Source organism: Dermacentor variabilis, chromosome 2 (assembly GCF_050947875.1).
Source record: "Dermacentor variabilis isolate Ectoservices chromosome 2, ASM5094787v1, whole genome shotgun sequence".
In the NCBI taxonomy this organism is placed as follows: domain Eukaryota; kingdom Metazoa; phylum Arthropoda; class Arachnida; order Ixodida; family Ixodidae; genus Dermacentor; species Dermacentor variabilis.
In genome coordinates, this window is record NC_134569.1 from 135,534,234 (window position 1) to 135,606,322 (window position 72,089).

Sequence of the window (72,089 nt, forward strand, 5' to 3'; positions counted from 1 at the left end):
AGGCTAGTTTTTCTAAACTTCTACACTTCGGAAGTCGCTCAAACGCCATGGACTTATGCGTGCGCGCTTCATAATGTGGTCCTCATGTTAGTGCACACAAAAGCGACCAGGGCACAGATTTGTAGGCTCGCAAGCAGTGTGGTTATTAGCTCGGCAGGGAAGATAATTTTCAGTATCTTCTTGGCGCGTACCTTTTACTGCCACTCTGGTGCGTTTCAGTTAATACAGTTCGCTTTGCTCTTTGAGCCAGTCTTTTGTTCCTGAAGGTTAGCACATGGACGTCCTTAGCTCTAGCCTTCCATACTATTTGCGTACTCTATACCAGTTTTTAGCTGGTACAGTTGCTGTGCTGATGTCCTATAGTTGGGCTTATATATAGTAAAATGACATAGTATACGAAATATTCCTGCAACATTTTTCATGAGCTAAACCCTTCCTTAGCTCTTCTTCCTTGCATATTAAGGGAAATGCCTTTCTTCAGGACCATTGCCGCACGTTCGATTACCCCGATACTCGGACAGCAATCATGCGACGTTGTCTTTTTTTTTTACATTTGCGTTGATGCGCTTATAAGCATATGACGTGTCATTGAAGACAGCGTACCAATGGCGTCTCGCATGTTGTGTGACGCATTCGTGCTTTCCTTGCACGCCAAAAACACTCGCGCAAATTACTCTGCTGGCATTGCGTGTAGGAGGAACAAACACGTATCTGGAAAGACTCGTGGCGAAGTCAGGTGCCCTCTCCATATAATTAATTGTTCACACGGACTCTGTCGCCCTTCATCCACTAATGAGTGGTGCAGTCGTCTCTTCTCTGGCGTGCATCGACAACCGCCAAGCATGACATTCGAGATTCGCGCACCCGTTGAAAATCCAGCCGGCGCGCGCAAATCCCGAAGGCTATGCGCCAGGTCTTTGTAGGTCTAACCCACCGTTAGAGGGTTCAGCCAAGATGTGGAGCAGTTTAGCATTGAGTGATGGCATCCGGGCGAATACGTCCAAGCAGGCTGGCGCTCGCTCGAAAGCTTTCAACTTCACGCAGCGCGCTGATCTGTCCTCACCATCCCACGTTCCTTCTTTTCTTCTCCTTTTCGCCATTTTTCTTGTCCGCGTTAGCGGATTAGAGCACCGGTTTAGGTCGGCCTGCCTGTCTTCCCTCCAATAATTCTTCTTTTCCTCCTTGCGGAAGTCTTGCGGAACCTCAGTGTTCCGCCGAAGAAAACAGAAGTGAAACAGAAAAGGCAAATTGATTTTTTGAAACCAAACTGCTTGACCGCAGAGGCTCAGCTTGCTAAAGGCTACTAGAAGAGTGAAGGTAGCTATGTAGCTACAAGAGGTGTGCCATACAACTTTCCGTGTCAGTGAAGAGAAAGTTGTATAGCACACCTCTTGAAGAGGGAGCATGTAAGAGCGCTCTTGCAAAAAGTCCCATGTCCTCATCTGCTTTAGCTTAAGCTGAGGAACAGAAAACACAAAAACCTTTTCAGTACAGCAAAATGAGACAAAATAAACCGCTGAGCGTTGCATTTGATTTACTTTTCTGCCTTTTCCTTTCGCAATTTTTTCTTCCGCATTTCGCATTCGCGCAAATGCGAACCCACTGCAAGGGGTTTATTATTATTACTCTTGGTTTATTTTCTGTTCTGAGAAACCAGAAGTTTTGTCATACGCTGCCCGACTACTTGGCGCGGTAACACATGTGCAGAAGCTCTGTCACGTAGCTTCCACTTCATTGTGTGTGTGTGCGCGTGCGTGTGTGACGTAATGGACCCGCCTTTGACTTCTCTGGTACGACCATCCCTATATTGCTGCTCCTTGGAATTTCGCGTGAGCAGCCGGGATCCTTGGAAATGGCCAGCTCCGAAATCAGGCCAGTGCACCACTTTCTGCAATGAAGCTGTATGCTATGTTCAAGTACAAATGACGTCCCTCGTTGGTTATGAATTTTGTGAACCGCTCGGGTACATGCGTTTCTTGCGTGTTTATGTTGTGTATGGTACCATTAGGACTGTGGTCACTATATTAATTTTTCTGTTCTTTCTTTTAGACATTTAGATCGTTCGGAGCACATATGTGAATTAAGAGAAGAGGACCGGCTGGTGCCGTTTAACAGGCACCAACATCTCTTTGAACATAGAAAAGAAGAACAATAAAGATATACTCAGACCGAGAAGCCCCGAGACAATGACTGCGCCATGCAGCTACATGGCAACGTCTTCCTCCACATGTCTCAGTAACTACAGTCATACAATAGTTACGTAAGCGATGCTCACGCTTGGTCTTCAATTGAACGGCACTATGCAAGCGGTTTGGTTTATCGGTGACGCACTGAAATTTGTACTTATCCGTTCCGTGAGATGCGTGAGTCAGCAACCACTCATCCAAACAACGCCAACACACAGGAGGGAGTGTGACACCTGCGGATCTTTTGTGTGGAGACTGAGGCCTGAGTAGAGACATCCGGTGCGTTTACGGTTTACGTATACGATGGTGCTTGTATAATGAGCAACGAGGCCACCAACATAGCGGTGTCGTGAATCTCGAAATCCATGGATTGACTCTAGGGCACTTTTCACTTGATTGTGTTGCACATTTCGCAATACTCTGCTGGCTTTATTTCAATCACTAAATCCATTTCATACCGGTTTTTCTTTATCCCCAATTAGTGATCTAGGAAAGTAAAATTGCAACGGAACACCTTTTTCTAAAGAAAGAAAGAAAAAACGATTTTTTTTTTTCTGGCGTGCAATGAAATATTTAGGTGGAGTACTTTTTTTTTAATTTTTCACCTGGATTGCCACAACGGTGCACTTTTTGTCGAAACCTAATTAAAGTAATGTGTAACCAAATATTCGCGGACATGCACAGTGGGATAAAAAAATCGACGCTTATTCGTCGCGCGTTAGAGTTGCTAAAAAATGCACGTGACATTGTTTTCCACCAGCATTGAGGTGGCGTGACCTACCGCAAAAGGAAAAGAAAGGAAGGAAAGAAAAAAACAATAGAGCTAATGGCGCTTGTCCTGGCGGGAAGCGGGTCGACGAAAGATTGCGAAGAGCTTAAACGCGAGAAACGGGCGCTTCAGAACAGCGGAATGTGTGAATCGACAAAAACAGACTTTCGCGCTCTTGTGCCCAGATATTGTCGGCGCAACTTTGTCTTCTGCTGGCGCTAGAGGGCTTCATGTGCCTACGTATCCAATATATGCATATTCATTGCGGTTCATTTGTTCTTATTCATCTGATGTAGCGGTTGTGCGAACACCCGAGCTCGATCCTGTGTAAACTTGAAGGGCGTATACGTCTCATTACGGGTTCGATCAAGTCTTGATTATTCTCTTCCAAAGAAAAGGCAACAATAATAACGACAGAATAAAGAAAATGAGAGTGACTGATCTGTCCCGCAGCATCCAATGCTATCTCTCTCTCTCTCTTTATTTGTGAGCGGTGAGATATTCGAGGTCGCTGTCATCCTCGCCTGAACGTAATCGCGATGAAACAGCTGGCATATATGGACGCGAGCCCGTTCCGAGAGTCATCGGCATTCGGCGCATACGATCGTACGCAATCATGCTCACTCCTATGTGAACGTTGGCAATGGCCATCGAAGGGCACGCGGCTGGTATTTTCAGTCGTAGACACAACACCACGTGACCTCCCCGCGGGCGATCGTGGCCCTTCCGGTGGGCTGACTGCTCGGTCAAGAAAAGTCGTGCATGAATTACCCGCTCGGCCAAAACATTTGCAGACCTTGTGCGCAAGTCAACCTTTGCGAATTAAGCGCTCGCGTCCTCTCCTTAGTACAGCGTGCCGAAGCGAAAAGCTTTCGGGTTCGGTTAAGATTCAGGTTCAGTCTTCTGCATATATTTTTCCGGTTCGGTTCAGGTTCGGCTCTGGAGCAAAAATATAGCGGTTTGAACCGGTTTAGCTAAAATCGGCTCATACGCGTTTATAGTGGTACAGAATTAGAACAAAAAATTTTAGAGAACGTTTTTCAGCCTCAACTTCGAAATTACGTCAGCGAAAGACAGTTTATTTTTATTTTCACGTGACGCGGACCGGTGTATCGCAGGTGCAAAACCTGCAGACACCTTCAGAGTGACATTAAAACTAAAAGCACCGCAAGTAGTTATACACACGAAGTCGAAACTAGCTTTCGTTGTGCAAGTTCGAATGGGATTTATATGTTTGAATGTTCCTTTTGTAAGAAACAATATATCGGTGAAACGGGATATCAATAAACGCCAGATTAAGCGGGCATTGCGCGAATACAGCTAAATAGCTTTCCAACGCCGTCGCCGAGCATTTCAACCAACCAGGTCATAACTGCGATGAACTTAAACTCTACATCTTATAGTCAAATTTCCGTAGTGAACGAGAAAGAAAATAGAGTATCATACCTTATCCATTAAGTTCGAGACATTGCAACCCATAGGCATAAACGTTTCAAAAGGAGCTTTAGAATCTATTCGCCATGTTAATTTCAAGCTGTAGGCAACAACCCTTCGTTTGGTTGCTTAGTGTTTTTCTTTTATTCTCACTTTCTTCCCTTTCCTTTTCCTTTTATATATATATTTATTCCATTTCAGCAATTTTGTTTCACGAGCACCGTCTTCTGCCGCTTGTACCTCTTTCAGAGACACGATAGCCCATGACCACCAGCGGAGCAGGTAATAGAGGGGTGCTGTGCACACGGTCGTTGACACGCCGGCTGACACACGGCAGTGTCACCGGCCTTGTGCACAGCACTCCTTTATTCTCAATTCTACACCCTCGCCGCTAACACACCTTCAGTCGTCGCCGCACTCACCTGCCTTACCCCCTCTACGCTTTGAAGGACCCTACTTATATGCACTGTGCCAAGGAAAGCATATGTCGCCTTGAATAAGGCAAGTCCACTTGTCGAAATGGCTCACGCTTTTACCTCGTTATCGTTTTTCTCGATGTCTGGAATCAATATAATCTTTGTAAAATCGACCTGTAGCAAAGGCTTATAAGTTTTGCCCTGTGTATCTTCAGTGGGCTGAGAGATGTGTACGTCACACCGAGCTTGCATTTCGAGGAAATTGGGGGAGGGAGGGGGGCAGTAGCTCGGCATCTAGTGTGTGGCGAAGCTTTAAAACTCAGTGAGCCACCTTGTTCATATTTCTTGGAAATAAGTGGTAGGTAACTTAGGATTCTGCGTTTTTGCAGTTTATTTCTGGGCAAAATTGGTGGGTGTTTTCTGGAGCCCACTAAAAAAAATTGAGTTTTTCTTCGCATACTATCACTTTCTCGTGACGTAGTGGTCAAGCAGCCAATAAGCTCAACCGGTTTCGCTCAACCACCCAATAAGCGCGTACTGAAATTGATATCACCGAATGTGACTGTCCGAGAATACGTCCCATGGTTGCAGCCCCCAAAATCGAAGTTCTTCTGTATTTTTTTTCATCTAAATTTAGGTGACTGCTCTGACTTACAAAAGCACACTGTCAATATTAGAACATATTTGTCCGGCAACTGGTACCAGGATTGTTGTCGCTGGTTACAACTTGTAGTCTATACAAGCATACTTCTCAATGTTTACAACCATAACTGTGGCACGCTCTTTCTTCTTCATTATACGGAACATATAGAACACCTTCCCGACGTTCGCACTATATACTGGGAAGGCTAGGAGATGCTGTGCACGACGTCAAAGGAGAGGTCAGTCGCGGACAACGCATGCGCCAGAACACGATCGGCCGCACAATTTCTCTCACGCCATGTATGTTCCCGATACTGCAAAAGAGTCAGCAGAAAGTCGGGGATGTCACTGTTATATTCGGTACAACTAGGGCAAACAATGGCAAGGAAGTCTCGAATGTCCGGGGCAAATCGGTCTTTACGTTGGCGTTTACAATTCGCGCCCAGTACCACAGCGAATCGCTGTTAGTGCAGTTCACTGGCAATGGTTTCTTTCGACGGTACGGCTCCGCTTCTCAATCTCTGTGTAGTAGTGCATCCTAAAGGAATCAACTGTATCAGATCGATTTTCGTCCTCAACAAAGTAAAGCGTGCAATCAGCATCCTCACCGGAACTCATTAGCGTCTCGTCGCTGCACTGAGCAAAGACAGCATTTAGGTGCACAGCAAGCACAGCGTATGGCCACTCCTCGGACTAAAGTCGACTGATCCTCAAGGTGCTTGATAATGGGCGACAATTCGTTAGACATTTTCTTATGGAATATTGGCTTTATGAGCAGCTCGTGCGCACTGCTAGTTGCTTTCACGGCCATTTTCAGATTTTCACACTTCGTGCCTTTCACAGTGCGTCTCTAGTTGTATTGGCATGTAAAACCCCACACTATAATATAACTAACTTTTATAACTTTTAAACCTAACTATAATATAACTAACCTTTTAATTGCGTCTCATGCATCTTCATAATGTCAACCATATGCCATGCTTGCAGCGTTGCCGGCTAAATGCATTGGCTAGCCCAATCACCAAAAAGCCATCCTCGAGTATTTGAGGGCTATATGTGGCCCCAAAATCGGAGTCTTTTGGATAAATCCGAATTCGGAAACATGTTACCGTCGAGCGTTTCCCGGACTTTTTCGGATTTATCCGAAAACGCAGAACCCTAGACTTTCGGTCATATATAGAAAAAGTTCATTGTTGGCTGGTTAATCGTGACATTTGCGATAACTCACGTATTCAAGCGCTCAGAAGCGCGATAAGTGTGTTTTAAGAATGGCACGTAATTTAGTCCGCTGCCTTTGGAGAACTATGTATGCCACCGAGATTAAATTTTGTGAAAATCTGGGGAACGTTATGGCCAATGCTTGAGAAGTAAAGTGTGTGCGGATCGCTGCCTTTGTAAAAAATAAAAAAAAAATCCTTGACAACTGCTCAAAACATTATATACGGGCAAGCTTGTTACAAACGGGAAAGTCATATCCGGACAACGTTTTAAAGTATATCGTTTAATGACAGGCAACTTAAATTCTTAATCTAACTTCTCGAAAGAAAGAACTTCCTTACAAAGGCATACAGAGCCCACGAGGACAACATTCACAGACGCCGACATATGATCGACCCCGATGGTAAAATTCTGTTTGCCCCCGAAGGTTACGCGGAGCAAAACGTCACTGCTACACAGGATTCGGCTGGGCGTTGCTTTCACCCGTCGCTACGCGCACCTCGTCGGCCAGTCGAACAGCCCTGATTGTGAACCCTGCCAGATGCCTGAAACACTGGAACACAAACTGGACGATTGCCCAGCATATATGCTGGGGCGAAGGACGTTAGAAAGTTTCCTAGCCAGCGTTGGCAGGCAACCCCTGTCGGAGGAAGCTATCCTCGGCCCATGGCCTGGCACTGCAACTTCAATGCGTGCAACTAAAGTGTTGTTGAAGTTTCTGCAGGACACCAAGCTCGACGAGCGGCTCTAGCAAGGCAACTGTCTCATATACATAAGCACTCACCGCTTATCATCATCGCCCATCGCAGTACTTTCACTCCCCTTGCCTCTTCCCGAGTGCAGAGTAGCAGGCGAGGGCGCACTAGCTCAGGTCGACCTCTCTGTCTTTTCTGCCAATAAATTCTATTCTAGGTATATGTACATCACGATACGGGCATTTTGTGCCATTTTGAAGTTTGTTGTATAGTCGATGAGATGAATTATTTTATGACCAATGCACCAACGAACCAGTTACCGAGGTTTTGTTTCTCGTGGTTAAGTTGTCTTATTTCGCAAAGTTACATCAACCTACACCAGTGGCCTGGCACCAAGTATACCTGTACCAAGTAGTGCAAGCTTAAGCCACCCTGAGAATCCCTAGGAGTTTTAAGTAAATGTATTTATTTCATAATCATTTATCTATTTGGTCTGTAGATTCAACAGAGGGCTTTCCATTCCTGCTTCCCTCACCGCCATGGTCCCACGAATCATTGACGTCACACGTGACGCGAAGCACAACCGCAACGAACGCCAGGAATTTCGACGCTATAAATTTCTCTGACGAATACAGTGGGATTACAGAGGCAGTACAGCCGTCCGCGTACAGCATTAAAACGGAATAGGTAGTTGTAGAGAATTGTCACTTTGCCTTCGTTCGAGACGCGCAAAGCACACGCATTTTCTGTCGCATAAAAGGCAGTCTTGGCGGCACAAAAATTAGCAACATGTGGGGTGTCCCAACTGAGTTGAGGTTATCCGAATTAATTTCAGTATTAGCATGGGAATCGGTTGCCGAATACGGGAGGCTTTGAGCTTTTGTCGAAAGCTTCGCGCCTCTGACGTGCCCTTCATACGGTCCACAGGGCATTGCGAACCTTTCGTCGAACCGGTTCGGAACGGTCCCTCTAAGTTCCGGTTCGGGTTGAGCTCCAATACGGTGGAAGGTGATGGTTCGGTTGGGCTCCGGCTCAGAGGAAAAAAAGAAAGAAATAAATTGGTTCAGCTGCAGTCGTCCCACATCGACGTTGCAAAAAACCAGACCGACAGAACACCGTTAACGCACAATGAAGTATTGCATAACATTGTAGCCGTCCATTCTGCTGAGACCAGCTCATACACACATCTCTCTACTCAGCAGGAACGCTATGCAGTGTGCTTATGGCGTGTACGAGTGCGACGACCGCGCCAGCAGCGGAAACCGGCACGCTGTCCTGGCTCCACCACCAACGTCGATTGAGCATTGTGGGTGCGTCCACTTCGCTCTACCACTTTTCTTTAAAATTTTTTTTTTGCAGCCAGACGCATTCTGCGTATCTAAAAGATCCTCCAATCAGGCAAGTGATCTTTACAACACATGCCACCTGGCTCCACTGTGCCCTCCCTGCCATATATTGGCGCCGACACCGCGCCATCAGCGGTAGCCGCACTGCTGTAAGTAAACCTGTACATATTTTCTCCTTTGACTTCTTCCGTACGTGTTCCTTTCTTTTTTCTTTTTGGTATGCCTTACAACAAAGCCCGACGCGGAATGCTCAGGCCAAGCGGAACGGAGCACCTCTGCGCGCAGCTCGGGTAAGAGTTTTGGGTAGATGCCGCTTTAGCGGCTGCAGACCAACTAATATTGGCGCGTTCTTTTATTTAAAACGTTAATGACACGTTGATTTAATTTAAGATATCAATTCGGAGGTTATACTGCACAAGTAAAGGTTGCCTCCCCGCTAACCCTATATATACGCGCGCTAGCGGCGCATGCGCCGTCAGAGGGACAGCACGACGGCAGCGGCGGCGCCGACGGCGGGCATGCGCCTCGAGCGCTCGGATAACTGCTATCGCAGTAAAACAAAGACATCATCTGAGAAGACGTGCATGGCCTGGGGTCCAACGGGGCAGGAAAAGTTGCAGGGAAAGTGCTTGAGAAGCTAACCACGGATATAGTATACAGCGACCCATGCGGAAGTATAGTGCGCCTGATACTCATGTAATCGCGCTCCCTTGAAGCCACAAGCGCTACCCCACATCGGTTCATTAATTTGCCTTCATATTATGCTTGGGGTGTTCGTCCAGAACGCCGTATACATATATAGTAGAAGTCTATGGATTAATTTTGACTACCAAGGGTTTTCTGTGGCGCCTGGTCGAATCCCCACGAGTCGTAGTAGCCTGCTAATAAATGAACAAGAAAGTGAAACACAGTGAAGCGAGCGATAAAAGTAAATTGGTATATGTAACGTTACATGATCGAATGTGACGTCGAGAGCCACGAGGGCAGCAGAAGGGGTTATAGATCCAACGCGAATAGATGATATGCTGTAGGACAGGTCATCTACTTCGTTGAATCGAGATGATCGGTACAAAATAATATAACACAATAGAGACCGAGGGAAGGGGAACGCAGTCCACAGTGGCAGAAGTTTAGGAGTTATAAAATCACATGCTAGGGCGAGTTCAGTTGAAGCAGACGGCTTCTTGGAGGGTTTTTGGCTAAATTTGACGATGATTGTGCAGTGGCTTGAAGAGCGCGCAGACTGCCGTGCCTAGTCCAGTACTAATATTTATTTTGTCCATTTCGTATGTCGCGTTGACCGAGTGATTCTTTAGCTTTAATGTCTTAAAGCAACAATGAGGCTGTATGAGACCCCGTAGATCGAGACACCGTTTAGTTTTGGAGTTCTTGCTTTACAATGTGTTTTAAAATGGAAATCCATCACGCGACCTGGCTCTAAGCAGCAGCAGCGGCGGATTGCGTTACAGGTTCCGGCGTAGGATTTCCGAAAAAAGTTATCCCTGACCAAAAATTAGGCTAGTTTACTAACGAGCTCAAGTTTTGGATTAGTTCGCCTAATTCTCGGGCACTCAGTCGGATACCAAAAGTCGGAGCGAAGGGGGCAGAAAATGAAAAGTATAAAGAAAAGACGACAAAAAAAAGTCATTAACTGGAAAAGTCGACAGACCACTGCTTCGAAGTGACAGCTTCATTATTAAAGCTTGCGGTCGTGTACAGACGACCGATTCTTGAAGAGTACCGTTCGAGCGTCGAATGGCCCGCTGGTTAGTCGATGCTCGCCTAGTACTATTAAAGAATCGTTCGACTGTTAATTAAACGGTAATTGAAAGGAAAAATTCAGTCAATATACAGTTGTCAACTCCTGGATCTATCACAGGATACACTTTCTCTCATGAAAGTGAGCCAATAAGTAGCGCGCTTAGGTCGAAGCTTAATTTTAGCTGTGAACAGGGCCTCCTATCTAGATACATGGAGAAAGGCGATATAGTTTTTCTCGGAAGCCACTGCGCCGTATTCGATGAGGTTTGTTGCATTTAAAAGAAAAAAAAATCTAGTCACAGTTGAAAGCTGAATTCTTATTCAGGCTGTTGATATCTTTGTAAAGATCGTTGAAAATCGCGAATTCTGAGAAGAAGTAAAGCTATCAAGTTTACAACTCTGTAACTCGCCAATGAAAAATGATATCAAAATTATGTGAATTGCAGCTAATGGCTACACCTAAAGCAGACAAATCGTTTTATTACATAACGCTCTCAAACAACACTCCTAATATGTGAGTAGGACTTTTGCAAAACCATTCTAAACACTGTAACGAATTCAAGTAAAATATAAATGAGCGTATCAAGTTTGCCCACTTCGGGCGTTCTAGTGGATGCTGTTTACAGAACTACAATATCTCTGGTGCCGCGTTACGGATTTGTCAACTTCTTTCTATATTTTTACACTTACCAATTTCCGGCAATTGTCGCGAAAAAAGAAAAAAAAATATATATATTCAGGCTCTGAATCGAAATTTCGTTGTTAATACTTACTATAATCAAACTTTCTCTCTCAAATGGAACAAATTTCATTAAACTAGGCCCGGAGTTTATCACAGAAAAACATTTCTACATTTTACATGTATTTGAATAGGTGGAATCGGAGTTGGGCCCGAGTTAAAGCGACACTGCTTACACATTAGACAAGAAGTCCACGTAAAGTGAACATCGCATTCATTAATAGGTCCCACAAGATCAAATGCCAGCTTCGTAACATGCAGAGAGAGAGAGAGAGAATGATATATTTAAATGATGGGTCAAAGCCTGTTGTCTTACAGATCTGGCTAAGTGTGACCCAGTACGGAATCGTCAGATGCACTAAGATACGAGCCTGAGCAACATGCATTTCCTCGTAACACAGGCTGCGGACTGCACCGTGGCTTATGGAATACTATAAAAGAAAAGACGAAAGGACGTGTACTGAGCCTTGGTTACCACACATAGCATAACCCGCTCAACGTCGTTGGGCCAGTTCGCCGCCTGTCGCCCAGCACTTCAGGCCTATGCCGCGCCGTCCGTCGCGTTTCCATCTGAATGTTTCTAATAACGGTCCATCAATGTCTGACTGGCCTTTGTGTGTCGAGCGTGACGACAACCTGTCACCCCAGCGCTCAAACAATTGACCTTCTTCGGGGAAATCAAGGCTGCCAAGTCATGCAGACGATTTCGTGTGACACGTCTGCGCACGCTTCGACTCTCTTTCTTTGTTCTTTCGTTTTCAGACGTCAAAGCCAGCGAAGCTATCGCACAGGGGCAATAACCCTGTGCTCCTACCGTAACAACGCGAATGTAGCCACCCCGGGAATCTACGGGCACGTCCACGCCTCTACACTCCCCTACACATAACTACTCCCCTCTTCTCCCGATCGTTTCAAAATGTGTGTTTGTCGGTCTGAGGACAGCAAGTTTTAAGCATGACCAGATTTTGAGCGCACGCAAATAAGAAGAAAAGAAAAGAAGAAAAGAAGGAAAAGTTGCAGTTTTAGCGAAATACGAAGCAGGGACGCAGCTGGCGTAATATTATGTGCTGGAGGTCTTGCGCTGTTTCGTGCGGCATCGGTTGGAATAAACATCCGCAGAGGCGCTCGAGCGATCTCCTTTCGTGAAAAAGAAGAAAAGTATTCCGTGGCTCATTGGCAGTTCAAATGTTCTGAAGTGTGTGTACATGACCGTTAAGATTGCAAACAATTTTTATGTCTCCACCTGCGTCATTTTAGATGGCTTTCCTGGCCTAGGTTCCATAAGTGTCAGGTGCTGTTCGTACAGGATATTGCTGGTCGCTTGGATGTGCGAATTTGTTAGGTACCACCTATTTGCGGTGAGAGAGAACCTTCATATCCTCTTTTATTATATCTCTGCATTCCGTGGCGTCAGCCAGTCAATTTATATAGCATTCAAAACGCTAAGCACACTGTTCTCCAGACGCAGTATTATTCTTTGCTGTAGCATAAAAAAGAGAACTCGCTACAGTAGCTTAGTGGTACAACATTGCTTTGCTGAGCTCGAAGTCGTGCTTTCAACGCCGCGGCCGGCACATTTAGACGAGAGGGAAATGCAAAAACGCTCGTGTGCTTACATTGAGGTGCACTTTAAAGAACCTCAGGTGGTCAAACTTACTCCAGAGTGACCAACTACGGCGTGCCTCATAATAATTTCATGGTTTTTTGTCACGTACAACCTCAGAACCTGATTATTTCTTAAAACAAGGGTGATAGCTAGCGCAAAGGTAGGGTCCTCGACAGGCAATCTGTGGGTTCAGAGTTCGGATCCTCACGGGCTACACCGAATATATTTTTCTGCTTTCCTTCCCAATTCTCTCAGTTTAATCACTTTCAGATTGTTGCGACAATCACCGGTGTACATAAAGCCAATTAGAGGAGCGATCTCATACCGGCTCTAGCTGTAAATGAGGAAGGGCGGCGTCCCGCTTCCGTAACAAGTGCAGATTTACACATACTTCGGTGCTGCACCTGCTGACGCGTACCGGTCACAGTTTGACACGTCACGGAAACCATATGGTGCCTTTATAGTCAGCTGGAACAACTGTTGCCTGGCGGGCCAGCTTTAGCATTCTGTCGTTTGCTCACCGGTCTCACCCTCCCTGTCATTTCTTTTTTTTTTGCCATGTTTTTGATGCGACCCAGTGAGCAAACATGAGGCACTTATTTGACGATGCTGCTCACACAGCAAACATGAGGCTTCATTTCTGTATCGTGGGAACGAGCTCGGATGGACCAGCTGATGTGTCGCTGGGGGATGTGCTTTCTGTTGACGGGTGGTTAATCTCGCCTCGTCGTCATGTGTAGTGTACATAGATGGAGAACAAAGGAGATACGCCTTCAGGCCGAGCTACAGCATTTGCTACTATTGAAGAAAGGACGAAGGAAACAGTTATCAGGAAGAACAAGTATCAACTCTTCCATTGGAAAGGGGCGCCACAACAACCTCGAAACATCAGATTACTATCACTGATATGTGAAAACCACTAATACCACCGCCGGGCAAATTGACAGAGGGCAGAGGGTCAGTGCTACTTCTCCTTTGGGTTCTTGGGTGCAAGGTTATTTGGGGTACACTTTGAAAACATATTAGCGAACAACTTCGAAACTTGAGCATCATTTATTCGGCGTCCAATGACTCCGCATCCACGCAGATCTGAGGCGATTCCATGAAATACCTATTATGGGGCAAGATCGTTCGGGAACCTCTTACGTCTTCACCGAAGGATATTAACAGATATCGCTGTTTTGGCTATGTTGGCGGTGGCGGTATGGCTTTTTTTCTGTTTTGGTGTGGTGCAATTTTCTATAAAGAACGTGAAAATGCATGCTGTTTCTCGTCGTCGGTGGTGTAATGGGCAGGACGGGCTAAGGTTTTGACGTTTTCGACTTACCAAGGTTTTCTTCGTTAAACGAAGCTTCCAACCGCCTAAATCGCAGAAAAAATACAATGGCAAGAGCAAGAATGTTCTAAATAACTAATTACAGTACTAGATTCTGCAAACCAGTTCTTGGTTTCGTTACCCCAGAGAGGGATAGGACATGTCATCATGATATATAATTAGAGAGCTTTAGCTTTTCCGCAAATTTCTTCCCGTTTGCGGATTACCGGGTCACAGAATACGTAGACGTGAGCGGTCGGGTTGCTGGCGCCACCTGGTGTCGCAGAGCTTAACCAGATAAACGCAGTACTATTATCGCGGTTACCAAGTATATTTGAGGCCGATTAACGCTCGAGCCACACGCCGTGCCACCCGCCTGCCGCACGCGTGCGGTCGGGAGAAAAACTGCACATGTCGCACACTGGTGCACAAAATTTCTGTTTACACTGGGTCTGCGCATGCAGCGTATACCGACATTTGTGCACCAGTGTGCGACATGTGCAATTTTTCGCACGACCGCACGCGTGCGGCAGGCTTGCGGTGGGGTGGTCGGCTCGAGCGTAACTCGGCCCTTACTTCGCTGCTCGTTTAAATTTTCGGCCGTGGCGGTAATCCTGAAGACACTTTTTTTAGCATTTTGTTTTCGACAAGCCTACTAGTGGTACGCGAGCACGTGTCAATAAGGGATTGTCGTTAGAGGAAGTGTCACAAGAGGACGCTACCAGCGCCCGGTAATGCCGTATTTCGCAAACACTATTCCGTGTAACGGAATTTTCGGCAGTGGTGTAATCATGTTCACGATTACGCCACTGCCGAAAGTTTACACTAGCAGCGGAGGGAGATGTACTGCAATAGTATATACGTATTTCTCTGGTTGAGCTCTACGCCACCACTTCAGCCACTCATGTTTACGCCTGGGCTAACTGGGAGAGGAGGGGGAGGTAAAGTGATAGTGTGTGTGTGTGTGTGTGTGTATGTGTGTGTGTGTGTGTGTGTGTGTGTGTGTGTGTGTGTGTGTGTGCGTGCGTGCGTGTGTGTGTTGTGTGTTGTGTGTGTGCGTGTGTGTGTGTGTGTGTGTGTGTGTGTGTGTGTGCGTGCGTGCGTGCGTGCGTGCGCGCAAATGGGGTAGCAGATATATTGCAGTAACTGACATTTCACCTGTACTTTCAACTTCAGCTGTGTACCCAATTTGACAATACATACTTTCGCCTCTGTTCTCGTTTTCTTTTTTTTTTTTGCAAGAGCATTGAATAATTGCTGTTGCAAATAGTGCGATGAGAGTGAGGGAAAGATGCTGTCTTTAATGATAAGCTAATGATGCTAATCTGGCTGGTGGTCTGACAGGATATAGTACAGGTGTTGAGCGAGAAATGATAGAGCTTCTGATCACACAATCGCGCGAATGACACTTGCGCGCACACTCATGCAAACCGTAGACTATGGGCATATACAGAGCCTTATTAACACATGCATATCTCAAAAAAAAAAAGAAAAAAAGAGAGAAAAGAAAGCTATAAAAGCGTGTTTGTTCTCGCACTTCTTCGATACGAATCTCAAAACTCCTGCAGTTTGAGTCTCGCGTGGCGGTGTAAATGTTTCGGCCGCCGTCAGAGATTGCCTGTCTGACAGAGGGCGACTGACAAGTGACGACATAACAACAAGATAACAACATAACAGCAACAGAACACTTGTTGCAAGCCGAAAAGAGACTGCGCCGAACAACTGCGAGACAAAAAAAAAAGTAAAACCACCTGTTCTTTCCTTAAAAGCAGCATTTGGCTTTGACTTCCTCGAGCTTGCCACACGTGGTGCTCCGGAAGCGCGGACAGCGCTCGTACATACCGCAGCAGATCCGGGAGGCCCCCCGAAGCCACGCAGGAAGGAAACAATATCTCGGAGGGAGCATTACGTCAACGTAGCCAGCCTTCTCAAGCCGACTTTCCGCGAAGCCATCCCCCCGTTTGCCGCTTTCTCGTCTCTCACAAAGCCCGCCCAACACGTTGCTCTGCACTCGGTGGACTCGGCCCAGTGTGCTTGGTTGCCGGTAGGTTTTAGTAGACGCGCACTCACTTGTTCGGGTCCTTTGTCAGCCGCTCTGCGAACATTTTCTTGCTCCCCAATACGCTTGCGTGATTTCGGTCGTTTATTGCAACGCGTACATTAATTTGTTTTCGCTGCAACGGGAGAGTACGACCACTGCAGGATGCTGTCGTATGCACCCGTTGCCTTTTTTTTTTTTTTGGAAGAAAATGCATTGAGTGCGGCTAGTGCGGCGCTGGATGGCATTAAAGCTTACCGCGACATGATCACGTGTTGGGCCGACTTTTCTTGATTTTACTTCTGTTACGTAACGCTCTCTCCTATTGGCGGCGAGGAGTTACGGAGTCGCCATCTATCGGAAGCGCCTCGCTGGCGTAGTATGAGGGATCATGCGGCGCGCTCCTCATAGGTTTTGCTGTCAGCGCTCACTGAAAACACCACGCGCGAGCTCTCTCGGACATTTCTATAAGTACTTTCGAAAACGAGAGAAGTTTCTTACTGTCTAAATAATAATCTTGGGCAAACTGAAAGCACACAATCGTTTACAGACGCTATCTCCTCACCGAATACGTACAGTGAACGCCACTGCGCGCGGTCGCCGCGATGGAGTCTCCCGAACCGGCTTCTTGCGTGAAAGGTAGGTAAACGCTGAGAGCAAACTATGTGAAATATGTTCTTATAGTGTTTGTATAACTAAATGGAGCGTAATAGAACGAAGCCTCAATGCAGCGATCGCGCAGATTCGCAGCGACCGACTGCGCGTCTGCATGCTTGTCCGCGCACTGTTTCGCTTTCTCCGCGCGCGCGTTTTCGCACCGTGCCATGAGCTTTAGGCCGCAGAATATGAGCATTTGACAGTATACAAGCAACCATTGTTGCGTGGACGCTATCAGAGCTGTGCAAAAATAATTTCATTGTAGAGACTTCGACGCCTACGGGGAGGGACTGTGATGTCCCGTCGCGACGATTCACTCTTTTTTTCTTCTAAATTCTTCGACCTTTCAATATTATTTCTCGAGTTGCGTCGCACTGTATGTTTATCGGTGTTCTCAGCGTGCAATTTCCCGCTGCTCCTTTTTTGTAATCCAGTGCATTAATTCATAACACAAACATGACCATATGCCATGCTTTTTTTTAAATGTGCTTCTTACCGCTACCTTTCCACTCCACTGAACTTGCGAGTACCTATAGCATCGACAAGTTCATATACCAAACCGTCATGACATTAGTCGGGCAGCGGACTCGGGCGAGCGTCTCAGTGCGCGTTTTCAAAACATCGCAGACCAGGCGACGTAGCAGAAACCTTCCTCGCGTCTGTGCTTCCTGCGTACCCGAGTTGTAGCCGATGACTGTTTGCCGGTTTTATGTTTCGCGAGCCAAGCTTCACGCAGCTTCTTGTCCTGCGGCTACGTGTGAATAAGGCTGACACCGGCCTCCGTTGCGTGCGTCCGGCCCTGCGGAACCGAGCAGTAGTCTACCATGTTGCTCGCCTTCAAAGGCAGGCACTACCTATGGTAGTGCTTTGAAGTGTTGTAAAGGAGACACTCGAAGCGGGAAAATTTCGCCACTAAATGAGGACCGCAGCGTACGAGGGAATGTAGACTCGTTTACAGCTCGCTTCGGCGCGCCCGAAGCAGCCGACGCGGCCACTATATCCACGTGATCCCTCCTAGCACGTCACGCCGACGGTGGCGCCAGCTTTTCCAGTGGTGGAGCTCGAGGCCAATAGTATTCGCTCCTTCCGTGACAACACAGTTCTGTCCAAGCTAAAACCTCGGAGCTGCATGACAGAACCAAGGAGGTTATAGAAAAACTGTTTTCCTTTAACCTCCTTGGTTCTGTCATGCAGATTGTGTGGTACAGCGCGAAACGGGACAGGGGACGCAGGAAAAAACGAGGACACGCGCTTTCTGCCCACTGAAATTTTATTGCGTGATACGAGGTATCATATAGAAAGAAAGAACAGAAGGAAAACGACATATAATAGGTAATGTAAAAACAAACAATACAGATGGAAAAAAATATAAAAATCAAGAACATTATAATGATGCCATTTTACATATACATACGTCGTTTCCCTCTGTTTTTTCTATATAACACCTTATAGCAGACAAAAAATTTCAGTTGGCAGTAAGCGCTTGTCCTTGTTTCTTCCTGTGTCCCCTGTCCCATTTCGCGATGCACCACACAGCCTAAAATGGAAAATGAATTAACCTGAAACATCACCCTTCTGTCATGCAGTTCCGAGGCTTTACTAGACGGGCGCGTGATGTCGCTGACGATCGAGCTGGCCCTGCGTGCATTGCGGAGATAATAATACTCGTTGGGGGAACCCGCTCAACCTATGCAAGCTATCGTAACTATGGCAGAGTCATCGCTGCATGCGTGATGGTGAGTACTGTTAATGTTAGTGAGGCGATCATATAGCAAAATATGTCAGTGTTGGCACATGAGTATTCGTTTCGCTCTTGAACCAAGGCAATGACGTCACAATCAGAAAGGGAGTTTTAACTGAGGTTCTGTCGGCAGCAGGGCTCTGTTATTTCAGCGGTAGGAAGAGAGAGAGAGAGAGAGAGAGAGATACTGGAATGAGTGCCTAGCGAAATGCCTGACATGCTATTCCAGGTGATTCAAGTAAAAGAAAAAATAATATCGAAGAAAGTAACGAAATAAAAAGAACACATAGTGACATAATTGCACGAACACAGCAAGATGCGCGCCCCAGGACTTCATCTCCAACCGAAGTGCGAAGAAATGCGGTGGGTTTCAAATGGTAAGTGCCAAACAGTTTTTAGGGATTGTGTCAGGTGCAATATTGCCTTCTTCTACGCTAGCGTCTCCCCAGCGGCAGTGGATTTCATAAATACGTGACAATCCCAATAATTTGTAACCAAGGTTGTTAACTTCCTGATTGATTTATTTAGCCGAATGTTCGAACTGTCTAATTGAAGTCGGTCAGCGCTCGAAGTATTGTGCAGGCAGGTTCATTCTTAACAAAACACGAAGGCAGTTCATCCACATCTTTCGCCTTCTGTACTCCCTAGTGCTTGCGAAAGTGTTGTAGATATACCACGCGACTGATACACAAGAGCAGCCATGCAGTGCCATCTTCCGTATGTCATGCGCTATCAAGCTGTACGTTTCCAGACATGCCACAAAATGAAATTCGCTCATGCTCGACTAATGTATATTCCCTTTAACGATGGGCCTACCTGACTTACCACTCAGCATAGACAAAGCTTGGGCATAGTGTCCTGTATTTTTTTAACGCAAGCCCAGTGACCTCAGAACTAGGAGTCGCTGAGAAGGCGGCTATTTCCCAGTAGTTGGATGCAATTTAGCAGGCGTGGTTAGTGTCACGTCAACTATGCCTTACACTATGCGTCATGCGAATGCTTAGGCGTGGGCAGGAGCGACAGCGTGCGATCAGCGGGCTATACGTTGTCCACGTTTCGGCAACAGCACGTCTGATGCGACAGGCAATGTGGTGGCGCCGCAGTGGACGATCGGCTCCCCCGCATTTGTGGATCTACTGGACAGCCTTTGTAAAAATACAAGTGGCTATATGCCTTGAGACTAACGGATTCACCCGCTTTGCTTGGTGACCCAGTTGTCCCTGACTGTTGCGGTGAGCTATCGTACATAGACATAGGGGCAGCGTGCTCGTGGCGCTCTGCGCAAGAGATCTATCTCGCTTCCACGCTTCGCCAACAAACACACTACGGAGGCGCCTGGCGTATGAGCGCGCATTTAGAAGCGCCCCCTGCCGATAATTCCGTCGTCACACGTGCGAGGTGACCGACGGAGTTCCATGCGGTGGCCTCGGCGTGGGATTGGAGGAGAGGGGCCATGAAGTGTGAACCGGAGGTCCACACATCATGGTACGAGGGGCACGATCGAAACGACGGCGTTCTTCATGCCGCAACTGCCGCGTGGCCCACGTTTATGTAAGTCCGGGAAAAAAAGAAAGAAAGCGACGGGCCGGGAAACGGCGAAAGAAAAGCAAGGAAACAGACATCATATACCTATTTGCAGCACCCCCACGACGCCATCAATTAAGATAAGAATAAACGAGAAAAAAAAAAGCGGAGTGGAAGGGGTTGGTCCGGAGAGGCACATATGCACGGTTCTGGAGGACCCGCTGCATGAGAGGCCCGGCTATACGACCATCGTCCAGAGGTCGTGGTGTCACGGACGACGTCGGGCGCCCGAGCGCCGCCGCGCAACACGCGGAAGTGTGCATTCGCGGCGTCGTCTATTTCTGCGAGGTTCCGTCGGCTGGCTGTCCGCCTTGCTCGCACAGCCAGCAGCGTTCCACTTCCGCGTGAGCAAGGGACGGAAGGCGGCGAGAAGCAGTCGGGGCCCCCAGAAGCGCCAGTCACCCTCCACTTCGCCTCGGTCTCTCTCTCCTCCTTTGCTTTCACTCGACTCCGTAAGTACATGCATGCCGGAGACTAGATTATGACTGCCGGAATTTGCGGATAAAGAAAAAAGAAGAAGAAGAAGAAAAGAGAAGAAAGTGAGACGAATGCTAGTTAGAGTTGCGCGCGTCTTGGTTACTATTAGAGGAGAAGCAGAGGAAGACGAGTGTTTTATTGCCTGCGCATCATTTGGCGCAGGGAGAGTGATGCATCGATGCCACCCGCCGTCCTTTCAAGCGTGAAGGGTTATGCATACTGAGGTGGCGACGGCCATCTTGTACGGAATCCGCGCACTTCTGGTTCAGCGGCCTCTTTTTATTTCGCTCTTTCCTTTTCTACTCTCTCTCTCTCTCTCTCTTTCTTTCATTCTCGCACTTTTTCTCCCCAAGTGCGTGAGGTCCTATGCTGCGGTGTTTTGGAACTCTGGTATCTATTTACAGGCTTTTGTTGGCGGTAACCTTGAATCATCTTTCACGCGCCTCGGGTGCGCTTGTGCCTTGTGCGAAAGACTTTCAAATTCCAAAAAAGACAGTACCTTCCGTACTTTACTGATGCTGTTTGCTTATCAACGCGATCAGCATCTAATAGGAACTTCACCCAGTTTGCGACATGTCTCCCTGTCCCATTGCTTGTCCGTATCTAACATTCTTTCACTCCAACTTGGATTACTTGGCATGTGACACTGTGTACGTGTTCAGATTTAATAATAATCATCATAACGTATACAACACATCATCACTTATAATTTCGCACCCATCATGAGACTGATTGCTAATCACATTAGCGTCGCTAGTCATCTACGAAGAATGGATGCGCCGCCAATTTCCTAAATGCGGAATTTCTTCACAAGCCTCACAAGATCGATTGGGCAAAATGTGCAATGTTCAGCCTAATTGAGAGAACAGTGGGAGAGGGAAAAGTGTACAAAAATAAGAAAAAAAGAAGAAGAGGGATAGAGAAGCCACTGTCACAGTTGTCATAGTATATGATACAAAGGAGATCGAAAGCCGCCCAATGATGTATTAAATATTAGTGCCTATAAATATACTAGTGCGACCACGTCTTGCAGCACAGTGATTGGGACAGTTCAGCAGACGATGCTGCGTCTCGTGCGAGTTTTAATGCAGCCATGACAGAGCCGCAGCAAGACACTGATCTGCTGATAATATTAAAAGTGGGGATATTATTAAAGAATATGGCGGCTGTACGAGGTGCGCTTATTGAACTCTGAACTCTAGGGTTTTACGTGCCGCAGCCGCGATTTGATTGCGAGTCGCGCCGTATAGTGGGGGACAACGGATTTATTGCGAACACCAGGGGATCTTTAGGAGTGCCCCCAAAGCACGGGAAACGGGTTTTCTTGCGCTTAATTTGCCCCCGTCGAAACGCGGCCACCGCGGTGGCCGCTAAGCCACCGCGGCGGGTGAGATGCGCTCATTCTTACCCAATGTTATGTGTATATACAACGGGCACCCCTTGCTGGCCCCAGATGAGTTTTCAGCTAGCAGCTGAAGCTTGACCTTGACGGTTATACATTGCTGACGGTAGTAATTTCCCCTCTTGCTTTTCGTCAATTAATTAATTAACGAACAAACGAACCAACAAATGAACAAAAAAGAAACAAAGAAGAACAAGAAGGCTATGCCAGCTGAATCTTAAGTTCGACAACGAAGTGAGGCACAGTCGCGCTAATTCGTATACTGTCATTCGGCGTTCGCACAAGACGCTATCGTCAGATGTTTGCAAATAAATATCTGGAAACACGATGGGGAGGCTACGTCATGGCAGCCTTCCGTACCTGCTACCCAAAACTTTCTCTTACACCCAATGTATATTATTATCAGGATAAACCTGTCTTTCTTTCTCTTCCGCTGTGCCAGCTGGCTGCTCCCGTTGAACAGGAAAGCCACTGCGCGCTAATTCAAATGGGTCAAGATCGCTTCAAGGCGAGAACTACAGAAAAGAGAAAGCGAACAGCTATTTACCCTGTTAGCCGAGTTCGTGCTCGACGCGTATCGGGTATATATATATATGTAGATATTGAGACCGGGTACGACTGCTAACATCCGCTAGCGTAACTGGCTGCTCACAGGCCTGGCGGCAGTCTGAATGAGAGTGTCCCATATATCGTGGCGCTCAGGAGTCACCAACGAGCGGCCAGATATTATCGCGCTGACGTCTGATCGAGAGATACCGCGGGGTAACGGAATTTGCTCAGGCAGACGGGATCACTAGGCAGTAACTCAAAGTCTGTACCGATAAATTATTCCTTCTAAAACTGTATTTTAGCTCATCTGGAAGATAGAAAAAAAAAGAGAAGATTATTACCGAATGAAATAAAGAGCAAACCTTTTCGAATTTCGGGCCGAAACCTGAACGCCCTTACGTCAATGTGACGCCATGAATTTCAACATATTATTGTCGCACTTCGGTCGTTTTTGACGCAATAAAGGTTCTCGAAGCTTTCTATGGGTTGCGTCTTTTGTTCCGATAGAATATTACCTGACAGCGTCAATACCCTGGTTGCGATTACAGGTGTCATCTATAGCCTCGCGCACTTAGAAGCAACATTGATGTACCGCTCATGTGAACGAATGGCGTTTACCAACGCTTACTCCTGTACCATGTTGGAGTAGCCGATATTCCAACATGGGACTCCTCTAGGCGCGAGGAAACCACTGAGCAACAGTCCTCGCCACCACGTCCAACGCCTACTCTATCCGGAGAACATTAAGCTGGCTGGACTCGAGGCTGTCTTTTTTTTTTTTTTTTCAGTCGATAACAGTCGGATGGATGCCACATTCGTAACTGGCCCAAAAGGCTGTTCGTGCGCTGTTGCACTCTTGCATGCCAATAGAAGAAGAAGATACATCCTCCCGCGTGCACGCCATGTTCGCTCTCTGCCTCTTTTCCTTTTGTTTCACCCCCTTATCGCTCCCCTAGTGTAGGGTAGGAAACCGGATGCTCGCATGGTTGAGCTTCTTGCCTTCCGCCTTCTTTGCTTCTCTCTCTCTCTCTCTCTACTGTCTCTTTATTTGTGTTACCGGTCTGTCGCAGGCTTCAATGAAAATATGACATTTGTAGAGCGACTGGGCACACTTTATTCATAAACGACAGCCTACCGATACCACTTTCCTGATGCGGCATAGTAGGGTGTTTTGATCCGCACCGATGGTACGACCTGTTGGGAACTCGGCGCTGACGCCCGTGGTTGTACCTGGGTCGCAAGCCCCAAGGGTAGCGTTGGCCTGGCGGCCTGGGGTACAACTGGAAGCATCCGAAGGTCCCGGCAAAGCATGAGTCGACTGGTAACAACGAAACAACTTGTTTATTTTAACATCGCAAAGAGTTGGCGGTCAGGTTGACCGAAGTAGAGAGACGGGAGAGCACTTCACTCAACAGAAGAAATCGGAGCCCTCCTTTTGGCGTCCGGGGGCAGCTGTTTTTATACTCTCGCAGTTGAGGGCAAGAAGGAACCCCTCAAAAGACGAGCACGTGAATGTACAATGGGCTAATGGTGACGCACACTGTCGTAGCGATGCCGTAGCACCATGACGAGCACGATCTCGTAGCACCCTGTCGAGCACGATCTCGTAGCACCCTGTTGTAGCGCTGCCGGTCGGGCACAATGACTGTAATGAGAGGATGGTCCCTGCTTTGGCATCGCCTGTTTCGGGCACAATGACTGGAATGAGATCCCTGCTTTGGCATCGCCTGTTTCGGGCACAATGACTGGAATGAGATCCCTGCTTTGGCATCGCCTGTTTCGGGCACAATGACTGGAATGAGAGGATGATCCCTAGGCGGTCGCATCGCCGCAGTCGCGCCTGGAAACACCTGGCGATGAGTGTTGCGGCGACGACGAACGGGCCAAAATGTCTGCCGCCCCGCCGCAGTCGCGCCGGCAAAACCACGTGTCGCAGGCGAAACGCAACAGACCGCCCCGCCGGGGGAAGGAGATCCCGATGGACAGGGGACTGCATCCGCTGTCCGGAGGGATGTCGCTCGATGATGCTCATAACCGAAGTCGGGCGTCCCTCGACGTTTCTTGAGCGCAGCGCACAGAGAAGGCCTCGTTCTCTCGTTCAGGTTCGCACGGGACACTGCAAAGTGACTTCGGGAGAGTTCACATTTTTGTTCTCGTTCCCGGCAAGCGTTAGAACTACGCTGAAACTCAACCGCTCAGTCAGCAAGCACGGCACAACCCTCACTAAGCCCTGCCAGGCTCTTTCCCCTTTTTATACCACTGCCTAGTTCCTTACAGTAGTCTAGCATCACTCAGAACGCGTCCACAAATTGAAAAATTGCACTAGAAAGCATATCATCACTTTGAAACACTAAACAAAAGCAATATGTTAAAAAAAATCCTGCCTCAGGAAGAAAAACATCAGTAACAAACAATTTTGAGGCTGATTCCTACGTTAGGGGCTTCGACTTAAGCCATCGGCGTTACCGTTGAGACTCCCCTTTTTGTAACGTACCTCAAAGGAATATTGTTGTAAAGCGAGGCTCCAGCGCAGGAGGCGGCCATTTTTGGGAGAGATGGTCTGCAGCCATTGGAGAGGGCAGTGATCCGTCTCAATGATAAACCTCGAGCCGGCTAGATAGCATGACAATTTCTGAACGGCCCACACGAGACACGCACACTCTTTCTCGGTGGCGCTATACGCCTGCTCACGACTGGTCAGCTTACGACTAGCATACAGGACGGGGTGTTCTACTTCTCCATTTTCCCGTTGGCACAGTACAACGCCCATGCCTCGCTCACTAGCATCGCACTGAACAATGAACCCTTTTGTATAGTCTGGCGATCGTAGCACAGGCTGGCTTGTTAGGGCACTCTTTAGGGCGCTAAAAGCTCTTTCCTTGGTCTCGTCCCAGACGACTGTTTGAGGCTCTGTCTTTCTTAGAGCATCCGTCAGGGGAGCCGCGATATCAGAGTACCTAGGGATATACCTCTGATAGTAGCCGGCGACACCTAAGAACGACCGAATATCGGTCTTTGTGCGCGGTTGCGGAAAGTCTCGCACAGCGGCCACTTTTATTTCAGAGGGGCGGCGACGACCCTGACCAATCACGTGACCGAGGTAGACAACCTCGGCCTGTGCTAACTGGCACTTAGGAGCCTTTACTGTCAAGCCTGCTTCGCGCAGGCGGGTTAGCACTGCCCGCAAGTGTGTCATATGCTCAGACCAGGATGCGGAGAATATCGCTACGTCGTCTAGATACGGTAAAGCGAATTCTTGCTGTCCCCGCAACACTTTATCCATGAGACTTGAAAAACAGTATGGCGCGTTCTTCAAACCAAAACTCAACACTTTAGGACGGAATGTTCCCATTGGTGAAATGAACGCCGCATACCTCCTAGCCTCTTCTGTAAGTGGAACCTGCCAATAACCCCTGACAAGATCTAGGGTGGAAATAAACTGAGCGCTACTAACTTTCTCAAGGCGCTCCTCGATGTTAGGGATCGGATAAATTTGATCCTTAGTGATGGAATTAAGCCTGCGGTAGTCGACGCAAGGACGAGGTTCCTTGCCCGGTACCTCAACTAAAATCAAAGGGGAGGTATAATCACTCTCACCTGCCTCAATAACACCGAGCTGTAGCATTTTCTTTACCTCAGCCTCCATAATATCGCTCTGGCGGGGTGACACCCGATACGCCTTGGATCGTACTGGCTCTGGGGAGGTAAGTTCTATATCATGAGTAAGTACAGAAGTCCTACCAGGCCTCTCAGAGAACAGACCTTGAAACTCTTGTAATAGCCGGTGTAGTTCGGTTTTCTGCTCGGGCGACAGCGGTGCTTTACTGATAAGGTCACTAATGACTTGACCGGTGTCTTCCCTGTTCGTCACTGAGCCTAGTCCCGGAAGCTCGACCGGAAGCTCTTCAGGAACGTTTACCATCATGCACACCACTGCTTCCCTTTGTCTATAAGGTTTGAGCAGATTACAGTGGTAAACTTGCTGTGCTTTCCGCTTTCCTGGCAGACTTACCACGTAGTTAACGTCCGACAGTTTCTGAACAATTCGTGCTGGGCCCTCCCACTGCACGTCTAGTTTGTTGTTTAGCGATGTGCGCAATATCATGACCTCATCGCCAACCTCAAAACGACGGGCCCTGGCTGTCCGATCATAATAAACCTTGGCCCTCTGCTGGGCCTTTGTCATTGCTTCACCTGACAACTCCTGTGCCCTTCTTAAGCGTTCGAGGAGCTTAAGCACGTACTCCACCACGACTGGGTCGTCGCCCCTACCTTCCCACGATTCTCGAAGCATGCGAAGCGGAGATCGAAGCGAGCGACCGTACACCAGTTCAGCTGGCGAAAACCCCGTAGCCGCATGCGGCGCGGTCCTTAAAGCAAACATCACCCCAGGCAGACACAGCTCCCAGTCAGTTCGATGTTCAAAACACAACGCTCTCAACACGCGCTTCATGACGGAGTGGAGCTTCTCAACGGAATTCGACTGTGGGTGGTACACTGAGCTGTGTAACAGCTTTACCCCACACCTTTCGAGAAAAGTTGTCGTCAAAGCGCTAGTAAACACTGTGCCCTGATCTGATTGGATTTCCGCAGGGAAACCAACTCGCGCAAATATGGACAGTAGTGCACTAACTATCTCAACTGAGCTGAGTTCTTTAAGCGGCACTGCTTCAGGGAACTTTGTCGCTGGGCAGATCACAGTCAAAATGTGTCTGTACCCCGTGGCTGTTACCGGCAGAGGTCCCACTGTATCAATAACGAGCCGTCTAAAAGGCTCCGTTATGATAGGTACCAATTTCAACGGCGCCCTTGATTTGTCCCCTGGTTTGCCCACCCGCTGACAAGTGTCACATGTCCTCACGAAATGGTCTGCGTCCCGAAAACACCCTGGCCAATAGTACTCTTGCAAGAGACGGTCCTTAGTTTTCTTAACTCCTAGGTGTCCGGACCACGAACCCCCGTGTGACAAGCGCAACAGATCTTGACGATAGCATTGAGGCACGACTAGCTGATCGAACTCCACTCCTCGGCGGTCTAGATACTTCCGGTACAGGACTCCACCTCTTTCCACAAAACGCGCAGTTTTCCTGGCGATACCTTCTTTGACATTGCAGCGCACGTTTTCCAGGCTGCCATCCTTTTTTTGCTCGGCTATCAAAGCCGTCCGGCTGACTTTTAGCAACCTATCAAGTCCGTCTGACGTAGGCGCGATGAGCAAATCAGTAGATAGCTCTTCTAACTTTCCCGCGTCGGGCGTTTCCTCTCCAGTATTTGGCGCCTTTAACGTTACAGACTCAAGTTTATTCAGTTCGGGCGTGCTCTGAATATCAGCTTGCTGCGCCTCTGACCCTTTTTCGTTGTTTGATAACGTCGGCCCCGCAACTACCGCCTTTGCAGCGAGCTCCCGAACCTTCGATCTGGTTAAGGCCTGAACACTAGCTTCACCAAACAAAAGCCCCTTCTCGCGCAGGAGGTGATCGGACCTGTTTGAGAATAGGTACGGGTACTGGGGTGGCAGCATAGATGACACTGCCGCCTCCGTCTCAAGCGCTCCGAAAGGTCCTTCAATAAGCACTTTTGCTACCGGCAGACACACGCTATGAGCTTCCACGGCTTGCTTGATCCATGCGCACTCGCCCGTGAACATATGGGGTTCTACGTAAGACGGGTGAACTACATCCATCGTTGCTGCGGAATCGCGAAGCACTCGGCACTCTTTCCCGTTCACGAGGAGGTCTCGCATGTAAGGCTCGAGAAGCTTCATGTTCTCGTCAGTGCTGCCTATTGAAAAAAACACAACTTTTGGTGTTGTTTCCGGACACTGCGCCGAAAAGTGACCCGGCTTCTGGCACGTATAACAAACGCGCGCTTGCCTCATCTCGAACCGCTTTCTGCGTTCGGCTTCGGCTGCCGCCGTCTCCTTAGGTTCGGTCGCACTGCTTCCACTCGCATCCGCACTACGCGTGTTCCCCTTTGCTCTCATGGGTGTGAACTTCGGCCTCTCAAACTTCGAGCCAAATTCACCCTTTTGACCGTCCTTAGCTCCGCGAGCCCGACGCGTCACAAACTCCTCGGCTAGCTCAGCGGCTTTAGCCACCGTACAAACGTCTGGCCTATCCAAGACCCAGTATCGCACGTTCTCCGGTAACCGACTATAAAACTGTTCTAGCCCGAAGCACTGCAGAACTTTATCGTGGTCACCAAACGCGTTCTCTTCTTTGAGCCACTCCTGCATGTTCGACATAAGCCTATACGCAAACTCTGTATATGACTCACTTCTGCCTTTCTCATTTTCCCGAAACTTCCGACGGAACGCCTCCGCAGACAGCCGGTACTTTTTTAGAAGACTCGATTTCACTGTGTCGAAATCCTCTGCCTCCTGTCTATCCAAGCGAGCGACTACGTCGGCCGCCTCGCCGGGTAACAAAGTGAGCAAGCGCTGTGGCCACGTTTCCCGAGAGAACCCCTGCTTCTCGCACGTTCGCTCAAAGTTAACCAGGAACAAACCAATGTCCTCTCCAAGCTTAAACGGCCGCATCAGGTCAGTCATTTTGAACAATACTCGTTCTCCTGCACCGTGTGCCTGACTTCCATTACGAGCGCATTCCATCTCTACCTCGAGACGCTTCATTTCCAAAGCGTGTTCGCGCTCTTCTTTTTCTTTCTGCTCTTTAAGTTCGCGCTCCTGTTTCTCTTTTTGCTCTTTAAGTTCGCGCTCATATTTCTCTTTTTGCTCTTTAAGTTCGCGCTCCTGTCTTTTTGACCTCTCCTCAATAGTCTCAAGGCATTCCGACAGCTCGTCATCCTCAGCCTCTAACTCAAGAATAGCCTTTAGCAGTTCAGGTTTTCTTAGTTTGTCTGAGACATCCAGACCCAACTCTCTTGCAAGCTCCAACAATTTCGGTTTGCGCAACGACTTCAAATCCATGGCTGCTCTGAATGCTGCTTTCTCTACTGCTTACTATTGTCTTGCCGCAAACTAACCCGGCAGCAACGACAACCACAATTACCAGCTCTGTTTCTGACACTAACAAAAAGCCTGGCAAAGCTCAGAAGAAGAAAGTCCCGCACTCACCAAACCTCGCAGCCAAGAGTCCAGCGCAGTCGTTCCGCTGCAGGCAACCAGTCATCACACAGGGCTCGTTGCACTGCTCCCGGATCGTCGTTGAGCTGTTCAGCATACAGTCAACTGCATCTCTTCGCTGCTGGCCTCCGTTGTCGCGATCTCACCGCTGGCAGACAGTTGTTTGAAGTCGGAGGCGATCTCACCGCTGGCAACCAGATGTTTTGATCCGCACCGATGGTACGACCTGTTGGGAACTCGGCGCTGACGCCCGTGGTTGTACCTGGGTCGCAAGCCCCAAGGGTAGCGTTGGCCTGGCGGCCTGGGGTACAACTGGAAGCATCCGAAGGTCCCGGCAAAGCATGAGTCGACTGGTAACAACGAAACAACTTGTTTATTTTAACATCGCAAAGAGTTGGCGGTCAGGTTGACCGAAGTAGAGAGACGGGAGAGCACTTCACTCAACAGAAGAAATCGGAGCCCTCCTTTTGGCGTCCGGGGGCAGCTGTTTTTATACTCTCGCAGTTGAGGGCAAGAAGGAACCCCTCAAAAGACGAGCACGTGAATGTACAATGGGCTAATGGTGACGCACACTGTCGTAGCGATGCCGTAGCACCATGACGAGCACGATCTCGTAGCACCCTGTCGAGCACGATCTCGTAGCACCCTGTTGTAGCGCTGCCGGTCGGGCACAATGACTGTAATGAGAGGATGGTCCCTGCTTTGGCATCGCCTGTTTCGGGCACAATGACTGGAATGAGATCCCTGCTTTGGCATCGCCTGTTTCGGGCACAATGACTGGAATGAGATCCCTGCTTTGGCATCGCCTGTTTCGGGCACAATGACTGGAATGAGAGGATGATCCCTAGGCGGTCGCATCGCCGCAGTCGCGCCTGGAAACACCTGGCGATGAGTGTTGCGGCGACGACGAACGGGCCAAAATGTCTGCCGCCCCGCCGCAGTCGCGCCGGCAAAACCACGTGTCGCAGGCGAAACGCAACAAGGGGTTTTACCTCACCAAAATTATGCTATAACGCAGCAAAGACGTCATACGACAATGTGCAGTAAATACACATGCCAATAGAAGAAGAAAGCCTATCGACGTTGCTAACTAGAAGTTGTGAAAATGCGAGTGGCCTCGTGAAAAAAAAAGAAAAACGAGCTGCTTCGCGGTTTTTGCCGGCGTTCAAAACTCATATTCCACGTAGAGCATGGATTCGAACGGTTTCCCTCATGTCGCGTCTTCGCAGGCGATGGCCTGCATCCGAGCTTCGAGGGCTACGAGCTACTAGCCTGTCATTACAGACAGTTGTGCTTCAAGAATCGACAAGATGCTTCATCGTCCTCTTGGGAAAACTGCACAAGCAGTAAAACACTGTGTCACACTCCTGGAACTGCAGCAATTCATCTTCAACGTGGCAACGATTCTTCATCTGTCAAAGTGGCAGTGCACGCAACAGTACCAGTAATGCGCAGCCAGGCACTAAAAGCCAGTCAGCGAAGAGCCGCACAATTGTGGCATTGAAAACCAAGGCGGCTACAAGCGATGCCATGAAAAGCAAGACATGGCGAACGAGGCATCCGCAAAGAAGACATCAAGAGGCAAGGCAGTGACGAAGAAGATATCAAGTAGCAAGGTACTGAGAAACAGTGAACCTACACCAAATGCACCTACAGATCGAACGAAAACAAGCAAAACGACAAGGACGACAACAGACAGCAGTACGACTTGTAGTGATGCTGTGGACAATCGCAAGGCAGCGGCAAGACCATCGGCAACTTCACCGACGCGATGTGCCACGTCGCCTCAGCCAAGTTACGGGCTCAAAAGCACGCGGTCTGATCCAGCCAATGGAACCAATTGACTAACAACATCTTGCCGGGGTAAGACAACCTTTGGAAATGCCTCTGGGCATTTTTGAAGATTAGAAAGGTAATTCAAAAACGCATTCAGTGTTAACCTTCATGCTTCCACTTTAAAAAGTTACGTTGTTGCATCTACTGTGCATAAAGGTTTACGCCTCTTTTTAGTACCTGCCACGTCTGAAATGTCCCATAGCAACTTGTCGAGGTGGGACAACACCCTCAAACAAGCTTCACCGGACCTAACGCGCATTGTTATTAACCATTATGAGTCATCCGCGAAACAGTTACCTAACAAAGAGAAGCAACTTTTTGCGACTCATAACTTCCCTACCGGAGAAGGGGCATCACTGGATAATTATAAGCAAGATGAAACGCACGAACTTAACCAGAAGAAATATAAGAAGTTAATACGTGACAAGGTCTGCACTAGTGTGAGCACCCCTGCAGATGCAACTACTTCGACACATTCGAGCTCCGAAGAAACGGGAAATAAAGTCAATATTTATTGTAGCACATTATCGAGCGAAGAGTATAGTTTCCTGTCACGGGGTTTAAACTTTTGTACCGCAACTGGCGGATACAATGAATTTCAACTGATTAATGATTCGCAGAATTTTGAAATAAACATGAGATTACGCGAGTATTTCCACGATCGGTGCCCCTCTAACAAGGCATCTTTATTTTCGACTAAGCACTGGACTCCTCCTTCTCAAAGAGATAAATGCCTCGATCTATACATCAGAGCTGTGCAGCGAGATGTACTTGAAGCATACAAAATGCAATTACCATTCCGTCGGAACCTTAGCCCTAAAGAAAGGGACGCAATTGAAACGTTGGCTAATCGTGACGATATCATCATTAAACCAGCTGATAAAGGTGGTGCAGTCGTCATTATGGACAAAGCCAGTTACCTAAGTGAGGCTCACAGACAGCTTAATGACCACTGCAGTCATTCTACAGGAACCTGAGTTACGACCTGACCGAACAGTTCAAAACCATGGTAAAGGAAACTTTAGACAATCTCGCGAAAAAAGAAAACAAGATAGAAAATTATGTAGTTAAGTCATTAGTCCCCCTAAGCCCGGTAGCTGGTAGATTTTATCTCCTTCATAAAATCCATGAGGAAAACAACCCAGGGCGATCAATAGTTTCAGGAATAGGTACCGTCACAGATAATTTGTCCCGCTATGTAGATAACCTTATCAGTTCAATTCCTCCTACATTTTCTTCTTATATCAAAGATACTAACCACTTCCTGTCTGATATCGATGACTTGCGTGTTCCACACGACGCTCTTCTAGTCACACTGGACGTGGCGTCACTGTAGACGAATATTCCCCATACAGATGGGATTCAATCTGTACTCCGTGTATATAATGACTCTAGATGACAAACAAATCGACGATTCTACACTTGGCATAATTCTAACACTAATCCTTGAACTTAACAACCTTGAATTCGACGGCGAACATTACGTTCAAACCAGTGGTACCTCCAGGGGTACAAAAATAGGTCCCAATTATGCTAACATTTTCATGGGCATGCTAGAAAAGAATTTCGTCACTACTCGTGACCTCAAACCATTCTATTACAAGCGCTTCATTGATGACATTTTCTTAATTTGGCACCGTGGTGAAGCTGCATTACTTTCCTTCATTGCCGACTTTAACAACGCTGCACAGTCAATTTACTTTTCCCATTCCTATTCATCACTCAGCATAAACTTTCTTGACGTCTCGGTATCTCTGTGCAATGGTAACTTAACGACAAATGTTTACAGAAAGCCTACTGACCGACAGCGATATCTGCATTTCAAAAGCAGCCATGTCAAACATTGGAAAACGAGCATTCCCTACAGCCAAGCTATCCAGTTCAAGAGAGTTTGTTCGGACAATAGTGAATTCACTCGCAACTGTAACCAGCTTCGTAACGCGCTAACCGTACAGTAATACTCTTCACAAATAATTGACGATGCCCTTAAACGGGCCGACTGTCTCGACCGGAAAGAACTCATCTGCACGGACATGCGATCGGCGCCGATTTCACGAACTAACCTTATCCTATAGCACACTCTGCGTCTATTCCTAACGTGTCCCACATTCTCAGGAAGCATTATAACTTACTGACACAAAGCGACCGTCTTAAACACATTTTCACGGAATCGCCAAGAGTTGTCTATCGTCGCTTTAGGAATCTGCGTGACCTAGTAACCACTTCCAAGACTAAAGCGATTGCTCCTGCTGGTTGTCATCCCTGCAATAAGCCCCGTTGTAAAGTTTGTACACACATGGCCACATCAAAGACTGCTAGAAGCACAGCATCCGATTTTTATGTTAAAATCAACGGCGACTTCACTTGCGACAGCACTAACATCATCCATCTGCTTGAATGTTCAGTGTGTCATATGCAGTATATCGGTCAGACCGAAACAACTTTTCATATCAGATTCACCAACCACAAAGCACACGTTAACAGCTTGCCGCACCTTACATTATCTAAACATGTTCGACTGCCAGGTCATACGTTTGACAATATCAGTGTAACCATAACGCAATCAGGTTTCAAATTGCAGCATGATCGAGAAGTACAAGAATCCTTTCTCATCCATAAATTTAACACTGTGTCATCCGTTATCTACGAGAGCGTAGGAAAATGTCGTGCCTTTCTGCCGTATCTTGATGTGTACGTTCTAGTACAGAATTGAAAAAGCATGCCAAATCAGTTTTGCCATGTCGCAATTGATATTATTCTGTACTTCATGTGCAATCATCGTGACACCTTGATGATATTTCATGCATATCATTTATCATGCTTAAGTTATATTTGCTGCTCTACTTTTTTTTTATTATTTGCAAGTGTACACGTGCATGTACTGGTGATTATGCCCACGTGCGTATGCCCATAAAAGCGGCTGCGCGCTTGTATCTGCGTTTATTCTGACAAAGGCCGTGCCACGGCCGAAACGTTAAAAACATTAAATATGCAATTTTCGTGTGCACCTTCGTCTCTTCAACTATATATATATATATATATATATATATATATATATATATATATATATATATATATATATATATATATATATATATATATATATATATATATATATATCGTTTATGAATAAAGTGTGACCAGTCGGTCTCTAAATGTCATATTTTCGTTGAAGCCTGCGACAGACCCATATATATGCATCTTAAATGATGCCCCTGCAGCTACGCTTGTGTACTGCAGTGAAGTATGACAGGCAGCCGGAGAGGCAATTGTCCAACATTCCTGCACATGGTCCAGCTACAAGGAATGCATCGCTCGTCTATTGCTTATATCTGCGGCTCGCTAGGGTAAGTGTTGCTGATGACGACGTTGTTGCCTTTTAACTATGACTCGTACCCACTGGGGGCTATTGTTAAAGCTTTGCCGCAGAACTGCGCGAAATGGCTTCATCTTCCTGCTGACCTAATGATAAACGCATGCCCATCTTCAAGCGTCTTCGTCATTTCTTTTTTGTTATCCTCTTCTTCCTCAGCAATCGGCCTCAATGAGCGCACGAAAGCGTCAGCGAGCAGTAAATAAGCAGCCGTTATAAGGGGGCACACGATAATAATCAAGGTGTATACATGGTTGCTCCACAACATCGACGCGACCGCTGTAAATGCAGGGAGCGGACGCCGCGCGTAATGCATTCCACAGCCGCAAACAGGATAACGAAGGAGGATAAATATACCTGTAAGCCGTGTTTCCGTAAGCCATTATACAGGGCAGCCGCCATTCTTTTTTTTTGTTCCGTTCTTCTTTGTGGGAGACTTCGGGCTCATGTACGAGGATGCACCTTTGCATGACGCCAGCTATATAGCCTCGTGCGCTAACGAGACTTACCGATAGCACATAATGATCGAACGAGAGGTATTGCGGAGGCTCATTAGCAGGTACCGTCTTTCCCGAGGTCGTTATATATGCCACCGCCAGCGGCGCTCGGGAGGTTGCGCTTTGAAGGCACGCCTATCGTGCAGGCTGATTTGGCACATCATTGTACACAAACCTTGCGGTATTTCTCATTTTCAGACTGCTGTTTTTTTTTTTGTCGCATTTGACTGAAGTAAAAAAGAAATCGAGTTTAACCACGGCTACCATTAGCGGTCGTGAAAATTAAATTAGAACGGCCTTACTTTCTGCACAGCCAGACTTTTTCGTCGCTGGTCAGCGCGCACGTACACACGCATACGGAGAAAGAGAGAGTACAGAGAAAGAACAGGTACGCCACTCTTATCCGTAGGTACGGGCCAAGCTCGTCGCATATCGGCGTTACCGTTCCCCGGAACAGTAGCAGTAACGGGACAAGGTAACATGAATTGTGCACACCTATAGTCAAAACATCGAAAGATTGCCGAATTTTCGTCATGTGCAGCCTTCGTTCGGTCGCAGAAATTGCATACGTGACCGGAAAGAAACTTGGGCGCGTTTGGGCCTGCTGGAGCGCTCACGCTGAGGAATTATGCTCCAACGACCCAGAAAGTTATAATGACTCATTTCCTCCCTGCAATGAGCTCGGATGCCCTTCTGGCTATATTGATGTCGTTATATATGGGCAGAAAGAAAACGTTACAAAATAGAAAAAAAAGGCAACCGTTACAACTACAATTACTTCATTCATAAATATATATTGATTAGACTGGCCGTTTATAGTGGATGACCAATGCAATCGAGCAATTACTAAACAAGTGATCGGTTACTCGTACCGTTGTACGTTACTTTCCTCCCAGCCTTTATTAAAACTGCACAAACGCGACAGATATAGAAAGAGGGGGGCCTGGCTCTATCAGGGCAGCCTGTGCGGCCCTTGAAAAGTTGCGCATCTTCACAAACAATTGGCATTTCAACAGTTTTCGTCGGTCACCTTCGCTCGTTTTTCTTGTGAATACATTAGCAGCGACACTGAAAACTCGCTCAACGATCGCAGCTGGGTGGAAGGGCGGTGTTGTAACGCACAAACACCTTGTGCGTGAAATTGTGTTTTACCGCGATGCTCGCGTCTGGTCTGCCTATGTACCGGATCGGTTCACTGTTGCCGGAGTTCGGAGAAGACTCTCCAACGCTTTCTTCACCAACGTCACAAACGTCGAGGCAAGGGCAGGCAAATTAGCGCACAAAACCCGGGAACTATCCGCTGACAATATGGAAAGGGCTAAGTGTATAATCTCACTGAAAATGAGCATCCCGAAGTGATGCCGCTCGCGCTGCACAAGAACACGACGAGGACATAATTGCTCAACGCCCAGATTTGCTAGTCTGAACATGGAGATCAGCGAGACCTTTGCGTGGCAGGAACGCGGGCCGGGCGAACTGACGTTCCCGCCAAATTCAACGGCTCAAAGCTGCGTTGGCTGTTACAGCTTGTCTCGTTAATAAAGTAATTGGTTACACGTAAACTGTTAGTAAACAAAAAAAGTAACTGAATAACGTGAGCGTTACCCAGTAAAATTTTAACATTTGCGGGCTCTCGTGGTACAACTCTAAAATTAAAGAAATAAAGTGGCTACTTTTTAAGAAGGAATATGTCAGTGCGACGTTACACACTCCAGGTTCAGAACATGGCTGCCACCGCGGATATTGGACCGCCTCCTGACGAGAAATGGACACTTCAGCCCTCGATATTGGCTGTCCGTCCCCTTCCCCTCCCCCTTTCCCAGTCTTCTCACTGCTGCCAAACACCTCTGACGCTTCGCCTCAACGGATGCTCGAAGTAAACAATAATTGATTATTTGAATACACTCTCCCAGCGAACGCGTCTCTTGGGAAGTGCTTGCCGTGCGACGCAGGTAGGGCTTCCTCCGTTGTTGAGTCTATTGGAAAACAACCATGCAGTATACAAAGGAAGGGCAAATGGGGCTGAAAGCGGCGCGGTGTACAGTCGGGCTAAAACAGACGGCAAACATCAATAACAGACAGCAAAGTCTCACTGCTCAGTGGCTAAGGCAAGTCACAAGGCCAAGAAAATGACAAGACGGACGCCAACGGTGCGTAACTATATGCTGCAACAGCAGCTCAGCCACCATAAATATACTTTCAGAACAGGCGAGCAGTCGCGTCAGTGTGGGCGAGCGAGCATGTATGTGTGTATAGGTGCGCCCAAAATTACAATAGCACTGCTGTATGGTTAGCGGCACATCGCGCCGCAAACACCTCTGTTAGTGGCTTTCTTTTTTTTTTTTTTTTGGCACGCTGACAAAACAGGTTAACGCGATAAATGCGGCACGCGCACGCGTCTATGCGTTTGGAAAACAAGGTCGTCGGTGTGTTTGGGCGCTTTATAAGAGACTACTGTTAGATAACGCGAGGGTTAGGGTTTGTATAAACAGTGCGCATCATACAGTTGTAGCTATAGCGAGAGAATAGGAGAAGGCGGGGAGCGTATAGAAGAGTAGCGCTAACGTGCGTCTTTAAAACGTCATGGTCGCCTTATTGTTATGGCATCGCTAAGTAGACGCTTTCTGTCGGCGACGGGTGCATCCAGTCGTCGTGTCCTTCCTTCCTTGTGTGCTTACTTTCCTAGCGTCTGCGCACCTAACGCAATAAATGACCACAAGTTGCGCATCAGCAAGTCCGTGTCATCTCTGCGCGCCCCTGCGTGCAGTGCCAGGACAGGTGCACTTCGTATTTTATGGCCGCTATATCGTCAGCGCGGCCGTCACTCTTTCGTAAGAGCCAGACGTTCCAGGTCGATCGAGTGGCAAACTATTGGACTGTTACGTCAGAGAGACAGAGCAGACGATGCGACACCGCGTGAAGGAGCCACTGAAACAGGAGTAAAATCGAAGCGACGTCTGCGCAGAAGCGCGGACGCATATCGGGTGCTTTTTTGCGACCTTCGCATGTATAAAAGATAACGTGCAAGGTGACCCGACGGACAGGGAAAAAAGAAACGCCGAGAACCGTTTCGCGTAGACGTTCCAAGGATGTCCTGCGGTATGAGCAGTTAAACCACAGGGCGGTCGGTATAGATGAATGCCGACGTGTATTGCCACGCGAACAGTTGCGGTCGGAAGAGTCGGTTATCCCTACATACCCAATGCAGGAAAACCACCGCAAGCATTGAAAAAGAGAAGAAAAAAAAACCTATCCATTGATAGTATACTGGGCATGTTTTTTTTTTTCATGTTCAGATAGCTGTTTGAGGGCGCACCGGCATTGCTACCGCGCGAATTAAAAACAGCTTTAACGCTGTATTACGAGAATAACCGGGTATAGAAGTGATGGTCTTGCTGCGTTGTCATTGGTGAGGCTCATTTATGCTAGCAGTAATACTTAGTTGCTATTCTACGATATCTCTGCGACGCTGCTGGCGAGCTCCGTAAACGACTACCTGAATATGCCATTAGCTACTGCTGTTATCCGCTTAGCCTCCCAGTGCAGTTATGACAGCGACGGCGAACGGACGGCATCGGCGTCCAAGCCTAACAGCTGCGGTCGACAGAATCGGCAAAAGTTCGATTTGATCGAGGCGCGGCGCCCCGGGGCCGAGTGTCCGCCTCGGTTGCGGCGGTGTCGTGGGTTCAGAAACGACGTCACCGCCGGCTACCCAGTGATTGCACAAATGGGCACAGCAACCGACGCTCGACTCTGTTTAGGGGCTGAATCGTGCTGGAAGAAAGGAGCCCGCGTCATGCAAATCCCGCCGAACCCTTTGGGGCACGCCAAAACTCTGAAGAAGCGTTATTATGAGACTGAAAAAAATGTAGCAGTTGAAGAAATGCACGCCTGTCCTTATCGTGTTCCCCCCCCCCTCCCCCTCGGTCCATGGTCTTTTCGGCGCAAACAGTCATATCGCTGATTATTATTATTTTCTTTTGCGGAACCTTTCATGGTGTCACACTTTCTTTTTTATGCTTCGAGCTCCAAATTCTGAGTGGTCGCACTCCAATCCACCCAAAAAGGCTCTTATACCCCTATGCTGGCCTTACGGAGGCTAAATTCGCACATCTTGTACGGGCGCATCTTCCTGCCTCGTTACTCCTGCCGATTACGCCAAGATCACGATGGAATTTGCCTTCCCTTGGTGTGCCTTAGCTTAACTAACCGTCGGTTGTTGACCGATTGGGTAATTTACTTTGAAGAAGCTGAGATACTACGAACACACGTGGAAAACGCTAAATTGCTGGACGTATGAAAAAAAAAGAAAGAAAAGAAAAATGACAGGTCGTGTGAAGTGAAACGGAACACGACAAGGCGCAGTAGCCTATATATAGTCGCCCCAGACCCGCGGCGGTTGCTTAGTGACTGTGGTGTTGGGCTGCTAAGCACGAGGTCGCGGGTTCGAATGCCGGCCACGGCGGCCGCATTTCGATGGGGCGAAATGCGAAGACACACGTGTACTAAGATTTAGGTGCACGTTAAAGAACCTCAGGTGGTCGAAATTTCCGGAGTCCCCCACTGCGGCTTGCCTCATAATGAGAATGTGGTTTTGACACGAAAAACCACATAATTAAAAAAATTAAAATTAGTCGCCCCAGTAAGTTTCCTTTCTGGATGGCGAACATGGGCACGCAGGCTCGTTTAACCATGTGCGCGCATGCAGCAGCATTCCCCCAGAAGTCAAGGTCAGCAGCAGTTAAATTCTGAGAAGCGTGCCGGTAATATCCACAAGTAAGCGCAAGAATTAAAAAGAATGGTAGCCCTGAGGAGAGAAGGGGATTCTCAGACACCCAAAATGCAGGTGTTCCTTAGGTCTACTATGAATGAACGAATTAAATAATAAATGAATGAATTTATAGGCACAAGTATATCATATAAGAATACCAGAAAATGAGACAATGCGCTCGTCCTGTGTCCTCCCTTGTCTGTGTCGTCTTTTTTTTTTTTTTTTGGCGCTATGACAGACCAAGAAAAGCATTGGGGAAATTAACTGGGGCTGAAACTATAATGTAGAAAAATGATAAAGAAAAGGGAAATAAATGTGGCCGAAAAGATAACTCCTCGCCGGTGGTAGGCGAACCCACGACTTGCGGAGGTTGCACTGCCATTTGTGCTACGGCTATGGCTATGTCCACTAACTTGGCTACTTAAGCTTTTACTAGATCTAGCTCTGGGAGTGTTAGCCAGCGCCACTCGGAGCCATGGTGGGTGGATGTGGAACAGCATCATCATCATCATCATCATCATCATCATCATCATCATCATCATGATTTTTATTTTCACCACTGGATACAAGGTGAAAAAGGGAGAGCCAGAAAAAAAGCCGAACTTTCTTCGGCTTGACAAAGCTCCGGTCTCCCAGACAGGCACTAGTAGCGGCTGGTGTAGCAATACAATCACGCATAAAGTGTGGGTATAACAGTATTGCAAACACAAATACATGTAAATACTGTCATGTCACAGAAACTAGTTATTATACAGTTGTGTAAAATATCTCTCAGTATACAATTACAATCTGTTATCTTCCATATTATTATTTAACACAGGCTCAATCTCATATATCAAAAGAGTGCAAAAGCAATATACACAAACACACACACACACACACACACACACACACACACACACACACACACACACACACACACACACACACACACACACACATATATATATATATATATATATAAACAAATTTCATGGAAGTGTACATAAACACAAGTTACCACTACGAAACGTTCTTTCTTTAGGAATTATTTTACATACTTGCAAATATATATGTGCATCTATGTTAAAAGAATAGAAAAAGAAAATCTGCATATAGGCTGCTGCTTTCGCGACAGACACCCCGGCAACGTAGCCCAGGGCGTCATCACATCCTCGAATTTTAGAAACGCGAAGGCGCCCTTTGCGGCATCCAGTTCACAATGCAAACACTGCCACGTGGTCCAGGCACAATCACTGAAGCGTAAACCTGCATTCTAGGAATAATAGTTACAAGTGTGAAAGTACAGACAGAACGAGAGTACATGATAAGTTCTGCGGAACTGTTAGAGCAGTTAACAATACACATCTATAAGAATAAGTCCAATATTTTAGTTTTGTTTAGAGATAACACATCAACATTTTGTTGGTCGAAATAGTTAAGTAGGGAAGGTAGTGTATGTTTAAGGCGTTGACAGCCATAATTAGTACGTGAGAAAGGGATCTGTCATGGTGCCTGGCGACGATATGAATATGTGCTTCTATTTTCTTGTAAAGTTTCCAAGGTTAGGAATGAATCGAGTTTTCCCAGCATAGCATATTTATAGCTTAGTAATGTTTTGAATTTATATATGTCACGAGCTCTGATTATTCTGTTTTGTTGGAAAAGCTCTTGGGTATGTTCGAAAAACGAATGTTCGCTATCGCCCGAATCGCTTTCTTTTGAAGTATCTCCAGTATTTGAATATTTTGCGCTGTAGTGTTACCCCACATAAGTGAACAGTAACTGAGGTGTGAACGAACAAGAGCACGATAAATGAGACGCTTAACTGTAAAAGGTAATGCACTTCGATTCCGATTTAACACACCAACAAGTTTTGGTACCTTTGAGCAAACATGACTAACATGTTCATTCCAAGACATCTGCGCTGTGAATATTACGCCATAGGGTTTTTATGGATGGAGTAATGTTAATTTTATACGGACCCAAACCAATATTATCTGGCAGTGTAGTAGAACTTCCCGGAGCATGAAAAATAACACATTTTGTTTTAGTTTCATTGAGGATGAGGCCGTTTGCCTTAGACCATGCTCGAAGTCCATAACGCACGGAGCTTGCTATAGGCGTTATTTCTTTCAAATCTTTACCTGTAAAGAAAACAGAGCAGTCATCTGCATACGTGACAGATTTACACATATCGCTTACTTGTACAATATCATAAATGCAATAGAGGAAAAGTATCGGGCCAAGGATGCTACCCTGGGGCACACCTGCTGTCAAAGGTTTTATCTGCGATCTGTTCTCATTCATTTCAACGAATTGATGTCGGCTTTCTAAATAAGATCGGATAAGTTCAAGTGTTATTGATCGAAAGCCATATTTTTCCAGCTTTATCAGCAGCAATTTATGGTTGACTGTATCAAAGGCTTTGCTGAAATCTAAGTATAACCTAAGTAATCCCTCCAGCCCCCTCTTTTCTTTTTCTTTTTTTTTTTTGTCTACGGCGTAACGTAACGCGCGAACTTAGTCGAGCATGCAGGCACATGGCCAAACAACCATCGTATGCTACCTGAATGCGTCAATGCTGCCAGATTCGAGGCCCTCGCTACCCACGGACCATATCGCCAACCCCACATGGCTCCTCCCTTCTTTAGGGCTAAACGTACACTGCACTGAGCAGTTTTTTCTTGCTGTCGACATGATGCTGCACTGCCGGGCATGCTCCTATTAACGCTCTCTTCCTTCTGCGTGTTCCGAATTGGCGTCGCTTCTTTCCAATCTCAGATGAATTTATTTTCATTTACAGCTATCTGAAATGAAGCAGCCGCATATGGCTCAGGTGACTAAATTGACCGCTTTTATTTTTCATTTCAATGAAAGAAACTTATTCATTTATTCATTTAAGCTAGCTTTCCATTTCGATAGCTTTTCTATAGCTCATTCGCGCAATCCTAATCTTTTTTTTTTCACCTTTAGGGATACGTTCGTCGCCGAACGCCAGCGCGTGCACGTGCTCTCGAGCGAGAGCGCTGAGGCGTCCGAAAGTTCAGAGCGGTGGCAGTCGCCTTCCGGAGCTCGCATCCGTCGAGAAAACATACGCATGACGAATCGGTTCGTATGCATAGCCACTTATAGTAACGCTACAGACGTTGCTGGTTAACGCCTCTGTTCTCTACGGAATTACGCAACGAAACAACGAACGCTGCCTAAACCCCCTCGCTGCAAGCAATATACTTCTTCAATATAATAATTCATTTAGTAGAGCGAAGGGCTTTGTAGCGAAGCGTTCGGCCGTTTGCTTGCATCTATGCATCCATCGCCGATGTTTTCTGCACAATTTCTTGTTTGTTATATGATCACATTGGCTACGAGGAAAATTTGCCTCCGGCGTCTACACATCTATATATATTAACGACGGTGACGTTTTTTTTTTTTTTTTTAGTATTCTTCAGATATTTAGCAGTTCGCTGCCAAACGCAGGGCAGTCAATTGCAAGCATGGATATAATAATATATAAATAGATAGCAAACAGATAATGTGTATCCCACTCCTCACAGTCTGATGTGTGGAGCCGTAACAGGCCGCCTTCCAGTGTTCACGTACACTTCAGGGACACTTGGCAGAGATGGTCACTTCTAAAAAAAAAAAGTTATATATGTATATGAGAAAAATATTTTTAAGATCTTGACTTCTCGCATTTTTGCAGTAACACACGAAAATGAATGAATGAATGAATGAATGAATGAATGAATGAATGAATGAATGAATGAATGAATGTGCTGTGAGGCTTCTGTGCAAGGCCACACGCAGTCTGCGACCGCCGAACGTGTACGCGTTCCGGCTCGGGGGAATAAACGAGACGGCGCGGGTCCCGGCGGGGCGTGATGATGTGCAGTGGCGCGATCCCTCAGTCGTCCGATGAGGCGATGCCGCCTGTGGCCCTGCCTGCGTAATTGGTCTGCGCCGCCGACGTCGGCGGCTTCTGGGGCACGTCCGGAGCCGTGCGTCCTTGGACTTCCCCGCGGTATAGCAGCGGCGCGCGTACGGCCAGCGTGTGTGTAGGCCGTGTCGAGGTGAGGAAGGAGATCGCAGAACGGGTAGCGCATCCATGGGGGAGGGGGGTGAGAGAGGAGGAGGACGAACGCTGTCTGGTCGGCGACGGCACTCCTCAGATTCCACTGCAGGGCAGAGAGAAGCGCGGGGGCACGGAATTCTGCTCCCTTTAATCTGGTTCTGAAGTGCAGGCCGTTTCACAATCGCAGCTCGATTGTTCGCTCGTTGAATCCCTCGTTTAGTGCCGCGTCTGGCGTTGGTCGCATCGGTTAGGGATCCTACGTGTTTGTGAAGGTTGCTGCTTTCTTCTCTGGCAACAAGAAAGAAAGAAAGAAAAAAAGAAAGCCGATAGAACGCGACGAATGGCCAATCCAGGTGAGGCACGGAATTCAGCTCTAGAGCCGCCTTCTGCGGCAATCTTAAAACGTCGCCGCAGACGGTAAGAGCTGTCTTAGGCAAACCCGGTCGGATCATCCATTCTGGCAACAATAGGTGTTCACTACGAATATCCCCTTCGTGAAAACTGTGCAAAGAGAGGTCCTGAACTTGATACACATGAAAAAAAAAAATGGAAGTGGCTGAGCTCGGCTATGCCAGGATATACGTAGCGAAAGCTAAGGCATAGAATTGTTAGCCTTGATTGGAGGGAGGAGGGAAAAAGATTAGTAGAAGGCAGGGAGGTTGACCAGAATAACGTCCGGTTGGCTACCCTACACCGGGGGAATGGGAAACGGGAACAAAGATAACAGGGAGAGAGAGAGAGAGAGAGAGAGAGAGAGAGAGAGAGAGAGGAGGGAAGGAAAGAAGGAAATTGCGGTGAGTTCGCTGACGTGTGTGGTCTTACAGAAATCGCATTAATAGTCACAGATGGTCGCACAAGCCCGTCGTCCTTAAGAAGTACAAAAGCGCCTTCACCGCTTTATGGGCCTACCGGCGATGGGGGCGGTGTTCCAGCAGCACCTGCACAGAAAGCGGCCGATTGTCCAGTTTTTGGAAAGCTTTGGGAAGTTCTTGTCTCTCTGGGGTGTATCGTGGACAGTGGCACAGCAGGTGGTCGATCTTTTCTTCGGTGCCACAGACCTCGCATGCTGCACTGTCAGTTATTCCAGTTAATGTAGAGTATGCCTTTGTGAAGGCAACTCCTAACCAAAGGCGACAGAGAAGCGTAGTTTCACGTCGAGGAAGTCCGATTGGAGGTCGGAGTTGCAGGTAAGGGTTTAGTCGATGCAGTCGTGTAAGTCGCAAGTTTGGCGAGTTCCACTCGGTCAGTGTGAGACTGCGTGCCAGGTGTCGAAGCTGCCTTGCGGCGTCTGTCCTCGAAAGCGGAATTGGAACGCTGTGCTCTTCTTGATGTGCCGTGCGAGCAGCGTTATCGGCGCAATCATTGCCACTGATTCCACAATGGCCAGGTATCCATTGAAAAACGACCTCGTGACCTTTTTGTTGGACGTGATGGTAAAGTTTCGCGACTTCGTATGTCAATTGGTCATGGACTCCGTGTCGGAGAACTGACTGCGTGCACTGCAATGCCGGTTTTGAATCACAGAACACAGCCCATTTTGTAGGTCTTACAGAATCAATGAATTCCAGTGCTCGACGCAGGGCCGTTAGTTCTGCCGCCGTTGAGGTCGTGACATGCGATGTCTTGAACCGCAGTGCCATTCCTCGCGTTGGTATAACCACGGCAAAGCTTGATTGGAAGTCCAGGTTAGTCTGGTTGCCTAGCTATGTTGCGGCGTTTAGCCAGTCGTTCGGCGCGCTGTTCGTCTGTTTCCTGAGCGATTCGTTTCCTCTTCATCTCGATGTGATGTCAATTCCAGGCCTCCTCCTGCTTATCAGAATTGTCGCCGCCCATAGTGCCGCCTCAACTGTGGTTGCGGCGCACGCGAGCTCTCCTTTTCAATCCTCCGACATTTATCAGTCGGGCGACGCAGCTGGCAAAGCGAGCGGAGACGAACGCAACGACGAGGAGCGCGGTGTGACGAGGAACGCGGTGTGACGTCATGTGCCTCCTCGGAGCACGGCCACGGCGAAATCGCAAGTTCGTGGCCAATAAAGCTTTCGCTTAAAAAAAAAGAATGTTGTTAAAATGATGGTGGTGTCAACTGCGAACTCGTACTGCGGTCGCAGTAAAGTTAGTTCAGAGTTTCAGGGGATCGTTGCTAAATTAATCAGTATGTCTTTTGGTTGTTGGCTTCTTCTACAGCAGAAAATTCTAGGCGCGTTTACTGGGATTGAGAGTGCATACGATAGACAAAATAGAGCACGCTTTGGACAATCTTATATGGGAGCACAAACTACTGCAGCTTCTCGAGCTGCTTGCCAGGTGCGTATGTTGGGTGAACTCTTTGTTTGTGGGCTCGCCATACGTGTCATCTGGAAAAAAAGAGGGAAAGAAACCGATGCGAAACAATTTTAATCTAATAAACAATTTAGAATCTCGTCCTCGAGCTGGTTGATATGACGCGTCTAGCTGGGAATTAATCGACGTAAAATTCATCGCGGGACACGCAGTTTTCTTTTTTTAACCTTTATATCCATTTTCTTAGGGGGCAATAAATGACACCTTAAATTTGCATCTATCAAGAATAACCTTCCACGTAATGCGTTCCTCTGGGAGCTGAATTATTCACGCTTTTGCTGTTGATACCTGTATATCACACGTAAGGAGAAGGAGACCTCAAGGACTGTAAGGATAAGCCATCCCATCGAAAGCGAAGAAGGCTCTGCATGCTGCACTTCCTTAGGGCAACAAACCAACCTCCAAGAACAGCTTTAGTCTTGTTTGGTTCTCCTTGTACTGCGCCTGCACGATCCTGTGCTGCGGCAGTAATTGTTACAAGCTGTGATAGCGTGTCCGTGCTTTCGGTGCCTCTCTCTATGCTTCCTTCTTATCTTGACATACTTAATGTGCTGAAAAAATAAAAGAATACAACATCAAGGAAATAGGACGAGCGTTGACACGTCCTGCCTTCTTCATGTTGTATGGCTTCGTGTTTGTAGCGCTGTAAGTATGTTAAAATATGATCTAACCAACTATAGCCCTGTTCTTTGCCTTAAATTCTTATCTTTCTGCCTCCCCATTCCCCGTTCTCACAGTGTAGGGTATCGAACCAAGTTTCTGTTCGTGTTAATTTCCCTGCGTCTTTTTTCCATTCCTTCCTCTTTCGCTTCCTTGCATGCGTGCCTTTCGCGAGAGACGGCACAGAAAAAAATGGCGTAGGTGCGCGCCTTGTGACAGAACTTCGTGGTTTTGGTACGAACGTGAAATACGAAGCCGCGATAAACACTATCTATCTATCTATCTATCTATCTATCTATCTATCTATCTATCTATCTATCTATCTATCTATCTATCTATCTATCTATCTATCTATCTATCTATCTATCTATCTATCTATCTATCTATCTATCTATCTATCTATCTATCTATCTATCTGACAAACAAATTATATATATATTGAGTTCGCACCATAATAATAAGCTCACAGTGGACTTAATTACCGCCCCAAGGCTCGCTCGGGATTTCCGGGACTCTCTGTCGGGTTTTGTTGGAAGGGCAGCCTCACCTTTGGCGCACGGCTATTAAATGCAAGTGCTGTGGGAAACACTGGCGTCAGAGTGCACAGTCACACACGTGCAGAACGCAGGCATCGGTGCCGCGCCTGTAACCTGTTCTAGAATTCTGATGGAAGCTCTCGTGAGGAGCCGTTCTTTCCCGGCCGTTGCTGAAATCAGCAATTGGCCAACGGCAAATATAATGCGGTCATGGAGTACGCCATTTGCTATCGCCCGACAAACAGCCTAAAAGAAAAAGAACGCTTGGGTACCAACACAAAGCTGAAGATTCCGCCGTCGAAAGAGCGTCACATTCTAGGAAGTGAAGGCACAAGAAAACTTCGTCTTAGGTACAGCGGTGGCCTGCTAGTCGAGAGCGATGGCGACTCGCCAGAATGTCCTGAGGCGTTTCTGAAAAGGCCGGTATGTGATTGTATTAGTATAGTTATTCTATCGAAAATGATGTCTCGGCCTTTTGAAATGCAGCTGCATATCTATGTGTTGTTGTGTACCTCTTATCACAACCCAAGTATGGCTTCGCAGTCTTAAATCTGTTACATGCATCATTGACAAAAAACAAAAAAAAAATACTTCGCGTTACTTTCAAGTTTTCAGTGCATGAAAGGGCGGACGGGTTACTTAACGCGGACAGTGTTACTGCCCGCGTTATTAGCGTCGAAGGCAGCATCCATGCTGCCCAGACAGTGCATGCACTGGAAATCAATGGCTTGCCGCGATTTCGAAATTGTGTTCGAAGCGCGCTTGTATTCCGAATACGTGTTGCGGCACTTCCTAACTTTCTAATATCTTTGCATCAGTTATGTGCTAGCGTGTTTTCCGGCGATATCGTTTTGCCTCTTCGAAAAGCGAAACGGAGTAAATGGTATCTTGTTGCTTTCTTTATCCGCACATCATTAGAGAGGTATAGCTCAGCTAGCCAGCGGGCCCAGCGGGCCAGCGTAGACGCCAGTGCGCATGCGCAGTACAACATGCGCAGTAGCGTCTACGCTGGCCCGCTGAGGTATAACTATTGCCTTATCTTAGCAAGTAAGTGGTTGCTAAGGTAAGGCAGTTGCGCAACTCATTGTCTACAGGCTAGCGGAAACGCGCGTTATCTGCACCGCCAACGCTAATGAATTCCGGAAGCTTTAGCCGAGAGCCAAGGACTGCACGAATATTTCTTCCTTTCTGGCAAAATTTTTCTCCTTTATGCGTGATTGTTTATGGGTGTTGGCGGCCATAATTTCGTAGGTATGAACGAGTAAAAAGTGTAAAAGTAGAAGTGGTGGCGGTGGCGTAGAGGTAGAACACCCGCCTCGCGTGCAAGAGGTCCGTGGTTCGAATCCCGGTGCCGGCAATTTTCCACCGGATCTAAAAAAAAAAATCCGCGTGTTGATAAAATTGCACAAACAGGCCTGGAGTGTGGCCTGATCCCGGTGACCAGAACCGGTAACGCACTCCCTCACCAGAGCAGGATTGGCCACCCTGGTGCAGTACTTGGCTACAACCTCCTATATGAACACAACTAAACCCCGGCCCTCAGTCCCCAGCAGCTGCGAAGCAACTGACCACGGCGGCGGTCAGACCTGCGACGCAGCAGAGGGTGCTAAGAATCACTGGCTCCGGACAGGCCGCCATTGGAATATGAACCTGGCAACGTTTGACGCTAGAACGTTATCTAATGAGGCCAGTCTAGCAGTGCTAGTGGAGGAATTAGAGGGCAGTAAATGGGATATGATAGGGCTCAGTGAAGTTAGGAGGCCGAAAGAAGCCTATACAGTGCTAAAAAGCGGGCACGTCCTGTGCTACCGGGGCTTAGCGGAGAGAAGGGAACTAGGAGTCGGATTCCTGATTAATAAGAATATAGCTGGTAACATACAGGAATTCTATAGCCTTAACGAGAGGGTGGCAGGTCTTGTTGTGAAACTTAATAAGAGGTACAAAATGAAGATTGTACAGGTCTACGCCCCTACATCCAGTCATGATGACCAGGAAGTCGAAAGCTTCTATGAAGACGTGGAATCGGCGATGGGCAGAGTGAAAACTAAATACGCTATACTAATGGGGGACTTTAATGCCAAGGTAGGCAAGAAGCAGGCTGGAGACAAGGCAGTGGGGGAATATGGCATAGGCACTAGGAATAGCAGAGGAGAGTTATTAGTAGAGTTTGCGGAACAGAATAATATGAGGATAATGAATACCTTCTTCCGCAAGCGGGACAGCCGAAAGTGGACGTGGAGGAGCCCGAACGACGAGACTAGAAATGAAATAGACTTCATACTCTGCGCCAACCCTGGCATCATACAAGATGTGGACGTGCTCGGCAAGGTGCGCTGCAGTGACCACAGGATGTTAAGAACTCGAATTAGCCTAGACCTGAGGAGGGAACGGAAGAAACTGGTGCATAAGAAGCCGATTAATGAGTTAGCGGTAAGAGGGAAAATAGAGGAATTCCAGATCAAGCTACAGAACAGGTATTCGGCTTTAATTCCGGAAGAGGACCTTAGTGTTGAAGCAATGAACGACAATCTTGTGGGCATCATTAAGGAGTGTGCAATGGAAGTCGGTGGTAACTCCGTTAGGCAGGATACCAGCAAACTATCGCAGGAGACGAAAGATCTGATCAAGAAACGCCAATGTATGAAAGCATCTAACCCTACAGCTAGAATAGAACTGGCAGAACTTTCGAAGTTAATCAACAAGCGTAAGACAGCTGACATAAGGAAGTATAATATGGATAGAATTGAACATGCTCTCAGGAACGGAGGAAGCTTAAAAACAGTGAAGAAGAAACTAGGAATTGGCAAGAATCAGATGTATGCGTTAAGAGACAAAGCCGGCAATATCATTACTAATATGGATGAGATAGTTGAAGTGGCTGAGGATTTCTATAGAGATTTATACAGTACCAGTGGCACCCTCGACGATAATGGAAGTGAAATTAGTCCAGAGGAATTCGAAATCCCAAAGGTAACGCCGGAAGAAGTGAAGAAAGCCTTGGGAGATATGCAAAGGGGGAAGGCAGCTGGGGAGGATCAGGTAACAACAGATTTGTTGAAGGATGGTGGACAGATTGTTCTAGAGAAACTGGCCACCCTGTATACGCAATGCCTCATGACCTCGAGCGTACCGGAATCTTGGAAGAACGCTAACATAATCCTAATCCATAAGAAAGGGGCCGCCAAAGACTTGAAAAATTATAGACCGATCAGCTTACTGTCCGTTGCCTACAAACTATTTACTAAGGTAATCGCAAATAGAATCAGGAACACCTTAGACTTCTGTCAAGCAAAGGACCAGGCAGGATTCCGTAAAGGCTACTCAACAATAGATCATATTCACACTATCAATCAGGTGATAGAGAAATGTGCGGAATATAACCAACCCTTATATATAGCTTTCATTGATTACGAGAAAGCGTTTGATTCTGTCGAAACCTCAGCAGTCATAGAGGCATTACGGAATCAGGGTGTAGATGAGCCGTATGTAAAAATACTGAAAGATATCTATAACGGCTCCACAGCCACCGTAGTCCTCCATAAAGCAAGCAACAAAATCCCAATAAAGAAAGGCGTCAGGCAAGGAGATACGATATCTCCAATGCTATTCACAGCGTGTTTACAGGAGGTATTCAGAGACCTGGATTGGGAAGAATTGGGGATAAAAGTTAATGGAGAATACCTTAGTAACTTGCGATTCGCTGATGATATTGCCTTGCTTAGTAACTCAGGGGACCAATTGCAATGCATGCTCACTGACCTGGAGAGGCAAAGTAGAAGAGTGGGTCTAAAAATTAATCTGCAGAAAACTGAAGGAATGTTTAACAGTCTCGGAAGAGAACAGCAATTTACAATAGGGAGCGAGGCACTGGAAGTCGTAAGGGAATACATCTACTTAGGGCAGGTAGTGACGGCGGATCCGGATCATGAGACGGAAATAATCAGAAGAATAAGAATGGGCTGGGGTGCATTTGGCAGGCATTCTCAGATCATGAACAGCAGGTTGCCATTATCCCTCAAGAGAAAAGTATATAATAGCTGTGTCTTACCAGTACTCACCTACGGGGCAGAAACCTGGAGGCTTACGAAAAGGGTTCTACTCAAATTGAGGACGACGCAACGAGCTATGGAAAGAAGAATGATAGGTGTAACGTTAAGGGATAAGAAAAGAGCAGATTGGGTGAGGGAACAAACGCGAGTTAATGACATCTTAGTTGAAATCAAGAAAAAGAAATGGGCATGGGCAGGACATGTAATGAGGAGGGAAGATAACCGATGGTCATTAAGGGTTACGGACTGGATCCCAAGGGAAGGGAAGCGTAGCAGGGGGCGGCAGAAAGTTAGATGGGCGGATGAGATTAAGAAGTTTGCAGGCATGGCATGGCCACAATTAGTACATGACCGGGGTTGTTGGAGAAGTATGGGAGAGGCCTTTGCCCTGCAGTGGGCGTAACCAGGCTGATGATGATGATGATGATGATGATGATGATGATGATGAACGAGTAAAAAATGACGAGCACGCGAAAACACACACACACACGTGTGTGTTTTCTCGTGCTCGTCATTTGTGTGTGTGTGTGTGTCTGTGTGTTTTCGCGTGCTCGTCAGAGGCATTGCACTCTGCGCTATCGGCCATTCCACTCAGAAATGAGCATGGGCATTGGTGAATGCAACGCACTGTTTAGGCTGCATACACGGGCTGCGTAAATTATGATATATATATATATATATAAATAGAGAGAGAGAGAGAGAGAGAGAAAGAGAGAGAGAGACACGTGTACTTATCTTTATCGGGCGACCACGTTTCACCGCCTAAGAAGTGTTATCGCACAGCGCGGGACGCGCCTGCATGTATCCGAAGTTTCTGGAAAGTTATCGATGCTTCTATTCGCTTTCTGTTGTCGCCGAACCTTATGTTATCTGATTTCATCGCCTGCCGCGAATGGTGTAGAACTTTGTGGACGGCACGCGGGTCCCAACGATTAGTCTGGAACATTCGACGGCTGCTGTATAAAAGCCGACTCGCTTGACCCGCTGATCAGATTTTCGACGATCGCCGACTGTGTTCGCCGCTATCGTTGTGCTTTAAGTGTAGCCTGTTTTGTTGGCACAGGTTCGCCCAATAAAAGCTAGTTTTGTCTTTCACAGTACTGCTACTGTGTTCTTTAACGTCGTTACCACGTGACAATATAATGCATTACCGTCTCGCAGGGAGTTCGACAAGCACCGTTTCACAGGACGCTTGACGAGCACGTATTCAATTCTGGAAATGTTTGTACCGTTTCCGTTGCGTTGTTCACCGTCACGTTCACCGAACGGAGGCCATCTTCCGACTTCCTTGAAAATTTTTGTTCAGCAGCTTCACCCTCTCCTTTTTTCTACAAATGATCCTGCGGCGTTTTCGCGGCAGGATTTTCGCGGCTTCACTTGCTGCCCCGGGGTACCCAGCATTCACCTGGTGGGCGCGACAGAGAGCAATTTGGCGACGGAGGCTTTTCAAGACCGTGTACACTGCTAAATAGGTGCAGAACTTTTGTCTGCAAGTACGCCATACAGAAGATATCCAAGACGGTCGACTGGCAACAACCTCAGGATTACTCTCTTTGTTCTTACGTATCTCCACTCTTAACATGGCGGTTGGATGATTCAGCGTATACTGCGAAGCCGATATGCGAGGCATTCATCGAAGCGCCACGATACTTGCGACACGCGGCTAATAAAACAACAACAAAAAGTAACCTACAGAAAGTTTCCATCCTGTTTACTGTAACGAAATATAGTACGTCGTCGAAATTGGTAGTGGCAAGTTCTTTTCTTTTCTACTTTTCTTCGTCATCCCTGGGGCTTCCCGCGTGTTCGCATGAATGGCTTCGGGGACCGGTGGATGACGCTTGTTTACCACAAGCCGCGTGGATATAGCGTGACTACCACCGGCTTCTATAAACAGATGTTGATGCAGGCCCTATACGGCTGACTGCATGCGCCTAATATATGGGACTGGTCAAGAAAAGTCAAGAAAGAAAGAAAGAAAGAAAGAAAGAAAGAAAGAAAGAAAGAAAGAAAGAAAGAAAGAAAGAAAGAAAGAAAGAAAGAAAGAAAGAAAGAAAGAAAGAAAGAAAGAAAGAAAGAAAGAAAGAAAGAAAGAAAGAATGTTTTGCATTAATCGCACTGCCAGAAGAATGAGAACATAAACATGAAAAATTTCTCATTAGATCATCGACGCGATGCTCATTACCGTCATTTCCGTCCGGCTCCGCGGAATGATTTGATAAAACAAAATGCAGACAGTCGATAGATAGGCTATAGATGCAGTTTTTTTTTCTGTGTTTGAATTCAGTGAACTGTTGTTATGCAGCCTACAGACTTGTTGCCTTGCAAGCTTTGTTGGCTGATGTTAAATACAGCTGGGCTCATATTTTCAAGAACGCACGTATGCTAAAATTGTTGGTAAGAGCGCATTTCAAACAATCACGATGTTGGACACGTTATCAGCGAAGGAGGCCGACTAACGACGGAGAGCACTTAAGAACAAAACGCTTTGTGAACGCCGCCCCACGTTAGGAAGTTACAGACCAGCAGGGACTAAAACAGGAGTAACTAGACCTGCCGACGACTGTCCCCTGTAGACAGTATAGAAATTTTATGCAGCCTAGGATGCATTCTCATCGGTGCAATGAAACCATAGAGCACCTTCTGTGCCACTGTCCGCTCTCCGGCGGTCAACAATACGCTCTGCGTACACTTATTAGCATCACTTAGACAAGATGCCTTTATGGGAGGCAAAGATCATCTAATAACTGTACAACAAGCCCCCCAAAGCGCTAATGTTATTGTTGAAGACAACCGGACTATACTAGTGCTTGTGACTGACTCCGCGGAACAGTCATCCGCGGTGGCGCCCGCATTGGTTCGGTTTGGTTTGGTTTGGTTTTCCTTTACTGATGACAGGAACATACCTACTGAGCATTGCGGGGGAATAGCGAAGATTCGGAGGGTACTAAAAAGAAGTTTAAATATTAGTAAAAGCAACATAAGTTTTCGGAAAGAATAAGTGAAGGATAAATAACGCATGCATGAAGAATTTATTTAAAGAATCTCCCTTAAAAAGCTAGTTACCTCCACGGCTGAGTGAGCATCCGTGCCGCGCTGTCCGAAAAAGGAAGCTCCCAGATGCCGAAAAAAAAAAGAAAATAAAAGAAGAAAAAAAAGTACCTAGTTGTCTGCACCGCGTGCTTCTAAACTGTTTCTCCTTGGAGATAAAAAACAATGACAGAGAAAGTAAAAGTTATCGATGTTTTGATAATCTCTACAGATTGCGCACAGTAGGGTGGGCGCCAGACCAGCCCTGTGAATATAAAAGGCTCACGGCAGGTATACGACAGCGTAATTGTGAAAAATTATTTCAGTTTCTCCTGGTGTAAAAGAAATTTGTGTGCCAAGAAAATAAGATTTGTCGATATTCTGCGAAATTACGTAGAGCTGCGTTCGTAAGGTCTTGAATAACTGCACGTTCACTGAAATTGAAGAAAACGAGTAACAGCGCTGGGCAACGGGACGCAAGTGAAGCAGATGAAGCACTGACTTTGAACCGATATCTTATTGCGCACACATCAACATATACGGGGGTGGGGGTTTGAATGTGCAGTAGGGAGAGGAGGACATACCATGCTAGGAATATGTTGTCAGGAAGATAGCGACGATGGGGAATGTGAAAAACCGCGCAACTAAATGATCGCCATCGTCCACGTGCGAGATACGCGAGTTCCTTTGTGCGGAAGGATAGCCGAAGGCGCACTCGCGCACACATCGCCTTTCTTGTCGATGCCAAAGGCCTTATATATGTCACGTGCACGCTGGTCGCCATAGCGCCTTCGTATCTTGCATTTGTCAAAGAGTGCACGAAAACCAGACCAGGAGCTTCTCCTGTCTCAGTCACGTCCGGTTTTCCAGCGTGATTACTCGTTTTCTTTAGACGTGTACCAACGAGTCCAAGCTAGCACTTTATATTGGAATTGACTCTCTTTTCTTCATCTCTCTTAACTTTGTTTCCCAAGCAGTTTGCTCCCGAGAATAGCCGAACACATCATCCAGGGCGGGGACTCGCTTTGTCCCATTTTCTGTCCGTGTAGATGACCAGCGACAGTGAAAATCGCACCTAAGCCTCCCGTGGCATGGCACTCAAGCTGCTGATCGACATACCGGGGCAGCGCGCTTAAGCTGTGTGCCTTCACTAAAGTTTTGGCTAATCATCGACTGTCGCATTCACTCCATCTTTTTCTTTAGTTGCGTCATTTTTTTTTGCGCTTTTGTCATCGTAACGCGGAAGCTTTGCTTCCTTTATGATAAGTAAGTAATAAATAGGAAAGATACGTAAAGAGGAGAGTGCGCAGAGAGAGAGATAGAGAGAGAGAGATAGAGTTCTGCGTTTCTCGTCTTTGCTTCGGATGAAAACGAATGAGCGAGAAGGAATAAATAATGTTCCGCTTATAGCTCTTCAAACTGAGCGGCACCGAAAATCCCCTTGTCTTTCATAAACGAGAAAAGAGCTTCATTATTTCCTTGTCGCGCCGTAAGAATCTTTAACAGGAATTTGTTAACCTACAAAAGCTGTAGGAAAAACCTAGAACGGAACGCACGGAGGTGTGTTAACATGAAACTATCGTCCCTATTGGCTCCAGCATTGTCGTCTTCTTCCACAGCTGGCTCGTTGGCGCCCCTCGGCGCTACCGCGCGAACAAGCTCACGCCAGCGCTCCCGCGTTCGTCGTCGGAATTAATTAATCAATTGATTAACAATGACGGAACCAAAACACAACGACGTAAGCAATTTTACAGCGAAGCTGTTAAGAGCTAGTTCTCCCAGCATCGGGTCCGTGTGTAGACACAAAACTCCCCATACGTGGGCCGATCCCGAAGGCAGTGCAATACCGGGCCGACCCGCGGCGGAGGCGCAGTCTACCATTAAAGGGCCCACATACGCAGCTTCACTGGTCATCCTTCTTCACAGAGTGGAAATGCACTGTAGTTTGGTTAGGCATTATGTAGAGCATAACTTAAGTACGGTATGTGGGGCAAGGTAAAAATTATCAGAAAAAATAGAAGGAGACAGAAGAAGAAATAGAAGGAGACAGAAAGAGCGCCAAACTCGCAACTAATTTTTTTCCTTAAAAGGGCTATGAAACCAAAACTTTCGAGCTTAAATTATGCATTGCACGTTAACCGCACGCGTCCCACAGCGAGGTGGCAAAGTTTTAGCGCACTCGGTGTCGTAGAACATTTGTATTTCAAATTTTTAATGTCTCAGTTGGACCATAAAGCAGTCTGGCTACACTGAGTGGGGACGAAATGAATGGGCGCTCCCGGAAACGTCTCCCTCGGGTCACAGAATCTGGCCTCGAAGGCCATGTTTTTTTGTACTACAAACGCCAGAAATGATTGCAGGAGCTGATAACACGCATTGAACGCCATGCGTCGCTTCGTCTTTGCATGTGAGTCTCGGCGAACCTCTGTGGTTTGCTGCTACTTTTTATCGCGCAAGTGAAGGAATGGCGGCCACAATTCAGCGGCGACGCCGTTGCTACGCCGTTGCTACGCCATTGGGGGCTATAACGTGCGGAGAAGGACGACCGATGTGGCCTCGAACTGTTTCGAAGCAGACGACACAGGAGAGGCTCCTCAGTTTTTGACGTCACGCAGTGTTGTCAAAATGGCGGTTGCTGTCGGTGGGAGGAGTAGAGAGGCAGCGATTTCAAATGGAAGCTTCTGGTTAAAATGCGCCCCGAAAGCCCAGTTTCTTTGTGTGTATAACTATACTGGGCCACCTACCCTCAGTTACAAATATAAACTGGGAACTATTAGACGACTGTGTCATGGTGCCTTTGAGCTATGCACCAACTAGCCCAACATAGTACTCATCGGCCTATTGTCACCAGCCTATATTATGAGTAACCCCACTGCTGAACTAAGACCAGTCCCGGTGATCCTTAACCTAATCTTATGCCTTAGAAATTCCTAATGCTATTCACCCACCTAGCCACCACCACCCTCGACCTCTTTTATTCTCTTGGCACCCTTTCTGCTGCTCGGATAGTCGTACCTGCTTTGCGCAATAGACGCGGCTTGCCAGACTTCGCTTCTTTCACTTAATCTCAACTAGGATACTATGTACCAGTGTTTGCCCTTTAACCCATACTGCGTCTTTCCATCTCTGATCATTACGCCGATCTCTCATCTTTTCATCGCCAATGGCACTGTCCTTGGAATCTATTTCCGTGTTTATTTGAGTTTCGGCTTACACCGCCGGAATGCACTAGTTAATAATATTTAGTTTTATGGATGCCAGTAAGCTGAAAGGGAGGAGTCGGCATACCGTGACAAATGCGTTCCAGCCAATATCGTTCTGCAGGTTTTCTTCTCGATATCCGGATCACTGATCTGACTCATTGGTTCAGATAAACGCACACGTTCATAGCTTAAAGAGGCTAGCAATCGATCAAGAGCCCTTTAATTTATGAAATGCGTGCGTAGGAGAGGTTGGCATCATGGATGAAAGCAGCTACTCCTCGATTAGGCAAACGATATATATCACATATATTAAAAATCATCATCATCATCATCATAATAATAATCATCATCATCGTCGTCGTCATCATCATCATCATCATCATAATCATCATCATCATCCTGGTTACGCCCACTGCAGGACAAACACCTCTCCCATACTTCTCCAACAACCCCTGTCATGTACTAATTGGGGTCATGTTGTCCCTGCAAAATTCTTTATCTGCCCGCCTAACTTTCTGCCGCCCTCCGCTACGCTTCCCTTCCCTTGGAATCCAGTCCGTAACCCTTAATGACCATCGGTTATCTTCCCTCCTCATTAAATGTCCTGCCCATGCCCCCCCCCCATTGCTTTTTCTTGATTTCAACTAAGATGTCATTAACTCGCGTTTGTTCCCTCACCCAATCTGCTCTTTTCTTATCCCTTAATGTTACACCCATCATCCTTCTTTCCATAGCCCGTTGCGTCGTCCGCAATTTAAGTAGAACCATTTTCGTAAGCTTCCAGGTTTCTGCCCCGTACGTGAGTACTGGTAAGACACAGCTGTTCTAAACTTTTCTCTTGAGGGATAATGGCAACCTACTGTTAATGATCTGAGAATGCCTGCCAAACGCACCGCAGCCCATTCTTATTCTTCTGATTATTTCCGTCTCATGATCCGGATCCGCAGTCACTGCCTGCCCTAAGTAGATGTATTCCCTTACCACTTCCAGTGCATCGCTACCTATCGTAAACTGCTGTTCTCTTCCGAGACTGTTAAACGTTACTTTAGTTTTCTGCAGATTAATTTTTAGACCCACCCTTCGGCTTTGCCTCTCTAAGTCAGTGAGCATGCATTGGAGTTGGTCCCCTGAGTTACTAAGCAAGGCAATATAATAAGGGAATCGCAAGTTACTAAGGTATTCTCCATTAACTCTTATCCCCAATTCTTCCCAATCCAGGTCTCTGAATACCTCCTGTAAACACGCTGTGAATAGCATTGGAGAGATCGTATCTCCTAGCCTGACGCCTTTCTTTATTGGGATTTTGTTGCTTTCGTTATGGAGGACTTCGGTGGCTGTGGAGCCGCTGTAGATATCTTTCAGTATTTTTACATACGGCTCGTCTACACCCTGATTCTGCAATGCCTCCATGACTGCTGAGGTTTCGACTGAATCAAACGCTTTTTCGTAATCAGTGAAAGCTATATATAAGGGTTGGTTATATTCCCCACATTTTTCTATCACCTGATTGATAGTGTGAATATGGTCTATTGTTGAGTAGCCTTTACGGAATCCTGCCTGGTCCTTTGGTTGACAGAAGTCTAAGGTGTTCTAAGGATTCTATTTGCGATTACCTTAGTAAATACTTTGTAGGCAACGGACAGTAAGCTGATCGGGCTATAATTTTTCAGGTCTTTGGCGTCCCCTTTCTTATGGATTAGGATTATGTTAGCGTTCTTCCAAGATTCTGGTACGCTCGAAGTCATGAGGGATTGTGTATACAGGGTGGCCAGTTTCTCTAGCACAATGTGCCCACCATCCTTCAACAAATCTGCTGTTACCTGATCCTCACCAGCTACCTTTCCCCTTTGCATAGCTCCCAAGGCTTTCTTTACTCCTTCTGGCGTTGCCTGTGGGATTTCGAATTCCTCTAGACTATTCTCTCTTCCATTCTCGTCGTGGGTGCCACTGGTACTGTATAAATCTCTATAGAACTCCTCGGCCACTTGAACTATCTAATCCATATTAGTAATGATATTGCCGTCTTCGTCTCTTAACGCATACATCTGATTCTTGCCAATTCCTAGTTTCTTCTTCACTGCTTTTAGGCTTCCTCCGTTCCTGAGAGCATGTTCAATTCTATCCATATTATACTTCCTTATGTCAGCTGTCTTACGCTTGTTGATTAACTTCGAAAGTTCTGCCAGTTCTATTCTAGCTGTAGGGTTAGAGGCTTTCATACATTGGCGTTTTTTGATCAAGTCTTTCGTCTCGTGCGATAGCTTACTGGTATCCTGTCTAACGGTGTTACCACCGACTTCTATTGCACACTCCTTAATGATGCCCATAAGATTGTCGTTCATTGCTTCAACGCTAAGGTCCTCTTCCTGAGTTAAAGCCGAATACCTGTTCTGTAGCTTGATCCGGAATTCCTCTAGTTTCCCTCTTACCACTAACTCATTGTTTGGCTTCTTGTGTACCAGTTTCTTCCGTTCCCTCCTCAAGTCTAGGCTAATTCGAGTTCTTACCATCCTATGGTCACTACAGCGCACCTTGCCGAGCACGTCCACATCTTGTGTGATGCCAGGGTTAGCGCAGAGTATGAAGTCTATTTCATTTCTAGTCTCGCCATTCGGGCTCCTCCACGTCCACTTTCGGCTATCTCGCTTGCGGAAAAAGGTATTGTCCAGCTTGCTTCTTGCCTACCTTGGCATTGAAGTCGCCCATCAGTATAGCCTATTTTGTTTTGACTTTACCCATCGCCGATTCCACGTCCTCATAGAAGCTTTCGACTTCCTGGTCATCATGACTGGATATAGGGGCGTAGACCTGTACGACCTTCAATTTGTACGTCTTATTAAGCTTCACAACAAGGCCTGCCACTCTCTCGTTAATGTTATAGAATTCCTGGATGTTACCAGCTATATCATTATTAATCAGGAATCCGACTCCTAGTTCTCGTCTCTCCGCTAAGCCGCGGTAGCACAGGACGTGCCCGCTTTTTAGCACTGTATATGCTTCTTTTGTCCTCCTAAACTGCCCTATTATATCCCATTTAGTACCCTCTAATTCCTCCAATAACACTGCTAGACGCGCCTCACTAGATAACGTTCTAACGTTAAACGTTGCCAGGTTCATATTCCAATTGGCGGCCTGTCCGGAGCCAGGGATTCTTAGCACCGTCTGCTGCGTCACAGGTCTGACCACCGCCGTGGTTAGTTGCTTCCCAGCTGCTGGGGACTGAGGGCCGGGGTTTGATTGTTGTATTCATATAGGAGGTTGTGGCCAAGTACTGCACCAGGGTGGCCAATCCTGCTCTGGTGAGAGAGTGCGTTACCGGTTTTGGTCACCGGGATCAGGCCGCACTCCAGGCCTCTTTATGCCAATCTGAGCTCGGTTAAACCGCATAGATGGCATTCAACTGGTGAAACCTTGTTGTTTCAGGATGGCATCCGCACGAGACTACGCCAGGCAATATAAATAATAGTCGGAACGTGCTAACGCATAATTCAACGTTACGTCACGTAATCAGTGATATGATCATGAGGAACGCCGTATGGTGGGCGACTCCGGAATAATTTCGACCATCTAGAGTTTTTCGACGCGCGCCCAATTCACGGTGGAGGGTCGTTTTTGGATTTCGCCCCCACCGAAACGCGGCCGCCGTGGCCGGGATTCAATCCCACGCTTTCGGGCTTAACAGCGCAACGCCAAAGCCACTACGCCATCACGGCAGGTTTCACAATATTGAAAACCGCGCGGTAAAAAAGTTCCGTTTTCTTTAAAATTTATATCGCTAGCACTGTTTTAAATGACCTCGCGTTTTCCTGCCAAGTGCTGTATAGACGGCTTTGCACGTGTCTTGGCATCAGAGAGCCTGTGACCCCAAGAAACTTCCGATGGGTCTTCCCGCGGTCCCGCGTGTTATCAGCTATTATGCTGCAAAAAGAAAGAGAGAGAAAGAGAGAGAGAGAGAACAAAACAAAGACAAAACGCGTTTTCACCTTTGCTCAACGTACGAGACTCCCGTTTCTACGGTCTCAAAAAAAAACAAAACAATAAAAAACACGGGTAATGCCTGAAATTCAGATATTTCTAATTGCTTGTGGAACACACACACACACACACACACACACACACACACACACACACACACACACACACACACACACACACACACACACACACACACACACACGCGCGCGCGCGCGCGCGCGCACACACGCGCACACACACGCACACGGCGACGAAATTTACTTGCAAAACAAAGACAAAACGCGTTTTCACCTTTGCTCAACGTACGAGACTCCCGTTTCTACGGTCTCAAAAAAAAAAAAAAAAAACACGGGTAATGCCTGAAATTCAGATATTTCTAATTGCTTGTGGAACACACACACACACACACACACACACACACACACACACACACACACACACACACACACACACACACACACACACACACACACACACACACACACACACACACACACACACACACACACACACACACACACACACACACACACACACACATACACGCGCGCGCGCGCACACACACGCGCACACACGCGCACACGGCGACGAAATTTACTTGCATATTTGTGATTAGCTGCGGAGAAGAACTGCTGAGAACCTGCGCGCTTCTTTTGTGCTGCGGTGCACTATGGCTCACCATTTGTCTTTCCTTGCGCGCTTTATACCTTTGAGCCCGGGAAAACTGAAAACTTGCCAGGGTCTCTCTATGGAAACAGCTGAATAGATTATAGATTCCAACGAAGACACCCTAACTGCTACTTATCTAGCACATTTGGGGCTGAAGTGTTTGAAAGAAAGAAAGAAAGAAAGAGAAAGAAAGAAAGGAAGAAAAAAAAAAAAAAGAAAGAAAGAAAGAAAGAAAGAAAGAAAGAAACGAAGAAAGAGCAGGGTAGGGGGTTGGGGTGGAAGGTTGCTCCACTGCCAGCTACCGCGTCACCGCAGACGCCGCCGTGTCCTGCGCTCCGAGCAGTCAAGGCGTCCGCGTGCGTCCGATTCAATGTCCCAGTGAACCCGGCAGGCTTTAGAGGTGCGGGCACAGGAGTAGGTCAGCGCGGCGTTTCACTTTCGAACGTCAGCGCTTGCCGGTAGGCCTTGACCCATTGGGGGCCGCGCCAAGCTTGTTGTCTCCCCGTGCGAGCGGACATGTAACAGCGTACGCAGGCACGTACGAGCCTAGAGAACAACACGGCCAGTTGACGTCTGCCCTCTCACCGAGAAGTGCCTTCCGCTTCGTGCGTGGAAGGAAAGCGGAAACACGGAACGCTTTCGTCGTTTATATGTGTTGATTGGAGCGTAGAAAAATAGGACACAGAATTGTCTGCTATCCATAAACATCTCAAAGGTGATCCTGCGAATTTCGAATCTGGAAAGCTTAACGGCATAAAGGAAAATGGATTTAAGTATAATAAACCATCACGCAAGTCATGATCTACCTGCGGTCAGCAAGAAAGGGTGATATATCTGCTGCTGGTGAACGTCTAGCGCCTTCATAATAGCACCACATTGGTGCAGTCAGTACACGAAAGGCTGTTGCAGACTGTTACCAGAAAAAAGAAAGTCCAAGGATAGCAGCAACAACTTTAAAGATTCAACCAATCCCAGAATACTGTAGTGGCTTCCACGTTAAGCTCCATGGATGTGTCGTTCACGAGCAAAGGCTCGCGCATTCGCTTCTTATGTTGTTTTTTTCGCCTTCTCCTTTCCTCTCTCTTCATCTTGTTCTCCACACACCCCTTTACCCGTGCAGTGCTGTTGATGTGTCCTCCTGCGAGAGACAGTTACGGCACTGCACTTATCTCTTCCATTCTCTTTAAGGTGACTTCGCACACGCAGCCCCTCTATATAGCGTCTCACAGCCCCCCGCGCTGATGATTCGGCGCCAACAACGCCGCTAGGCTGCAGCGCGCTTCGCTTCAAAGCCTCAGCTGCAGAAAGCCGCCTATGGTCACAAAATGCATAACTTTGTCACCGCTTTACGCCTGCTCATTTCCATAGTTTGACAGGGAGAAGACGACATGCCTGTCGCCGTGCTATCGGCATGCAAAGCGCGAGTATATACGGGCAAACTGTTTCGGAATACACCAGTGTACTGGGGTCAGCCACAGACAGCTCTCTTTAGTGAGACGGTGGTCTTGGCTGTGGCAGAACCTTGCTGTCGCATTCTGGGACTCATTATTCTGCGTACAATCGCGACCAATGCCCGTCGTTGTTGCCGTCGTCTAGCTGCTACCCCGGTTGGTGAAACAGGTCCGGCAAAGAGCTGCTTGCACCTCTGAGCAACGTCGCCGAGCTTCGCGGTAGTCCTTTGGTTCGTTGGTCTTGTGGCAAACGTCGCGCCGGCTCGGACTTTTTCGCTCGCCGGCAGGAAAACCACGCGGTTTCGCGGACAAAACCGTAATTTATTGGTAGCCGCGCTGTACGCATAATAGAGATCACACGATGAGTCAAGAAATTTAGACGTTTCTTGGAATGACATCAGCACAACTGACATCGCCGAGTTAACCTTATTAATGCAATAGATGCGAGAAATCGGTCTCGCTGTAATCCTGAAGACTGCGTCGTATACTACCAAGAAATTTCGTGGGAGGTCGATGCATAGCGCAACATGTTACAGTGGGTCAGCGGCATCCCGCGCTTCGGCCACGTCCGAAAATACGGCGTGTCGCTCGCGACCACGGAGAAGATGCGCAAAGCACGCCTCCGATGGTACGGCCAGCGCACTCAGGTCGTATGTCACTAGTCTCGCTCACGCACACTGGCTACAGCCTCGAAGCACTCGGAAAGCGCCCTATAGATGGCTTGCACTGACGCACACCGTACAATGATGTCATCCTAGCCGCCGCGTTTATTACCTAAAGTCCCTAGACCTCCTTCCAGAAAATCTAGGAACCTTAGGTATACTTTCACGCTAAGAAGCTGCCTTTATTGGCGTCTTGCGCGGTGGTTCTGCCGTGGTTCTGGCACATATGCCAGCAGCGTTCTGACCGCGTCTCTATCACCTTGAAGCAAATTACCCGTGGTACTGAATATGGTATAGTGGCGTCATCCCAGCCACGTCTAATTGTTGTAGGACCAGCGATGTTACAAGTTGTGTCGTCACGTGCAAGTTATCTACAGGCCATCCAATGCAGTGCTGCATGGCAGACGCGCTACCTATCGCCCTCGCCGGCGCGAGACTTCGCCCAGATCCAGCCCAGAAGAGAAGAAGGATACTGATGCCCAGAAGAGGCCAGCCCCGTGAAACTTGGAGGGACTCAGGGCGAGAAAGAAGGGTGGCAAAGTGGTGGGAATGACATCTTAGATTGCCCTAGACGCAGGACGCAGGTCTCTCCCAAAACAGAGACGTTGTCCGAAGCTCTCGTTAGGCTACTGCAGCTCAGAGGATGAAAAACGAACGCCGCTAAAGATAGAATGAAGAAAATTGCATAAGTTACAGATGAGACCTCTGTTCACTTTCACATAAGCCGTCAGGCGCTGCACAACTTACACTGTCCATTTGCATGTTAAAACATAAACAAACGAAACCGAAAAGTGGCAAGTTCTCGCTAGCATTGTAATATTTTAAAAGCAGCCTGAAAAAAGAAATTACGCCGTTTTCCTCATATTTTTTTTACAATTGCCCCGTTAAACATGTATGTTCGTAGCATCAGGAAGAAACGTCTGCGTTAAGTGGCACTATTTCTTTCAGCAGTTATACGCTCTTAGCGAGTAAGCTGGATCATGGGCCTGACGTGGACGATCTTTGCTGCCATATTGCATCGGGGAGGCCACAAACGCGGTGAAAAGCGGCTCCTACGTTTAATCCGCTTCCTAGCGCTGCGGATGCTATCACCTGTACTGTCTTCCGGTGTTACACTCGGCGTCACACACACGCTGTCGATACGATTAATTGCTGCCCCTGCGGCAAAATCGTATACCGTTCTCAAAGCAAACACGCGGCGAGCTTATACAAATGAGGGGTTTGGCTAACAGCCCGGCTATCCGCGATCCCCTCCATCTAATTCAACTTTATCACCCCCCCCCCCCCTCTTCGAACCAACCTTCGCAGGGCGCGCCTCGACGCGCTGGCAGTAGCGAGGACGCCCGACGCGAAGCCGTTCGTTGAGCGAGGCCGCGGTGGCGTGCTCGGCAGGGTCGTCTGGATGCGAGACTCTCGCCTTGACCACTGAGTATACGCTTGTACACAAATAGGGCCCGGGTGAACCAGGCGGCGGAAAAGTACGGGACTCGTTGCTGCAAGTCGTTTACCCCAGTGAACTTCATGAGCACCGATCGCTCAATGGGCGCACAATGTTCACCGCGCTGACGTCCTTGTCTCTTCTGTCCTTCCGGCTCGCGCTTCCCGCGTAGGCAGCTTCCCGTCGAATGGTTTCCCGCCACGCTGTCTCTCACTCTCTTTTTCATGTGAGCCGTTTCAGGTACAGCCTTATTATTGTAACCTTTATCGAAGACATATATTTCCACACCTATAGATGAGAAAGAGAGGAGGAGAGATATAGACAGAGATACAAGCTTTAATGATATGCTGGAGATGTTGACCTGGCTGATCGCCTGACCTGCTACTGCAGAGGCTGGGTGATGATAATGATATACAAAGTGATAAACACTTATACAGCACATATAGTCACAAACACACGTGTACACTATGATGTAGAGATTGGAGCTACGTTTAAATAATGCTAAATGTCTGGTTGGTCTGAAAATCTTCTGAAAGATGTTTGAAAGCCGCCTCCTTATGAAAAGTAGAATGTTTGGACCATGGCCACAGCTGACGTCAGCCTTAGGTGCTAAGCACTGTTGTGATTCTTTTTTAGCATTAGGGCTGCACAAAAGACTGTTGTTGTCGGACGACTTCATTCTGTTTGTGCGGGCAGATTTTCTTCATACCGTCTCAGCTTTTATAATCATTTATACCCTTTCCCGTTATCCTCCATTGCAGAGTAACAAACCTGACAGTTACTCTGGTAATGTATCTACATTTCATCTAACTCTTTTTTCTGTCTCTAAGTGACGGTTGCTTTTTGATGGGTCTAACGATAATATTTATCTGAGTAACATGTTATACAGCAGATTTTTATAGCTAGCTGCTGCGCCGAATATCGTGTTACTACTAGACCTGACTAAAAGTAAGCCGTACATCAAAACCAGCACTGCCTTAGGTTTAAGCGTGAAAAAGGTGACCCTTTTAAATATTGCGGTGCTAACTGCTAAGAAAAGCACCTAATACTGAGGGACCACAACGTTCCACTTTTTTTTTCCTTCGCGCGTTCTTTTGCTTGCATATCATATTGTATACACTGCCAGTTTCTTTTCTTACCATATACATCTTCTTGCGCGCGCCTTCAGTTTCGTCCTTGCGCTCTCTTAGCTTTATTTTCCTTAATTCTTTTTCTTATTTGCAGTATTCTCTCCCGTCCACTTATTTTGCGACTATTTGCTGATTGTGTTTCCACTTACTGCGATTGGGTTCAACTTTCTAAAAAGTCCACGGGGGGGGGGGGGGGGGGGACACGACCGCCCCTCCTCACTTGGGTCGAATGTCCGGAATTATTCGGGATGAGCCTGCTCTTACAATATTGAACATAGCGAGTAACCCCGTCACCATCGGGGCAACCGTAGAGTTGCCTCGCTCCTGCCTAACCCCTTTCTCTTCACCTGAGTACTTCCCCTTGATGCCCCGACCTCCACCATTTTACGGCGGAGCTCAGAAAACTGGAGGGAGAGGAAGTATTCGTCAAGAAGCACAATAAAGATATTTTGAAGGAATTTTTAATACTTTCTCCTCTTTATTCGGTGTCTTTTGTCTCCATTCGCGCTCCACGTACTTCAAGAGCACCTCTTATACAACAGCGATGAGCAAAGAGGACACGGCATCTGCTGGCTACCAAACGAGTTTACTGCATCACTTATGGAAGCTTGTGTACGCCATAAGTGTTGTGTTTTGATCTCCGATGGAATGCGCATGTGGAAAACATTACGTCAACTGCACTAAAGCGACTTTTCTTCCTGAAAAGACGCCTTCGCCACCCACCACAAAGCCGTTGGCTTATCGCGTTATTGTTCAACCAATCCTTGAGTAAGCTAACATTGTTTGGTTTCCTTTCCATAACCAACTTATTCGCAAACTGAAAGGGGTGCAGAAAAAGGCATTAAGGTTTAGCTTTAATAAATACAAGCTAAGTGACACACCAACTAGTTTACGAAAACAAGATGGTATGCTAACCTTACGAAATCGAGCCAAACTAGCCCGACATAAGTTTTTGTATCAATCAATCCTTGGGGAAATAAACATTGACACAGCTAAAGTTATCTCTTTATCACGTACACGCACTACATCGTTATAAACATCCTTGTACCCTTGTTGAACACAGGCAAAACTGAGCAGGTCTGCTGCGTATGAGCTGCGTTCAGGTATGCAAGTACAGCGGGGTCCGCTGTTAATGGAAAAATTCTAATGTGAGGCTCTCACTTTGCTGGTGCTCTGAAATACCTGAAAGTGCCGGCTGAAGATGTGGTATGTCTATGCGTTGCACTGGTGGGCGGAAAGATTCCAGTACCACCAGCCACAAGCCATCTGCTGCAAGAGCCTCATGATTGTACACTTTCCAGACGGGCAAAATTCTCACCTGCTCTACGCTCATGTGTGACCTTTAACAGCCTGACGGCACTGTACTTTGCATGACTTGCCCGTTGGGTGGCTGAATATCGACGCGAGCAGCGCCTTCGATCGTTCAGAGCTTTTTCTGGCTCACGGTGACAGTCGCAGAGCTGTAAGAAGCCGCAGTACATTGCTACGACGATCACGATAGTCGGAGAGCCCGGAATTTGCGCTCGTAATTTCCTTAAATGCGGAGACAATCGTAGACGAGCGACGTCTAAGTGACTGAAGCGACAGAAGCGGCTCGGCCCAGTTGGGCCCAAGCATCCGCTTTCGGTGAACGAACAAGCAAAGCCATTCTAGGTTTTACTTTTACAATCAGACCAAAAATCCTAAGCGTACAAAAAAAAAAAACGCAAGGAAAAAAAAGAAAGGGGTTTTTGCCACTCATAGTTCCGTGGCGTCGAGAGAGAGAGAGAGAAGACAGGAAAGGCAGGGAGGTTAACCAGACGCACGTCCGGTTTGCTACCCTGCATTGGGAGAATGGGGAATGGGGATGAAGAGAGAGATAGTGGTGTAAAAGCCGTTTAAATCTGGCCACTACTCTGCAACGTCGCAAGGCTGAAACCGGAAAAAGGGGATTTCCAGTATAGTATAGCGCAAGCATAAGCGGTGTTGCGTCAGCACGCGACCTATAGGGTACGTTCGTTCGCTTTCGTTTTTTACTCGTGCAAATGTCGAAGGCTACACGAAGCACAAACGGTGTATAGCCAGCTCAACAAGCTGCACGATCCGGGGCAGCGTTCGCTCAGTGCGTCAACAGCCGGCACACCTTTCAAGAAACAACGTGCACAGATATTCTAGACAAACTGTACCAGGCATAAAGTAATGAACGCGCAATTCACCTGGAGACATTGTTCATTTCATTTTCTGCCCTTCTCCCACAACCACTCTATAGTTGAAGGAAGGCATGATGATACATGAACACAAGAGCACCAGGGATGAATTAAGCAGAGAAATTGGAAGAAAATCGAACCATTTCTTCAGTAAATTACGTTCTCAAGCGGATGCTTTTCTTTTTTCTTCTTCTTTTTTTTTTGCGTGCGGCGTTTAACGAATCGTTTGGCAGCGAGCCTGCGTAGCGCGCGCACGCGTTCGTTTCGTCCAACCCGTCTCTTCCGAGTTGTCCGAGGCGCGAGCAAATGCGACACCCGGTGCAGATCCTGCCAGCCGCGCCGATTGGGATCTGTAGTACAGCTGAGCAGTCTTTCGCTCGCTTCCCCTCCGAGCTCGGATAACATCAGGAACGCAACTGCCGCGGCCTTGTCCTCTTTGTGTGTCACGGCTACTCAGCTGCCCGAGCTCGCTCGGCCTGCTCGATTGCTGCGTATACTGCGGAGAAACAGGGAATCCTTGAAGCGTGGCGGCGCCTTTGACGTCTCTCTTCCGAACACTGCAGCTCACGTCTGGCTTCCTTTCTCTCTGCAATAACATCCGTGTATGTGTTTGTCTCGGGATTCGTCAAGCATGGATACACCTAAGAGCGCGCTCAGCTTCCCCCTTCTTGTTTTCTGTTTTTCTTTGCAAATGAAGGATAAAATGTTCTTTCAAGGACCGAGTAAGTACGAAACCTAAAAATTGGAAAAGAAAATGAGAGACGTATTGGGGCAACATAATGAGAGAATGCGCATAAACGGGAATAAATTGATGAGGTGTCAAAATAAAATGTTGAGGAAGAAATAAATAGAAGGTCGAAGAATACAATGCAAGCTATGTGGCTTCCTACATACGGCACTTTCTAGGCTGCACTCGAGGCAGGCTTTTCTTTCGTTCTTTCCGCACACGTCAACTCGTGCAGATCAGACCGTTTTTCTTTTTGTATTGTTGTTGTTGTTGTTGTTGTGTACACATACATTCGCGACACTGAACCGATATTGATGCATACCTGCGATACGGGACCGCGTTGAATTGCGAAGGTCGTCTGCGATCGTCGAGGACAAGTGGAGAGTGTTGAGTGTGAAGGTATAGTTAACTTGCTCGCGCTGTAGGTCGACGAGACATGCCTTGATGTTCGGTATTTGCATATAGTGCGAGAGTGCACAGCCCACCGTCTCGAACAGTTATGCTGACTATGCCCTACGTGAGATTTTGCTTCGCGCTAGCCTCTTATCTTATTGCGATTACAATTATACACACACTCTCGGTGTGCGCTCACGTCGCCGGCATCGCAGCCGTAGTCGTGCCTGGGCGTGGTTCGAAGTTTTGCCGCAGGTCATAAAGAAATAGTAGTCAATGTTTGCGTGGAACGTCTGTAGAAATCAGTAGCATTGTATTTATCCTGGCAAAAGATATGTTTTAAAGGCAGTTTTTGGTCGATACGAATTCAGTGTTCATTGTTGGCTCTTCAATTGCTTTTTTTTTTTTTAAAGAAGCAATTTAGCATGAGACAAGGGCCTTCAAAATAACTAGCGCGGCGCGTGTTTTTCGAAACCACACGGGCACAGGGAATTTGTAAAACCACAGCGCTATTCATAAGACGCTTTGCTTTCCAACTTTAAGCCAGTTTTCGAGGAGCCTCAGAATGAAATTTGGTGCTTGAAGACTCAATTGTCCAGCTTGTTTTCGACGACGCTAAAGTTTAAAAAAAAAGAAAACGCGCGCGTATCGCGGATTTTTCGCGTGCATTAAATCTTGATCGCGCTTTAGCAGACATTTGTTGAAGAAGTTGTAGATTTTGTAAAAAGTAGAAGAAAAATCGAGAAAGTTTAAAAAAAGTAGTAGATGTCGCTGTTATTTATTTTTCTGGAAGATGCCAAAGGTCCTCAGATTCCGAAGCATTATCACTGGTTCACTATATATAAAAAACTGCCGAGCTTACTACATGACAACATTGGCGTGGAGGGTTGGCACCGGTCTCCAGAGACGCAAACTGAGTTTGGCTCCAGAAACGACGAAGCCAAGTGGACGCTTCGCTCAATTGGCTCCGCGCAAAGCCAGGGTAGCGTTCTGCCTTCCGCTGCTGAAAGGAGCGTCGTGTGAAAATGCTGCATGCTCCGGTCTGAGTGGAACGCGCAGTAAATGTCAAGCTAAGTCCACCTAATCCTTTCGTTGGGTGCTAACAAACGTCCAGCGTCCCGTTGGTCTCATCTCGTGCACCACCGAGGTGTGGCGGCCCTAACGCCGCAGTATACGCACTCTTTACCGTGCCAACGTTGTGAGACGCCTGGCATCTGCCAAGGCACTGTTTATGCTGCACACCACGCTGCGTTCTGTATCGTGTCATGTCACCCCCTATATACGTGTTGTTACAACACCGCTTGAGGAGCTCGAACGCAATGCCAAACCTTGTTATCGCCTTCAGTGCTTCGCCCTTAGGCTGGAACTGCCAAATTATTTCTCCCTCTCTCCCTCTCTGCATGTCATCTTCTCTGAGGCCTGGACAAGAACAACGGGTCAAGTAGGTACT